Source organism: Narcine bancroftii, chromosome 13 (genome assembly GCF_036971445.1).
Source record: "Narcine bancroftii isolate sNarBan1 chromosome 13, sNarBan1.hap1, whole genome shotgun sequence".
Taxonomy (NCBI): Eukaryota; Metazoa; Chordata; class Chondrichthyes; order Torpediniformes; family Narcinidae; genus Narcine; species Narcine bancroftii.
Genome location: NC_091481.1, coordinates 62,484,477 through 62,542,775, shown reverse-complemented (window position 1 = coordinate 62,542,775; position 58,299 = coordinate 62,484,477). Strand labels below are relative to the sequence as shown.

Genomic DNA, 58,299 nt, shown 5'->3' with positions numbered 1-58,299 from the left:
GACGAACATGCACCCCAAACATGTCCTTGCAAATATTTGTTTTGAATATTTTATTCAAATAAAAGGGGTGGACAGCCAGCGCCTTTATCCTGGGTGGCAATATCAAGCACACGAGCCAAAGGACGTCAGTTCAAGGTGAATGGAGGAAAGTCTAGTCTAGGGGCAGCAATAGAGATAAGAGTTTACTCAGGCAGTGGTGAGTGTCTGGCATGCACTGCTGGGAGAGGAGGCTGGTACAATAGCTCTTAAATACAAATAACTCTTAGATAGAAAAATAGTGGGTCATGGGGGTAAAAATTAGATTGTTATGGAGTAGGTTTACATCGTGGGCTGAAAGTCCTGTACTGTGCTGTAATGTTCAATGTTCTAACTCTATTTTTCAGAAAGATTAAATGTGCATCTTTTTGTCACTGAGAAAATACAGGAGGGCTCCGATTGCAACTATTTAGAGAGTAAAAGCACAATTGTGGAAAATTGCTTCAAACCACATTAGGAGAGGTTACAGAAAACTTCCACTGTGCTATACTCGGTCGTTGTTTTGTTCTTAATCCAGAGAGGGGCAGAGAGAGAGGAAAAAGTTTTGGTCGGGAGTTTCAGAGAGAACATCGGGGGATTCAGAGGGGGAGAGGGGAGAACAAATTTAAATGCCCGGGAGTCGTGGTCTCAGATCACCTTTCCTGGACCCAACGCAAGAATGTCATTGTGAAGAAGGCACGTCAGCGAGCCATATTTTTCCAGGAGTTTAAGGAGACTCGCAGACCTTGTCAAAAAAACTGCTAAAATTTCCTCAGATGTGGAGTAGAAAGACTGCTATGGGGGCGTCAATACCTTTGAGCAGAAAGCCGTGCAAAAGGTAGTGGGGACAGCCCAGGGCATCACAGGCAAAACCCTACCTCCCCCCATTGAGAACATCTACGGGGAACGCTGCAGTCGGAGAGCAGCAGTGATCATCAAGGATCCACCCTACTCAGCGCATACTCTGTTCTCGCTGCTGCCATCGGGAAAGAGGTCTCGGTGCCACGAGATTCACACCCACCAGGTTCAGGAACAGCCTCCACCATCAGATTCCTCAATGACAAACTCAGAGACTCATTTAAGGACTCTTATTTTGCCCATTGTTTATTATTGAAAATGTATTTTCTGTATGGCACAGTCAGTTTGTTTACATTACGTCCTTTATTTTAATTTCTCTCTATTGTATACATATCTTTTCTTGTGTACAATTTTATTTTTGCATGACCAATAAGTAGAAATTCTGCTATGCCCTCAGGAAAAGATTCTCAGGGTTGTTTGTGATGTAATATATAAAATTTTCCCTCTAATTTTTAGTCGTCAGTGAGAGCAAAAATCTGATGTTGTGCACATTTCTTTTTCCTGTGACAAAAGTCTTTGCACACTGAATGCTTGTGCAAATGTAAGGTTGAAATTGTTTCAAGATAATTTTGGCACAGCCTATGTAGACACATGTAGACAGGATTGTAAAGGAAGCTTTTGGCATCTTGGCCTTCATAAATCAAAGTATTAAGTACAGGAGTTGGGATGTTATGGTGAGGATGTATAAGACAACAGTGAGGCCAAATGTGGAGTATTGTGTGCAATTCTGGTCACCAAACTACAGGAAGGATACCAGTAAGATTGAAAGAGTGCAGAGAAGATTTTCTAGGATGTTGTTGGGTCTTCAGGAGTTGAGTTACAGGGTAAGAGTAAACAGGTTGAGAATTTATTCCTTGAAGCATAGAAGAATGAGGGGAGCTTTGATAGAGGTTTACAAAATTATGAGGGGTATAGTCAGAGTAAATGCGGGCAGGCTCTTTCCACTTGGATTGGGAGAGATAAATACGAGAGGACATGGCTTTAGGGTGAAAGGGGAAAGGTTTAGGGGGAACACAAGGGGGATCTTCTTCACAGAGAGTGATGGGAGGGTGGAAGGGGCTGGTAAAAGTGGGCTCACTCTTAAGTTTTGAAAATAAACTGGATAGATACATGGATGGGAGAGGTCTGGAGGGTTATGGAATGGGAGCAGGTCAATGGGACTAGTGGAGTAAAGTTTTCAGCACAGACTCAAAGGGTCGAATGGCCTGTTTTCTATGCTGTAGTTTTCTATGGTTCCATCTCATAGCTAATAAAACTGTATTGGCATGCAATACACTATGATTAACTACTTGATTAACCAACTGAGTAGTTAACAGAAGAGATTATTTTCAATAAGTAAAATTATTAGCCACTACATTATTTTAGGTGACTAACCATTTGTGTGTACTGTGATGGTACAGATTCTATCACCAATGTGTCTATGTACAGATTGTGGTATAGGATGGTGGTAATTGGCTGAGAGCATAGCCACACCTACTGGCAGGTCTTAAAGGATTGCTCCTAGCCAGACCAGGTCATTCTGGACTGGTCGACCTACATGTGATGCGCTCCAGTCTTCTAGTTAATAAAATCCTTGGTTTGGATCAACAACTCTTTGATTCTTTCGACGCGCTCTCCTCGCTCATTCATTTCCTTTGTGCGCTGGTTGCAAAATGTGAGTGTGCGGACAGCTTAAAGGGAATAGTGCATGCATGTACTCTGACAAGCTATGAACTTCGAACAATGTGTGTTAATCTTTCTCTCTCTCTCTCTCTCTCTCTCTCTCTCTCTCTCTCCTTCCCTCTCTCTCTCTTCCCTCCAGCCCTGCATTCACAGAATCATCTCGTTCCCTGATCAACTCTCACCTTTCTTCTCCTGTCCTCCTATTCATGTCCAATTATCGCCTCTTGCCTGTTACTTTGCACTCCCCACCACCCCCCACCTCCTCCTGGCCATTTTACCCCTTCTCCCCCTAGCCTTTTTATTCAGCTGCCTGCCTGTGGTCTTAGTTTGACAGTTCATGAGGCCAGCGCGGGAGTGGGGCGCAGAATTGAAGTGGTTGGCCACTGGGAGATCCCTCTCACTGATACAGTCAGAGCGAAGGTGCTCGACGAAGCGGCCTCCCAGTCTCTCTGACGTAGGGAAGTCCACAACCAATGGAAACCTTCAACTGGAGCAGGTTGTTAATGGTTGTTAATGGCCTAGCGGTTAGTGCAACACCTTTACCGCACCAGCAATCAGGACCGGGATTCGAATCCCACACTCTCTGTAAGGTGTTTGTACACTCTCCCTGTGTCTGCATGGGTTCCCCTACCCCCGGGACTTTGGTTTCCTCCCATCATTTGAAACGTATTGGGGGTGAAGGTTAATTGGGTGTAAATTGGGCGGCACAGACGTGGGCTGAAATGGCCTGTTATCATGCTGTGAGCCTAAAAAAATTTTTTAATTAAAAATTAAATTAGGTTTTGATTATTACGGAATAGTACACTCTCAGATGATTGGCCTTGCCAGGAATTTAACCAAAATGATCCACTTTACTCTTCAAGTACCAAACCAATTCCCAACCGTCATGTGAACAATTCAGCAAACTAGGCTGAGATGGAGTTCAACCCAGATAAGCGTGAAGTGGTTCATTTTGGCTGGTCAAATATGACGGCAGAATATAGTATTAATGGTAAGACTCTTGGCTGTTTGGAGGGTCCGAGGGATCTTGGGGTCCGAATCCATAGGACGGTCAAAGCAGCTGTGCAGGTTGATCCTGTGGTTAAGGCATACGGTGTGTGGCCTTTATTAATTAATTTATTAATCATGGAATTCACCCATCACTGTAGTGATCGCCACGTGACCAGGCAGGAGGTCATTGCAAAAGGCCTCTCCTACATTACTGCGTCCGTACTAACACCTTCTCGTTGGTGTCCCCCTTTTTTGCCGAGTTTGCTACGTCATGGCGCGACCAAGTGCCCGGTGGTATAATTGGATGGGTAGGGCTCAGCTCGTTAGCCTTGGTTGGCAGCCGGCCTAAGGGAAGGAAAACTCTGATTTCAAACCTGGGCAGATGGGGCTTGTCAGGCCATTCATCTGATATAACACCTATGACCCAAGGACCTGGCTGTCACTGTCCCCGCATGCTGGGCCGTGGCAGATAAAGGGTGGGGCCAGTACTGCACACAATGTACTCCACCTAAAAATTCCATGGCGCAGGCTCGAAGGACCTGCCCATGTCTACGATCCTTCCTGGATTTCTGTCCGCGAAGCCAAGCCATGATTGAGTGAATGATGAATGAATGAATCGTAAGTAATGTTGCAGCTCTATAGGTTCCTGGTCAGGCCCCACTTGGAGGACTGTGCTCAGTTCTTGTCGCCTCCCTACTGGAAGGATGTGGAAACCATAGAAAGGGTGCAGAGGAGATTTACAAGGATGCTGCCTGGTTTAGGGTGCCTGGCCTTATGAAAGATTAAGTGAATACAGCCTTTTCTCCTTTGAGTGACGAAGAGGAGAGGTGTTTACGATGATGAGAAACATTTTTTGCGTGAATAGTCGGAGGCATTTTCCTGGGGCTGAAATTGTTGCCATGAGAGGACACGGGTTTTAAGGTACTGGGGAGTAGGTACAGAGGAGATGTCAGGGTTTTTTTTTTACGCAGAGAGTGGCGGGTGTGTAGAATGGGCTCCTGGCAATGGTAGTGGAGGTGATATGATAGGGTCACAAAATCACAAGATAAAGGAACAGAAGCAGGCCATTCAGCCCATTGAGCCTGCACCATCACTTTACATGAGTTAAACCATTCTCACATCCAGTTCCAAGTTCTGGCCTTTTCCCTATATATCCCTTGATACCCTGACTAATTAGAGACCTCCTTAAACTTCCCCAAAGCCTCCACAGCTGGATGTGACAATGAATCCCACAAATCCATAACCCTCTGGCTAAAGAAATTTCTCCTCATCAAAATCTTTACTTTTGAAATGAATGCCAACCTATCATTCACTTTACTGCTGATCCAACCTGGTGGTTAAGCTGCTCAAGGACACCCAAGTCCCTTTGCACTTCCAAATTTTGAATTTTCTCTCCATTTAAGTAGTAATCTGCCTGTTTATTTCCTCTTCCAAAATGTACAACTGTACATTTCCCACCATTGTATCTCATTGGCCATTTCTTTGCCCGCTTTCCAAAACTGTCCAAGTTTCTCCGCTTTTGGCTTCTTCATCCACATCCAGCTTTTACATCTGCCTTGGTGTCATCTTCAAACTTCGCCATAAGATGACTTAATCCATAATCTAAATCATTTTAAAAAGAAGCGGCACCCCACACCGTGTGATGCGCTATCGGGCAGAAACAAAACATAAAGTCTGTTCAACAGGCTTTATTCCACATAAACTGGCTGTGAGAGTAGCTGTGCTTGTTCTGAGACTGACCCCGAGGGGTCAGATCTGGCTTATATCCTGGAGGGTGATTGGCAGCCGACTGGGTGGGGCTTGATCCATTCAGGTCGGCTGATTGACAGCCAGCCAGGTGTTGCTTTGTCCTCCAGTGCTCTTCCTGCAGGTACACAAGTTGCCCCCCCCATGCAGTATGTATCATCACACACCGGCCCCTTGAGGAACCCCACTAGTAACCGACAACCCACCAGAACAGGATCCCTTTATTCCCATCCTTTGCTTCCTGCCTTTAAGGGACTTTTGGAAAGCTACATGGAGGTTAGAGGGCTGTGGGAAAGCCTAGTCATTTCTAAGATAGGGCCTGTATTGTGCCTCTGTCCTAATCGGTTTTCTGTTTCCATGGCCTATTTTTCCATGAGTTTTCCTCCATTTGGGAAGGGGTGTCGCACTTGGCATCCAAATGTGTGGCGTGATTTTAATTATTCCTTGGAACTGCACCCTGAGGCCACAAGTTGAATTCTGGTTCTTGAGAAAGCTGAGATGGAAAGCTTGTTTCCAAAGTGAAAATTGCCAAGTGAAAATGTGCTAAAAGCATCACACGCCTAGCTGAAGAACAGGGGGATCGGCCACTCGCCTGTGCATTGCCGAGCAGATGCTGAGTTTATGGAATTCAATGGATCTAAATTAGGCTTTCTGAAAAAGCAGAACTTCTAAATCATTTAGTATGCTGGCCGTTACAAATCAAAGCATAGAATGCAGGAGTTGGGAGGTGATGTTGAAACTGTTCAAGATTTTGTGTGGAGTTCTGGTCACCGAATTGTAGGAAGGAGATCAACAAGGTAGAGAGGGTGCAGGGAAGATTTACGAAAATGTTACCTGGGTTTCAGCATCTCGATTACAAAGAAAGATTGAGCAGATCTTTAATTTTTTGGAGCCTAGAAGGTTGAGGGGGGATTTGATAGAGGTATTTAAGAGGGATTAAATAGAGTTGATGTGGATGGGCTTTTTCCATTGAGGGTAGGAGAGATTGAAACAAGAGGTCACGAGTTAAGGGGCAAAAGTTTAGAAGTAACATGAGGGGGAACTTCTTCACTCAAGAATGGCGGTCGTGTGGAATGAGCTTCTGGGAGAAGTAGTGGCGGCAGGGTCCATTTTGTCATTTAAGGAAAAATTGGATCGGAATATGGATGGGAGGGGAATGGAGGATTATGGGCAAGGTGCAGGTAGGTGGGACTGGAGGAGAGGACTAGAAGGGCCGAGATGGCCTGTTTCTGTTCTGTAATTGTTATATGGGTGTGATATTCTGATCATCAAAGATTCATACAGTTCTACACCCATGATATCAATGCTGGATGCTGCAGGAGATTGCAGCAGCGGACTGGATCAGGGCATCAGAAATGAGGAGAACACTCCCCCCCTCCACCCCTTTCCCCACCACCACCATGTTGAGAAGGAGAAGCACGGGAGATGACCATAAGGGAAGGTGACCACAGCAGCAGATCTGCAAGGGGCTCAACGGCTGTAGGACCCACACAGGCTGGCAGGCCATGGTGGAAAGTGTGCTGACCAGCTGCGCCACGGTCTGGTATGGGGACACCACGCCACCCCTGAGGGTAAAGCCCTCCAAAAGGTAGTAGGCGCAGCCCAGGACATTGCAGGCAAAACCTTCCCCACCATCAGGAAACTGAGAGCAGCAGCGATCATCAGGAATCCACACCCACCCAGCACCTGCTCTGTTCTCGCTGCTGCCGTCAGGAAAGAGGTATTGGTGCCACAAGACTCGCCCCCACCAGGTTCAGGAACAGCTGCTACCCCTCCACCGTCAGACTCCTCGATGACATTTAAGGACTCTTACTTGTGCACTTCGTTGATTTTCTTTTTTGTCTCTCTGTATGGCACCGTAAGTTTGTTTACATTTGTTATCCATTGGCAGTTCTTTATTTGTTTACACTGTACACAGTTTATTTTTTGCATGACCCATTAGCAGTAGATCTACTGCACCATCAAGAAAAAGAATCTCCGGGTTGGATGTGATGTCATGTATGTACTCCAACAAATAAATCTGACTTGAAGTTGAAGGAACCACACCAGCTGCAGGCTACTGGAGACCAACCTGTGGAACCAGGTAACGGAACTATGATTCGAGAGGGCACTGATCGTGCTGGACATTTGGACCTGGAGCTCGAGTTGTTGATGAACAGCATCTCGAGAGGCGCTGTTTTGTCTGGTTGTACAGTAAAACCCCTGGTATCTGGAATCTATGGGGATTGGTAGATGCCGGATAAGTTAATTTTCCGGTTGCTTAAGACTTAGTCTTACAAAAGGTAAAATTACTATGCTGTACTTACCAAACTTCACTTGCATGAATTTATAAACCTTAAAGCATTTTACTTTGTTTTCAGTCACATTCTTTGAAAACATTTAACTGTCGTGCAGGTTCCTCCCCCTCCACACAAACAATAACATTACCCCCACCCAAGTTTAAAGATAAAACCTCTGACTGGGGTGACTCTTACTCAGCAGGGATAAGGAGACTCTTTAAGAGAGTCGCCCCAACGGCGAGTGGCATCAACCAGCACTTCATCCTGGGCGCCGCCACCGCTGTTTCACACAACTTTATTCAAACAGCTTCTACGAGCAAAGCCTATCCAAGGCTTTCCACTGGCTAAATATTAGCTCCCATCTTCAACAAAGATTTATGTGTTACTTCAGAGAATATTTACAAATTTAAACTATGTATTTTTTAACCTTTTTTTATATATATATTTTCCTCAATTGTTTTGCCGGTTGCTTGAGGCCTCCGGTTACTTGAATTCCAGATAATGAGGATTTTACTGTATATATGTACAGATGATAAGTTCCCATTCTCAGAGTTTCTCTCAAAGTTGCCAGATGCACATCCTAGTGTTACTTAAATGTGGTGAAGTTTCCTTCTCAGAATCTCAATCAAAATTTATTGACATGGCGCATGAAACAAAATTTGTTGTTAAGTCCTGCTATAAATTACATTTAAAAAATAAATAAATTAGCACAAAAGAAGAAGAGGAAAGTGAGGACGTGTCTGTGGTTCATTGTCCGTTCAGAAATCTGATGGTAGAGCTGCTTTTGTGCTACTGGGTGTTTGTCTTCTGGCTCCTGGACCTCCTTCCTGATGGCAGCAGAGTGAAGAGGGCACGGCCTGGGCGTTGAGGGTCCTTGAGGCTAGGGGATGCTTTCTTGAGACACCACCTCTTGTAGATGTCCTTCATGGAGTGAAGACTGGTGCCCGTGATGGCGCTGGTCATATTCTCAGCTATCTGTGGCCTTTTTCCTGTCCTCCAGAATGCTCTTCACTCAGAAATTTTCAAGAGTCTTCGGTGACAAATCTCCTCGTAGTCCCAACAAAATATAGCTGTTGGCGAGCCTTCTTCATGACTGCATTGACATCAAAGCTCCAGGATAGATCTTCAGAGATGCTAACACACAGGAATTTTAATTCTTTACCCTTTTCACTGATGACCCCTCGATGAGGGGGTTTGTGTTTCCCTGGATTCCCCCTTCCTGAAGTCCACAATCAGCTCCTTCTTTTTGCTGATGTTGAGTGGAAGGTTTTTGCTACGACACCCCTTAACTGGCTGATCCATCTCCCTCCTGTATGCTTCCTCATTGCCGTCTGTAATTCTGCCGGCAACTGTGGCGCCAGCAGTAAATTTGTCGAGGGAATGGAGCGGTGGGCTAAGCACACCTCCTTGAGGTGTGCCTGCATGGCGGAGGCTCCGTTAATGATTTGCACTGACTGTGACCTTCCGAGGACCAGCTCCGGGGGGATGATGGAGTTGGAAGCCGAGCTGTAATCGATGAAAAGCAACCTGATGTACGTGTGGCTGATGTCAAGGCTGAGTGGAGATCCAGTGAGATTGCATCTGCTGTGGCAAATTGCAGTGGGTCCAGGACTTTACTTAGAATTTCTATTACATTCCAAAGTCTGGATTCCCTCTGGTTAACTCTCCTCGAATCCTTCCACCAGCCAATTCAAAGTAATCCCTCTCTCTGAGTGCATCGCCTGTAACATGGAACATAGAATATTACAGGTCATTTGGCTTTTATTCAAGATTCCTTTATTGTCATGTAATAAAACAGGTGTAATATTGCACAAAGTAAATTTGCAGACAGTGGAAAATTGACTGCATTCTCCTGAAAGGCAGACAAAGATTTGCCTGCCATGCGCCTCTTACAGTCAAGGAGAATACCCTCCAGAGTCACTGGGTGTCTGTGGATTCACCGCTTGCACTTCCCCAGCAACCTGGGCACCAGATCCGAACCTCCGATATGGTCGGGAAGCCTCAGCGCCCACCCACATACCGGTTTTCAATACCTGCTACACCCCTTCAGCTAGTCTTCAGCAGTCCCAGCGTGAGGCCTTTGACTGCGGTCGTCAGCAGCCCTTACCCTGCGTGGGTTCATCACCTCGAGCCATCAAGAGCCCGCACCTGTGTCTTCTTCAGCTGCAAAGCCCCTCGCTGGTCCGTCGCCATGGGCACTGTCCTACGGGTCGCCTCCTCCACGTCTTATTCTCAAACTGGGGGTGTGGGGGTGGTCTCTTTGGTTTGCGATGCCTTGCGCCAGGCTTCCACTTCCCACTCGAGGCCGCTGCCAATCGTAGGGTCCACCATCTTGGGCCCAGACCCCATGGTCATGTGATTTTAAAATAAACCACTTTAACTTTTCTTTTAGGCTTTTTCCACTGAGGGTAAGTGAGATACAAACCAGAGGATATAGGTTAAGGATGAGAGGGGAAAAATTTAGGTGGAACTTCTTTACACAGAGAGCAATTGGGGTGTGGAATGAGCTTCCAGCTGAAGTGGTGAATGTGGGCTCGATTTTAACATTTAAGAAGAATTTGGTCAGGTACCTGAATGGGAGGGGTATGGAGGGCTATGGACTGGGAGCAGGTCAGTGGGACTTGGCAGAATAATAGTTCGGCACAGACTAGAAGGGCCGAAGGGGCCTCTTTCAGTGCCGTAATGTTCTGTGGTCCTGCCGTTTAAAGCCTGTACGGAGCTGTCTGCTGAGTGGCGGGACCCTGCAGAGGAGGGCTGTTTCTCCTCTCCTTGCTTTCTTTATTTATTTTTTGTGTGGTGACCTTTATAAACATAATCGTTTAACGTGAAATCCTGATTCCTGAGGTCCAGGCTGACAGTGAAGTAGCGAGGCAGAAAATCTAGGCAGAACAGGCAACCGCAAACAGTGATGAGATCAGTGACTGGAGAATGTATCCTTGTGCACACAATAAAGTGGAGATACAGTGCTCCACTCGTGGAGCAACACTTCACTTGTGAATCTGGGCCACCTACTGAATTCAGTGCTCCCTTTGGGGTCTTCTCTACATCGGAGAGACTGGGTGATCTGCTTCATCGAGCACCTCAGCCCTGTCCGCTTTTCCCTGTCCATTTTCCCGTCCTGTTCCCTTGCTGACACATTTATCCGTGGTCTCAAGCACTGTCAGATTGGGTACACAGGAACAACACCTCTTCTTGCATCCCGGCACCCTCTAACCGGATGGCACTAACATCGACTTCTCTGGTTTCCATTAACCACCCTTCTTCTTCCCTCTGTCACCTCTCCCCCAGTGCGTGCTCTCCCTCTCTCTCTCTCTCCCTTCCACAGAGCCAGAATCAATCCTCACCTCTCCTCTTATCACATCCGATTAACACCTTTTGTTGGTCTGGACTCCTCCTCTGGCCAACCATTCTTTATTCTCACACCTTCCTAGTGCTCAGGCTCGAAACGTTGTTAATCCATCTTTACCTGCTATGGACGCTGAGAGATTGGCTGAGTTCCTCCTGCATTTTTACTGACAGTGAATACTGACCGTTATCCTCTTGGTCCATTCCCAAAAGAATTCAATTCCCCATTATAGACGACCCTTTCCGGGTTCTAGTATTTCCAAATTTCAAACTGTGTCATCTTCAAGGAAACGTGAGGACGATGTTCCAAATGACTATCGTATTAATCCAATAAACCAAACTTTGTCGATGCAGCTTTGAGTAGCTTTAATTCGCTGATTAAACAGATAAACATTTTGCATAACTTCGCATTAAAATTTTCATAACTGCATTCGGCTATATTTAAAAATGTAACGATATTCACCTTCAAAGCGACATGCACAAGACAAAATAAGACGACTTCAAAAAAAATTATCTTGAGCTCACGTCCCCTTCGTAGTTCGTCGAAGAATGAGATGTAAGTTCTTAGTTTGCGCGGATATTACAATATATATGATGTCATAATCACCATGGCAACACTACAAACAATACTCCTTTCTAAAGAGATAGGCACAAAATTAACAGAATCAAAAACAAGGTTTTGCAACCATCCCCTGATCTAATTATCACAAGCACAAGGGTCTCACCATTGGTTGTGAGAGCTTTTGTGCATAGATTTCCTGTCTGATTACAAGAGTTACAACTCTAGCCACAATACACAGTTTGGAGGGTCCTGCAGTTGAATCTAAATTCCAGCTCTCTATCTGTGTGCGGGAACACTCAAAGTGGTCAGCCGCTCAAGTCAATGAACAAGAAAATGTAAATTAATTAAAAGCCCGAAAATCCAGATTGCTCGGGGGTCCGGATTTTCGGACTTGCTGGATTCTCAGGCTGTACTTTTCAAATTCAGATTTAAGGAGGATTAAAAGCAGGTAGATTTTGAGACTTTATTCATTTGCAAACACAGCAGGTTTCATCTATCAAAATGAGCGCTTTAAAGAAAAGTAAAAAAGCCAATACTTGACAAAAAATGTAAACTTTTTTTCCCCACTACGGAAAAAGAGCTTGAAATTATGTGAAAAACAATGAACAATGTGGAAGAAAATTACAGTGTACAAATGAAAGCAGAAGTCATTTCATACAAATTAATTATTTAATTAATTTGTGCTCAGTGACTGAAGTCCCATTGCTACTTTCGACGAGGGATGCTCGGAGCCGGAGATTATACCTACAGGAGGAGGGTGAGGTAAGTGCTCCCCTTGGCCGGGTTCTCCACTTTCAGGTGGCCTCTTGACAGCTGCATCGGGGTAGAATAGGCGGCTTTACAGTTGGGTGTTCCAGCCACTTGAAAGCGGCTATTGTTTTTCTCTGTCCACTCTTTATTTAGACACCTTCTTGTTCTTTGCTTGTACCTCGAAGAAAGGCTCAGGCCCGAAACGTCGGTCATATATCTTTGCTTCCTACGGGCGCTGCGAGACCGGCCGAGTTCCTTTGGCGTTTACTGCTTATTTTTGCTACAATCGCAGCATCTGCAGGCTTCCGTTTTTTACTGCTTACATGTGACAGTCACAGATAGAATTATAACCACATTGGAAGTTTTCACTGCACCACATACTCATCAGAAGTGTGCACGCTGCACTTATGGACACAGTGGTAGGCCATTCAGCCCCTTTCCCTCTCCTATCCAGCTGCGAAAAATGGATGCCTTTCTGAGCCAGTAGGATGTCCTTGGTGATTGCAGCCAAGTGCTAAGACAAACATCGGCCTTCAGACGGACGATGCAGTGGAGTTTGCAGGGACAACTTCAGGCTGGGTCATCCTGAGCTGAGGGATGCAAGGTGGAGAGTGACTGCATGCCTTTCAAGTGAAAAGGGATCAGTCCCAATAGGAGTTCAGCAAAAAAAACAAAGCCATTCACACTGCCGTTGGCAAGTGCCAGGATGCTCACGGACGAGTGTTGTACACGGAGAGATCATCCTTCCTGGTCACGTGAAGTCGCCAGGGAACATAATCAGCCTTCTGGAGCCAAGGTTTCTCTTCTGCTTCCATCATCATCAGTTCCACATCCTTGTTGTCCGTGATGCGTATCAGATCACCTTCTGGGTCACAGTAGTTCAGAGCAATGGCCTCGTTGGTGAACTCAGTCCTGGAATGTAAGAAAATGGAAGGGTTAAAGAGGAAGGTCCACAGACATTGGGATTGTAGTGCAATGCACAAAATTGCTGGAGAAACTCAGCAGGTCATCCACCACCTAAGTCAAAGGTAGTCTTTCCTTCAGCTCCCTACTCTCCATTTAGAGGCTTACCCCTCCTATCACCTAATCTCCCACCTATATCCACCTCTTACCTGTTAGCCTGAACTCCTCCCCTGTTCTCCCTCCCACTACCTTTGTATTCAGGCAGCTGCCTACCTTTTTTTTTGCACCCACCCTGACAAAGGCCTCAGACCCCAAAACGTTGGTCACCCTTTTGCTTCCCACAGATGCTGTGTGACCTGGTAAGTTTCTCCAGCAGGTCTCAATAACTACCAAACCAAGACCGCCCATAAACTGGAGGGGCAACACCTAATTTTCCGTCTGGACCATCTTCAGTCAATTGGCATTAATGTTGGTTTCACCGGTCTCTGCTGGCCCGCTCCCCGTTCTCCCTCTCTTCCCCATCCTTCCATCTTCCAGCTCTCCACCCCCTTCTCTTTCCATTCACAGAGCCATCCAACCCTCCCCCTGTTTGCTGGTGTTCCCTCCCTCCCTTATCTGCCTATTACCTCCTGCCTGTGGGACTGTGCTCCTCCCCCGGCTCCTCCCCACCATTTTGTTCGGGCGCCTACCAACATTGTGCTCATTCCTTAATGAAGGGCTCAAGCCCGAGAGATTGGTCCTGTATCTTCATCTATGCAACATCAAGGACACGGTTTGACCCATTAAGTTTCTCCAACATTGTGTTTTTACTTCAATCATGGTGCCTGCTCATGTTTCAATAATGTGTGGGATAATATGTTGCAGGCGGGACTGATGGGGGATAGCATGAACCTGATGGGCTGAAAGGCATCCGCAATCCTAATAACTCTTTCGGTCAAAGAATGTGTGATGTGTTTGCTATAGTGCCTTGAACACTGTGGATTGTTAGTATACTTTGTAGGAAGGAGGGGAACAGTTAAGGGCCATCGTGGTCATGTCCTTGAAGTCTCTTATCGACCATGGAAGGTCAAGTAAGATCATAGCGAACCAGATTTTACAAAAAAGGATCTGGATTTTTATTCTCGATTTATTTCAGGGCAATTAAGGGTTCTGGAGAAAAGGCCAGATCGTTGGATTGGCAAGCTTAACATTGCATTCACTCCTGGGCATTGGGCAAGGGTGCAACACACTGCTGGTGTTTTTCTTGGGTTAGAGGCAGCTCAGTTGGCTGCTCTATGTTTCCATTCCTTGTCCAAATGTAAGGTCATCCCACTAATTTGCTGCAGGATAATTGATTAAAAGCATGAAAACTTCTAACACATCAGCACATTTAGTGCAGTAATTATGCCCATTGAGTACACCGCGGGCTCCACATAAACACTTCCTCATCCAAGTCTGAAATTCCAAAAAAGAATTAATTTCCTATTCAAAACATTAGATGTTAAAGTTCTTGTCCAAGTATAATATGGTGTCAATGCGTACACATTCATTCCCCTGCACCCCAGTGCTGAACTCTCACTCTCCTGCAACAGACAGCACCTTGTAGTACCTGGCTGGGTGCTGGATTCAAAATTCTGCTGTGGTGGCACTCTGGGGCAACACTATCCAATGAGATGCCCTTGCCGCCATTTTGGTGAGGGCATTACAGTGAGGCAAACCTGCCCCCGCTGTGTGAGGGCATGCAAGCACGGGAGTGGGCTATGCTGGCTGCCATAATGGTGAGGTCTAATAGTGAGCCAAGCCATCCACCACCATTTTGACAAAGGCTTCGCGATGTACTAAAGCGAGCCAATGCTGCTGCCATTTTAGTAAGGGCGTGTGCTGATGTAAGCTGCATTAGCCACCATTTTGGTCAAGGCATTGACATTTGGGAAAGCAACAGCCGCCATGTTGATAAGGCAAATTATATGTGTAAAGAGTGAGTGGATCATGACATCACTTAAGGAACGGAGTTCCTGTCCCCTATATAGCCTCACACCGGTCAGAGAGCACTCCTGCTTCCTTCAAGGGATCCTGAATAAAAGTATCACATTAGGGCAGATGCTGAGTTTCTCCCAAAGGGAAGGCCGTTTGAGGTTTATTGTCTGTTCTGGCAATTCAACATGGGTTTAAGGACTCTTTAAAGTTACTAAAGACTGGAGGCAATGGTGTTGCGTGGACTAATTAATGGTTAGCAGAGCACTGGACAATGGTCACCTGGACCACACATTCAGAAACACGAGTTCAAATCCCACCATGGCTCCTGGGAAATTTAAATTCAAGTTGCAAAAGACATCTGATAAAAATTCACCTCAGTGAGGGTGAAACTTTGGGATTCTTGTTAAGTATCCAGCTGGGTACATTTCGTCCTCACCTAGCTGAGATACACAAGACCCCAAACCCAACACAATGATCGGTGTTTAATAAACTCCCACAGTTCAGGGGCAATTGGGGATGGACACTCAATGTTGGTACTGACAGTGATGTGAAAAAAATATGTCGCACATGCTGGGAAAATGAAACAAAAACAAAAAGGAGAGGGTGAGGAGGAAAGAGGGGAAGAGAGGGGGAAGAGGGGGGAAGGGGAGAGAGGGGGAAGAGGGGGGAAGGGGAGAGAGAGGGGGAGGGGAGATAGGGGGAGATAAAGAGAGAAAGAGGGGAGGACAGAGAGAGAAATCATTTCAGATTGAAGATCCTTTGTCAGGCTTGGGAAAAAGAGATGAAGGTTACTCTTAAGTTGCAGAGCCAAACCTTTGACCTGAATCGTTAACCCCGCTTTTCGTCCCAAGGATACTGCATAACCTGTTGAGTGATCTGAGCATTTTTGTGTTTGGTTCCGTGACCCCAATGAGGAAGGTGAGCAGAGGCCATTGTACACATTGCCACCAACGGCAGAGGTAGGAGAAGAGGGCAAAGTTCTTCAGAGCCAATACAGGGAGTTGGGTAGGTTAACGCAGGACCTCAAGGATTAGAACCTCTGGATTTCTCCCATGTACTAGGGACATCATGGATAATATAAGATGTAGAAGCAGAGACAACTACCATGTTTAAAAGACATTTGGACAGGTGCATGGAGAGGATTCCTTTTTTTGTGGGGGGGAATGAAATATGGGCCAAATGTAGGCAAATGGGAGTAGCTCAGGTAGATAAATTGGTCAGCATGGACATTGGGCTGAAACTCCCTCACTGTAAAACTCTGACTCAAGGATTATAAAGGCATTTAAATTTAAACATACTGTACAGCACGATGATAGGTCCTTCCGGGTCGCTGCCAAATACCACAATTAACCCAGAAACCCTTTGTGTTTTGCGAGGGTGGGAGGAAACCAGAGCACCCGGAGGAAATCCAGGCAGACACTAGGCGAATGTACAAGCCCTTACGGACTCAAGCCCAGCACTGTAATAGCGTTGCGCTAACCGCGCCGAACTAATAGTGTACGATGAAGGAGATGAACAGAACAGGTTAAGGGAGGGGTGGAGAATGTGACCATGATTGGGAGGGATTCCACGACAACGGAATGAACCACTGGAGCTGTTGTTCAACCAGAGACACATCTTGAACGCCTCACTGCCACCAAATGAGTGAAGCGGTAAATAAAGCAGCAATACCAACCATTAAAGAGGAGGCCACTGAGAGCCGACCATACACCTGCGTCAACCGTACCTCAACAAGGACAAAAGGAATGTGTACTCTGGCTGCAGAGGGATGCCACCTCCCAAATAGATATCCCTACAGGAGGAGAAATGGAGTGAGAGCTGGAACAACATTCCATCAACATTTCACATTTCCCCGTCACAATAAGGTGTGCAGTGACGCGCGATAGAACCCAAACAACCCACATCCCTTGGTTCCTTTCCTACAGCTATCAGGCTCTTGAACCTCCCCGCGTTACACTAACAAAGGATTGGCTTCACACACAGTACAAAAGCTCTATTGTTAAGCCACTTTTAGTTTGCACTCAAATACCTCTAAGTAGTTATCATCTATTTTTGTGTATTTACTGTTTTAATTCAATTAGGTATTTACATTTAAATAGTTAAATTTAACATTTAAATGTTTTAATTTTTTTTTAATTTAGACATACAGCATGGTAACAGGCCTTTTCACCCCATGCAGCTTAATTCGCCCACAACCCCAATATGTTTTGAAGGGTGGGAGAAAATCCACGCAGACATGGAGCAAACGAGCAAACTCCTCACAGACCATGTGGGATTTGAACCCTGGCACCGATCGCCGGTGTTCTAACACTGTTGCACTAACCGCTACATTAAACCCCCCCCCCCCCCACCGCCACTAACACATTCACATGGCATTCACACATTTAGTATGTCCTTGTTTTCGGTGGTTTTATTTTACAAGGATTTGTTTGGCTGAAGCAGGTAAGAATGTCTGTGCCAATGTGTATGACCGTAAACTCACTCTTACATCGATTCATTTTGAATGCTATAGTTCATTCTTGTCACCTCCTGTAAGGTGGGGTTGGTGGGAGTGGGGGGGGGGGTCAGAGACTTGGTGAGTGACAAGGACTCCACACAGATAACTGGACACAGCTTCCAGCCTCACAGAGGAGTACCCCTTCACTTCTTCTTTCTTCTTTGGCTTGGCTTCGCGGATGAAGATTTATGGAGGGGGTAAAAGTCCACGTCAGCTGCAGGCTCGTTTGTGGCTGACAAGTCCGATGCGGGACAGGCAGACACGGTTGCAGCGGCTGCAGGGGAAAATTGGTTGGTTGGGGTTGGGTGTTGGGTTTTTCCTCCTTTGCCTTTTGTCAGTGAGGTGGGCTCTGCGGTCTTCTTCAAAGGAGGTTGCTGCCCGCCAAACTGTGAGGTGCCAAGATGCACGGTTTGAGGCGATATCAGCCCACTGGCGGTGGTCAATGTGGCAGGCACCAAGAGATTTCTTTAGGCAGTCCTTGTACCTCTTCTTTGGTGCACCTCTGTCACGGTGGCCAGTGGAGAGCTCGCCATAGAACACGATCTTGGGAAGGCGATGGTCCTCCATTCTGGAGACGTGACCTACCCAGCGCAGTTGGATCTTCAGCGGCGTGGATTCGATGCTGTCGGCCTCTGCCATCTCAAGTACTTCGACGTTAGGGATGAAAGCGCTCCAATGGATGTTGAGGATGGAGCGGAGACAACGCTGGTGGAAGCGTTCTAGGAGCCGTAGGTGATGCCTTCACTAATGCTGGAGGAACTCGCAGCATCCACAGGAGATAAAGGTATATAGCCAACATTTCGGGCCAGAAATGTTTACTTTCGATTGGCGCTGCGAGATCGGCTGAATGCCTTCCACCATTTCTGTGTTTCTACTACAATCTCTGAGGGTAGGTGATATACAAACCAGGGGACATGGGTCATGGGTGAAAGGGGAAAAGTTTAGGGGGAACGTAAGGGAGTGTGGAATGAGCTGCCAGCTGAAGTGGTGAATGCAGGCTCAATTTTAAACATTTAAGAAGAATTTGGACAGGATGAGAGGGGTATGGAGGGCTATGGGCGGGATATAGGTCAGTGGGACTAGGAAGAATAGTTTGGCACAGACTAGAAGGGCTGACAGGCCTCTTTCTGTGCTGCAGTGTTCTATGGTTCTACTCAGCCACTCTGGGGATGGGGCTCCCTTTTGTTTCTTTTTCTGTTACTGTTGGCAGTGCTGGTCAATTTCTGCTGACGGCAAATCAGGAGACTACAATCAATTTCCTGTTATCTGGAATTTAAGCAATCAGCACCCTCAAGCAACCGGCAAAAATAAATCAATAGGTTCAAAAAAATTTATTTTTTAATTGGCGTCCCCATAGCTGTTAGTGCGCCAGCCTCAAGCAAACGGAAAATTCACGTAACTGGCATCTAACAATCTACATAGGTGCTGGATACCAGGGGGTTTTACTGTATTACGCCTATGTGATTACACGACAGTAAAGAAATCTCGACTCATCCACAACTGATAAACCTTTTCAGATTCCAGTTGCACGAACAATTATTCATTGCAAGCAAACAGTCACTTACTTCATCTGACAGCAGTGAACATCGTGATAGACACATCGGAAGCTGTGGGCCACAGAACCCTCTTCCTTACTTGTAGCGGGGGACTCGTGTGGTAAATCTTTAATGATTCTCACAAAAGACTTTGGGAAGATACCGGTGGAATTACAATAATTGCCCTACGGAAGGAGGACAGAGGAGGAGAAGTGAACAGGAAATGACAGAAGGATCATTATCTGTTGCAGAGGTGACCAGGGGTCAACCCTGACCTCCAGTCACCATCTCTCCTCGCCGGATTCTAGCACTACATATCACCACCCCCCCTCCCCCACAACTTTGACATCTTCCTCTCCCTCTCTCTCTCTCTCTCTCTCTCTCTCTCTCTCTCTCTCTCTGTCATCTGCCAATCCACTGCCCCTGCCCCATCATCCTTCATCCCTCACCAATCCGTCTCCAACCCCGCCCACCCTGTCCTCATTATCCCAGCAATCCCGGTTCATTTATGATGGCTGAATATAGTATTAATAGCAAGACTATTGGCCATGTGGAGAGTCATAGGGATCTTGGGGTCCAAGTCCATAGGACGCTCAAAGCAGCTGTGCAGGTTGATTCTGTGGCTAAGAAGACATACGGTGTGTGGCCTTTATTAATCATGGAATTCATCCATCAGTGTAGTGATCGCTGCGTGGCCAGGCAGGAGGTCATTGCAAAAGGTCTGTCCTACATTACTGCATTCATACCAACACCTTCTCATCAGTGTCCTCCTTTTTCGCTGAGTTTGCTACGTCGTGGCGTGACTGAGTGCCCGACGGTATAACTGGACAGGTAGGGCTGGGCTCATTAGCCTTGGTTGGCAGCCGACCTAAAGGAAGGTAAACTCTGATTTCAAACCCGGGCAGATGGGGCTTGTCAGGCCAACCATCTAGGAGAAGGACACTCCAACGTATCACCTACGACCCGAGGACCTGGCTACTACTGTCCCCGCGTGCTGAGCCATGGCAGATAAAGGGTGGGGCCAGTAGTGCACACGCTGCACTCCACCTAAAAATTCCATGGCGCAGGCTCGAAGGACCTGCCCATGTCTACCATCCTTCCTGGATTTTCGTCTGCGAAGCCAAGTCGTGAACAAGTGAATGATGAATGAATGAATCGTGGAATTGAATTTAGGAGCAGGGAGGTAATTTTGCAGCTCTATAGGATCCTGGTCAGACCCCACTTGGAGAACGGTGCTCAGTTCTGGTCACCTCACGACCAGAAGGATGTGAAAACCATAGAAAGGAGATTTACAAGGAAGTTGCCTGGTTTGGGGAGCCTGGCTTATGAACAGAGGGAAATGAGAGGTGACCTGATAAAGGTGTTTAAGATGATGACAGGTATTGATCATGGGGATTTTTCCTAGGGCTGAAATGGTTGCCACAAGAGGTGCTTGGGAGTAGGTACATGGAGCTTAGAAGAACAGAGGGCTATGGGAAAGCCTAGTCATTTTTAAGGTCAGGACATGCCCACCACAACTATGGGCCGAAGGGCCTGTATTGTGCTGTAGGTTTTCTATGTTCTATCTCCCTTCCCCCCCTCTCAGTCCCGATGAAAGTTTCCAGCCTAAAATGCTGACATCCTTCCACTCTTGTTGATACTGCTCAACTCACTCAGCCATATAACCACTTACAGCACAGAAACAGGCCAGTTCGGCCCTACTCGTTCGTGACGAACATCTTCTCCCACTTAGACCCGCTGTCCCGCATTCAGCCCATAACCCTCCATACCTCTCCCGTCCATATACCTATCCAACCTTTCCTTGAACATTAGCATCAACCTCAGGGCTGGGGAATTATCCTTCTAAATGAACACTGATTGGGTTCACCTTATTTTTATAATAAAAGCACACAGAATCTCAGGAGGAACTCAGCCGGTCTTGTAGTGTTCGTAGGAGGTAGGATGCCAATGTTCTGGGCCTGAGCCATTCTTCAAGGTATAAGCAAAAAAAACAGAAAGGGGTCATCCTAAAGACTGAAAAATGGGAGGGAAGAAGTCCAGACCAACAGGCCAACAAGATGTTAATTGGATATGAAAAGAGGAAAGGTGAGAATTGATTTTAGCTCTGTGAAAGGAAAGGAGGGGGTGGGGGGGCGAGACAAGATGGAGACACAGTGAGAGAGACAGAGAGAGAGAGAGAGAGAGAGAGAGACAGAGTGAGAGAGAGAGAGACAGACAGAAAGACCACTAGAGGAAAGGTGATAGGGGACAAAGATTGGGGGTGGGTGGGGTGGGGGGGGGGGTTTCGGAAACCAGAGAAGTTGACGTTAATGCCATCCGGTTGGAGGGAGCCAGACAGAAGATGAGGTGCTGTTCCTTCAATTTGTGGGTGGTCTCAGTCTGGCAGCCTAGTAGACATCCCAACAAGGGAATGGGGCAGGGAAGTGGCCATTGGGAAGATCCACGGTAGACAGAGCCGAGGTGCTCAACAAGGTAATCTCCCAGTCTGTCTGATGTACACGAGACCCCTGAAGTAGGGCACAGGTTTGAAACCTCAGTAATATATCGTTACCTCCTGTGGACACTGCGAGACCAGCTGAGTTCCTCCAGGATTTACTGTATGCTTTTACTACAATCACAGCATCTGTAGACTTACGTGTTTCACTCACCTTATCTTTTCTGTTCACAGACTTACCTCCAACCACTCTTCATTAACTTTATTTAGCAGATAGATAATGTCACCAGCTTTGAATGTTAACTCTAGGACACTTGTCCCCGTGAAATTGTACAGAACCTGAGGGAACAGAGGACACATCAGGGACTGGAGCATGGAATTAGAATCCTGTAAAACAAACTCGCTTGGAAGCCTCATGTTTTGTCCACCCGTAAATTGGGGGAGCAATGCTTGATTTTCCTGTCTGGACTTTCCCCAACCGGATGGTGCCAACGTTGACTTCTCTGGTCTCTGCTGGCCCACTCCCCGTTCTGCCCCGTCCCTCTCTCCTTTCCTCCAGCTCTCCACTCCTCCATTCACAGGGCCACCCCCCTCCTCCCCCCCCCATTTGCCGGTGAGCCCTCCCTCTCTTATCCACCTATTGCCTCCTGCCTGCAGGACCGTGCTCCTCCCCCGCCCCTCTCCGCCACCATTTTGTTTGGGCGCCTGCCTACATCTTGTTCATTCCTTGATGAAGGGCTCAAAACCGAAATGTTCATTATGTATCTTTGCTACATAACGGGCACTGTTTGAGTTTCTCCAGAATTGTTTTTACCTCATGGTGTCTGCAAACCTTTGTGCTTTAGAGCTAGCCAGAGTCACCCCTCAGTGCCTCTCTGATCTCCCCACAAACTTTCTCCTCTCCTGACTGTCTCCCCTCCTCCGCTCCCCACCACTCAATTGCCATCCTCGGAAAAGCCCTCCCTCTACAAATCCTCCGGCTCCCTTGTTGAGATGAGAGACGGGGGGGGGGGGGGATCTCAGGAGGTCAGGCAGCCTCCGTGGAGAGAAACATTTTGGATCAGGACCCTTCTGCCTCAAGAAAGGGTCCTGTGCTGAAATGCTGACTGTCCACTTCTCCCCACAGTCGCTGCCAGATCGCCTCCAGCATCTCATTGCTTGCTCAAGATTTCAACACCTTCAGTGCCTGCGTTTCCACCTTCCTTATTGAGAACTATCTCTTTGCCCAAGCGTTTGGACCCCTCATCCTGTAACTCTTTCCAATGTTCACTGGATTCAGTGTTCATGAGTGGCCTGATGTTGCTTTTCTACATTGAAGCCACATGAGCTGTAATTACAATTCTTTCATTTTTGAATGCCCAGACATCGAGATCGCTGTTCGTTGCTCTCGTGCAGAAATCCACAACCATCCATACCTAATCCACCAAACCGAGTGCCTGTTGGCCACAAATGGAATACTGTGAGCAGTTTTACTCAGCCCCCCAAAACAGGAAGGGTATTGAGACTTTGGAAAAGTGGACTGAAAAGGATTAGTGGGTATACATTATGAGGAGAGGATGGACAAACTTGCCTTGTTTTCTCTGTGTCAGGTTGTTGGGGAGGTGGGGGGTGGTATCTGACAGGCGTATAAAATTATGAGAGGCGTTGAGGGGAGAGACAGTCAGCATCATTCCCCAGAATATAAGCATCACATCTGTAGCTCATGCATTTATAGTGGGGGAAGCAGTTTAAGGACGATGTGGGGCAAACTTTTTGCACAGAAAGTGATGCCTGGATTGGGCTTCTGGGAATAGCGGGGGAAGCAAACAGATGTGCGGGGGAAAGGGTGCTGACTGGCTGCATTATGGTTTGGGTACAGGGACACCAATCCCCTGAGCATAAAGCCCTGGACAAAAATAGTGGACTCAGACAAGGACATCAGGAGTTAAAAACCCTCCCCATCACTGAGAACATCTATGGGGAACGCTACCGTTGCAGAGCAGCAGCGATCATCAAGGATCCACACCACTCAGCACACTCTCTGTTCTCGCTGCTGTCATCAGGAAAGAGATATCGATGACACAAGACTCGCACCCACCAGGTTCAGGAACAGCTGCTCCCCCTCCACCGTCGAGACTCCTCAATGACAAACTCAATCAGGGACTCATTTAAGAACTCTCACTTTTGCACTTTATTGATTTTTTTCCCTCGCTCTGTATTGCTCAGTCAGTTTGTTTACATTTCTTTATTTGTTTACATGTGTACATTAAGCCAGGTTCTTTTTTTGCTCTACCAATAAGTGGCAATTCTGCCTGGCCCCTTGGAAAAAGAATCTCAGGGTTGTGTGTGATGTCATGTATGTATTCCGACAATAAATCTAAAGCAGGTTCTATAGTAGCGTTTAAAAGCCTTCTAGATAAGCCCAAGAATATGAAGGGAACCAGTTGTGTGCAAGTGGCAGAAATTCAGTTTGATTGGGCACAGGGCCTTATCCTATACTGTTCCGTGTTCTATAAAACCATGCCAGCTGATGTGTTGTCAGTGGGGTGTATGACCAGTCTCATCAATTAGCTTATTGACCAAAGCGCGATCGACTGACCGAGTGTAGGAGTTGGAAATTACACAGAACTGCAGCACCTCCTCCCAGCAATAGTCGGCCAATTTCTGCAGGGAATAAAGTTGCAGCGTCGGTCGTACTAAATAAGTCACCAGTGAGCACAAAAATATCACCTTGTGCAATTTTTTTTTTCTCCTGTGACAAAAGTGCATGCACCCTGATTGCTTGTGCAACTGTAAACTTGGAATTGTTTCAAGATCAAAATAAAACTGTACTGACCTGTTTTACTATAATACCAAGTATGATTGCATTTGACAGAGTAATGGATTTAGCTAAGATTTTATTCTTTGAACTACTTTGTTCAGTCTGTGGTTCTTTTTGTACACACATTAAGTTCCTCGCTGTGGGCTGCAAAACGTGTGCGCGTAGCAAGGGCCTCCAGCTGAGAATCGAGCTGAATTGAATGGTGCCTCAGGGAAACGTGCACTGGCAAACTCGGGCGTGCCTGACTTTCCCAAGGACTGGGAAATCCATTAACCCAAGAAACCTGCTTGTCTGCTCCAAAGCCATATTCCAAACATTAAGAGCAAATCTGTTGAGTAAAAGATAATCTTCAATTTTACAGTGGGCGTCTCAGAAAGATGGATGTATTTTGTAGGGAACAGGCGCCAAACAGCTGCTTGATTTACAGGTTGAAATTCTTATTCTGTTTTAGCAACAGGTGTCTAGACATCAATTTCTGCTGAAGAACACAGCAAATGCAAAAGGACGACTGATCCAACAAGACTTCTACGTTTTCCAATGCACACAAAACACCATTGGGCCTTGCAGTTCATTGCATCTTATTCCCACTGAAAGAGTGCTATTGTCTGGAGCCCTGAGTCTAGTCACATGCAATATATTTTAACAATTAAAGAAGGAGTAACAATCATTCCCCATATGCTTGCAGCAAAGCAGAGCCAAGCTCCCTAATCTTATAATCACAGGGCACAGAATCAGACCCTTGGGCCCCCACCAAGTCCATGCTTGCCATCTATTCTTTATCCCATTCACCAGCATTTGGCCCACAGTGATCGTCCTTCTCTATATATTTCTGAACTGTGAGAGAGAGAGACTCTGGCCCAACAAACACCCCCCCCCCCCACACCCCCTCAAAGATTTACAAGGATGTTGCTTGAACAACTGAGTTGCAGAGAAAGATAGAGTAAATGTGAATAGGCTCTTCCCCTTGACTGTAGGAGAGATTGGAACGAAGGGTCGTAAGTTAACGGTGAGGGGCAGAACTTTAGATGTAACATGAGAGGGGGCTTCTTCACTCAACGAGTGGTGGCTGAGTGGAATGACCTTTCGGAAGAGATGGTTGCAGCAGGGTCAATCTTGTCATTTAAGAGGAGGTTAGATGAGTGCATGGATGTGAGGGGATTGGAGGGTTATGGACAGGGAGTGGGTAGGAGGAACTAGTGGAGTTCACTTAAATCAGTGTGGACTAGAAGAGACAATATGTCCTATTTCCGTACTGTAATTGTTATATGGTTATGTGGAAAGGTTAAACAGGTGAGGACTTTATTCCCTGGAACATAGGTATATAAAATTATGAGGGGTATAAATTCTTAAACGTTTAAGTTAAATTTAGACATACAGCACAGTAACAGGCCATTTCGGCCCACGAGTCCATGCCGCCCAATTTACACCCAATTAACCTACACTCCTAATACATTTTGAACAGTAGGAGGAAAATGGAGCCCTCGGGGAGAACCTATGCAGAAAACGGGGAGGACGTGCAAACTCCTTACACACCGTGCGAGATTCGAAACCCCAGTCCCGCTGGTTGCCGCTGTAACAGCGTTGCGCTAAACCATGCCACCCCAGTGTAAATACAAGCTGGCTTTTTCCATGAGGTGAGGGAAAAACCAGAGGACATGGGTTAAGGTTGAAAGGGGAACTGTTTAAAGGGAGAGTGAGGGAGAACTTCTACAAGCAGGAGAGTGTGGAACGAGTGCAGGCTCAATGTTGGACAGGCCCATGGATTGGAGGGTTATGGAGGGTAATGGACTGGGTGCAGGTCAGTGGGACTGGGCAAAAAAATACTAGAAGGGCCTGTTTCTGTACTGCAGTGTTTTACGGCTCTAAAGTGTCGTCCTTTCAGTACCTGTGACTATAAACAATAGCGACAGTCGTACCCTACCTCTGCCCGTGGGAGCTCTGCGTTCAGGTTTGCATCTTCCTTTGCAGTTTTGGAATTACTAAGATGCAAATGAAGAGCAATTAGTGTGTTTTTTCCCCCTTTTTACAGTAGAATGCAGGCCATTCAGCCCACAATGTTGTGCTGACCTATAATAGGTCAGAGTAATGCAATTCATTAAGCCAAAAATAGCAATAAAGAAACATCTGGCAAAGACATTAATTACAAGCGTTTGTTGCATGTGAATGGGTCTATTTATTTCATGTTTAAATTCAACACATTAATCCCCTATTTCTGATCAGGAGGGTTGTAAATTTGCCCAGCATGGGTAATAGTCTTCACTCCATTTAAGGGACAGTGCTTCTTAAAGCTGAGCACTGCATCACGGTCTGGTACGGGGACACCAGTGCAGGGCCCACAAAAGGTAGTGGACGCAGCCCAGGACAGCACAGGCAAACCCTCCCCACCATCATCTACAGGGAACACTGCTGTCGGAGAGCAGCAGCCATCATGAAGGATCCACCCTGCCCAGCGCGTGCTCTGTTCTCGCTGCTGTCGTCAGGAAAGAGGTATCGGTGCCACAAGACTCGCACCCACCAGGTTCAGGAACAGCTGCTCCCCCTCCACCATCAGACTCCTCAATGACAAACTCAATCAGGGACTCATTTAAGGTCTCTTACTTTGTGCACAATTGATTTTTTTTTTCTCTGTTTTGCACAGTTTGTTTACATTTCTTTATTTGTTTACATCTGTATGTTGTCAGGTTTTTATTTGCACTGCCAATAAGTGGTCATTCCACCTCGCCCACGGGGAGGGTTGTATGTGATGTCATGCATGTACTCTGACAATAAATCTGAATCTTAGACCATCTCTGACTGAAAGGCCTTGCAGAGGATAGTGAATTCAGCAGAAAGGACCATCGGGGAACCTCTTCCTAGAAAAATGACATTTACAACACTCGATGCAGGCAGAAAACAATAAGCATTGTGAAAGACTCCACATATCCTGCATGTGAACTGTTCTCCCTTCTGCCATCTGACAGGAGGTACCATAGCACTTGGGCCCTTATGTCCAGAGTGGGAAACAGCTTTCGACCCCAAGCCATCAGGTTCCTGAACTCCCAGTTCAGATGTGGATAGTGCACCATGGACTTCCAGTGTACGACATCTTAATACCTTAATATTTTAATGTGTTAACTACTTTCCTAACTTACATCTATATAAATATGCTCTGTGATGCTGAGAAAAGCTATCTCGTCCTACCGTGCGAGCATGGTATGAACGATAAATAAAGTTGAGTTGAATCAAGAAAGCAGCTACTTTCATCAGGACCCCCACCACCCAGGCGATGCCCCCTTCTCCCTGCTACCACCTGGAAGGAGGTAAAGGAACCTGAAGATGCACACCCAATGGTACAAAAGCAGCTTCTTCCCCTCTGCCCTCAGATTTCTAAAGGCTAAAACTCGACATTATTCATTTACTTTTTGAACCTTCTAACGGGCTCCGGTCAGAGTTGTCATTATTCCCCATTGACGATGGCGCTTCGAATCGCGTGGTTTCGTCTGCACCCGCTTTTGTTCTCGCCGCTGCTGGGTGTTTTTACAGTCACAGCTTTTGTCAAACGTTCCAGTGTTTTAGCTACAATATTGTGGTCATTAGTATTTGTGAACCAAGATGAATAACGTTTTGGAGAATGAAGTAGTAATTAAAAGGAGAAAAATTTAAAAAAAACGGTTTCCACTCAGTGACTATAATGTTGTAACTAATACTGTTGTAAATCAACGTAGAAGGCTTAACATTAAAATCGACAGAATTCTGATGTAGTTCTTAAATACTTGTTTGCTTGCTTTTATTCAGTTACTTGTAAATAACAAGTACTTCTGGTTAGATGCTAGTTGAACTTCATTGGTTTTGTATCTGAACTTGGCACAAGGACGATAAAGTTGAATCTAATCTATTGAAATGCTTTTCATTTCGAATGCTATTGTTTCCTTACTGAATTTTCACTTGAACCACATGAAACTATGTAAATACATTTAGGTTCTGCATAATTTCAAGGTGTAATTTAATTTTGCTCGTTGTTTATCTCACTACATTCAGTGATCTATGGGAATTATAAGTAACATTAGTACAAAAAAAATTACTAAGGATTCTGTACAGTCTGGTACGGGAGGAGATCCATGGGGGGCGTGGGGGGGGGAGACACACACCATGAGTTACTGCACTGGGTGACACCAACCCTAGTGGCACCAGTGAACTGAACTCGAGCAACTGCAGGGGCTGTGGGGGCTCTGGGGGTGAATCCATGGATAATCAGTGTCTCTGGGTTGGGGGGGGGGGGGAAACTCTCTTTTGCTTCCCTTTCTCTGACTGTAAGGGGCGCTGTGCAATGCTAATGTCAAATATTGTAGTGGACGTAATGCGGTCTTGTGTAATATTATGTTCCTGTTTTATTACATGCCAATAAATATGTGTAATCTGATTTGATGTAAAGGGCTACTTTTGGGATGAGATTTAACTTTTTTAAAAAAAGTTACAAATCATAACATACACTTTACTTCCACAGCTGCCCGTAACAACAAGTTCCACACACTCACGGCCCTCCGACCAAAGAATTTTTTTCCCGCATCTCTGTTTTAAACTGACGCCCTTTTTTAGCCTGAGCTCAGAGGGTCAGGCAGAAGCCGTGGAGGCAAAGGGGCGATGGACATCTTGGGTGAAGACTGCATCTGGCAGCCGTGGAGGCAAAGGGGCGATGGACATCTCCGGTGAAGACTGCATCTGGCAGCCGTGGAGGCAAAGGGGCGATGGACATCTCTGGTGAAGACTGCATCTGGCAGCCGTGGAGGCAAAGGGGCGATGGACATCTCGGGTGAAAACTGCATCTGGCAGCCGTGGAGGCAAAGGGGCGATGGACATCTCCGGTGAAGACTGCATCTGGCAGCCGTGGAGGCAAAGGGGCGATGGACATCTCAGGTGAAGACTGCATCTGGCAGCCGTGGAGGCAAAGGGGCGATGGACATCTCCGGTGAAGACTGCATCTGGCAGCCGTGGAGGCAAAGGGGCGATGGACATCTCGGGTGAAGACTGCATCTGGCAGCCGTGGAGGCAAAGGGGCGATGGACATCTCCGGTGAAGACTGTATCTGGCAGCCGTGGAGGCAAAGGGGCGATGGACATCTCCGGTGAAGACAGCATCTGGCAGCCGTGGAGGCAAAGGGGCGATGGACATCTCCGGTGAAGACTGCATCTGGCAGCCGTGGAGGCAAAGGGGCGATGGACATCTCCGGTGAAGATTGCATCTGGCAGGGAGTTAAAGAGGTTTAGAAATCAAAGGGAAGTTGCCTCTGGGCAGAGGCATTGGAAATCCAGAATTTCCAGTTTCTGCCGCAACTTACATTTTTCGAGTGTGTGGTCTCAGTCGCCGGAGAGATTTTGGCACCTGCTCACAGTCCTCTGTGGTTTGATAGAAGAATATCCGGAGATCTTCATCAAGGAGGATCCAGGCTGGGAGAGCAAGCAGCTTCTGGAAATTTCATTGAAATTAATCAGTTTCAAAACCAAAACAATCACCTTGCTTTTGTTTTCTCGCCCCGTTAGTACAGGCCGGGCAAGTCAGATCATCTTGCTATCAGCAATTTGGGCGGCAGGTTTGGCGTGATGCTGTTACCACGCCAGCGATCAGGACTGGACCGAGATTGGAGTTCTGCACTGTCTGTAAAGCGTTTGTACATTCTCCCCGTGTCTGCATGGGTTTCCTCCAGGGGCTCTATTTCCTCCCACCATTGGGGGGTTATATTGGGTGTATTGTCTACAGGCTTGTGGAATGAAAAGGCCTGTTCTGAAAAAACATAACTTAGAGATCAGATACTATTAATTCTCATGAAATTAAAACAAAAATATAAAATTAAAACATGAAATTGCCTTTTGTCTATCATAAGGCCGCAGAGATTCCATCATTAGTATTGCCTGGCGCCCCTTACAGTCAGAAAGAGAAGCAAGCGAGAGTCCCCTCCGAGTCAATGACTGTTCGTGGATTGGCCCCCAGCTCTTCCGCAGCCGCACAGACTCCAGTTCACGTCAATCTGAGCCCAGATCCAAACCTCTGACATGATGAGGACACCTTCAGTACCCAAGACCCTTCAGGCGTCCTTCTTGCCCTCAGCGCCCTCTTGAATCCTGGTCCTGATAACTAATACCTTAAAGAAGAGCTCTAGCCTGAAGCATCCATAATATATCTCTACCTCCTGTGGACACTGCGAGACCAGCTGAGTCCCTCCAGTGTTTCTGTGTTTTTACTACAATCGCGGCACCTGCAGGGTCCTGTGTTTCACCCCCTCCCCCACCCACCCCCCAGTCTCCTGCGGCCCGCAGCCTGGTTGGCGTGAGTCCTTTGACCTCAAGTCACTAGCAGCCCGCAGCCTGTGTAGGTTCCACACCCGCAATTCAACCACACTGCTCTGCCACCGTGGTCACTGCCCTTGGGGTCATCTCCTTGAGGAGGAAGGAGTATTCTCCCTGTTACTGGTGCCCTGCGACAGTTTGCAGCTCCCCCAGAAGATGCAAACCCCTCGTAGCCACTCCTAACGCAGGCGTCACCATCAAGCATTGTCTGCCCCATTAACCCACGCGTCCTGGTCTTAACCTACTGCAGTTTGCTCCTTTGTTCACTTGTTTTCGCTTTTGCAGATCTGATAAAGGGGCTCGGACCTGAACCATTAACCATTTCTCACTTCACAGACACTGCCTGACCATCTGAGTGTCTCGAGCACTTAATGTGTGCCTTGGGAGAATAAGAGTAGTTGGCATTTTGGGGCAGAATCTTAGATTGAGAGCGCAGAGGGGGAAGTGACCAGGGATAGTTGAGCAGGGGTGAACCAGGGAGGGTTAGACCCTCAAGGACCCTCACCATTTCAGTCCACTCCCTTTTCTCACTGCTACCATCAGGAAGGAGGTAGAGGAGCCTGAAGATGCACACCTGACAGCACCAAAACAGCTTCTCCCACCCCTACCCCCCACCTTCAGATTTCTGAACAAACAATGATACTACCTCACATTTCTGGCCCTATTTATTTACTTTTTAAATATTAGACAGTAAAACCCTTATCTGGAATTCAAGCAACTGGGAAAAATCGAGGGGAATAAATTTAAAAAATTTAAATATATAAGAATAAAATAATAGATTAAAAAATACGCTTTTAAAATTCTTAATGTTCTCTGAGGTAACACATCAATTGTTGGTGAAGATGGGAGCCAATATTCAGCCAGCAGAGGGCCTTGGTCGGGCTTTGCACATGCAGCTGTTTGAATAAAGTTGTGTGAAACAGCGATGGTGTCGCCCGGCATGAAGAGCTGGTTGATGCTGCTCGCTGTTGGGGCAACTCTCTTAAAGTGTCTCCTTATCCCTGCTTAGTAAGAGTCGCCCCGGTCAGAGGCTTTACCTGTAAACTTGGGTGGAGGGGGTGTTAATTATCTGTAATGTTATTGTTTGTGGAGGGGGAGGAACCTGCAGATGCAGCGACGGTTGAATGTGTTAAACAATGCGTCTGACAATAAAGTTAAATTTATTAAAGTTCATATATCAATGCAAGTGAAGTTTGTACAGTGTAAGTACAGTGCAGTATTTTTGTCTTTTAGATTGATTATTCTTAATGCAGGAGTATTAGTCAGGCATTGTTAGAGCAAGTCTCAAGCAGCCGGAAAATACACTTATCCCCATAGGTGCCGGATATTTACAGAAGGGTAAGTTATAGCAATTTTGCCCCAACAATGCACAATCCTGCTGCTGCAAACAACAATTTTTTGTGACACATCCTCATGACAATAAACCTGATTCTGATGGGCAGATGGGGGCAATTGATTAGTCAGACATAAGGAGAGAGAGTCAAGGAAATGGGCGAAAGGGGTGTCAGGTGAAGGAAGTCGAGTCATATAGGAAGGGGGTGGGATAGATGAAGGTGGGGGCTGACTACCAGTGCTGGAACCTGATAAGCTGACGATGGTATTATAATGGAGATTGTTAGGGAAGAGGTGAAAGGCAGATTGGACCAGATAGAAATGGAGGTGGGGTGGTGAATGGAGGTGGGGGGTGGTGAATGAAGGTGGGGGGGATGGTGAATGGTGGGGGGATAGTGAATGGAGGTAGGGGGATGGTGAATGGAAGAGGGGAGGATGGTGAATGGAGGTGGGGGGGATGGTGAATGGAGGTGGGGGGGATGGTGAATGGAGGTGGGGGGGATGGTGAATGGAGGTGGGGGTGGTGAATGGAGGTGGGGGGATGGTGAATGAAGGTGGGGGGATGGTGAATGGAGTTGGGGGGTGGCGAATGGAATTGGGGTATGGCAAATGGAGTTGATGGATGGCGAATGGAGGTGGGGATGGTGAATGGAGTTGAGGGGTGGCAAATGGAGGTGAGGGGGTGGTGAATGGAGGTGGTGGTGAAGAGAGATGGGGATGGTGAATGGAGGTGGGAGGATGGTGAATGGAGGTAGGGGGATGGTGAATGGAGGTAGGGAGATGGTGAATGGAGATGGGGAGATGGTGAATGGAAGTGAGGAGATGGTGAATGGAGGGGGGGAGATGGTGAATGGAGGTGAGGGATGGTGAATGGAGATGGGGAGATGGTGAATGGAAGTGAGGAGATGGTGAATGGAGGGGGGGAGATGGTGAATGGAGGTGAGGGATGGTGAATGGAGATGGGGAGATGGTGAATGGAAGTGAGGAGATGGTGAATGGAGGGGGGGAGATGGTGAATGGAGGTGGGGGATGGTGAATGGAGGTAGGGAGATGGTGAATGGAGGTGGGGGATGGTGAATGGAGATGGGGAGATGATGAATGGAAGTAGGGAGATGGTGCATGGAGATGGGGGGGTCGATGAATGGAGGTGAGGGAGATGGTGAATGGAGGGGGGAGATGGTGAATGGAGGAGGGGAAGATGGTGAATGGAGGTGGGGGGATGGTGAATGGAGGGGGGAGATGGTGAATGGAGGTGGGGAGATGGTGAATGGAGGTGGGGGGATGGTGAATGGAAGTGGGGGGAAATGGTGAATGGAGGGTGGGGGAGATGGTGAATGGAGGGGGGGAGAGGGTGAATGGAGGGGGAGATGGTGAATGGAGGGGGGAGATGGTGAATGGAGGGGGGGAGATGGTGAATGGAGGGGGGGAAGATGGTGAATGGAGGTGGGGGGATGGTGAATGGAGGTGGGGGGAGATGGTGAATGGAGGGTGGGGGAGATGGTGAATGGAGGGGGGGAGATGGTGAATGGAGGGGGGAGATGGTGAATGGAGGGGGGGAAGATGGTGAATGGAGGTGGGGGGATGGTGAATGGAGGGGGAAGATGGTGAATGGAGTTGGGGGGTGGCGAATGGAATTGGGGGATGGTGAATGGAGTTGGGGGATGGCGAATGGAGGTGGGGATGGTGAATGGAGTTGAGGGGTGGCGAATGGAGGTGAGGGGGTGGTGAATGCAGGTGGTGGTGAAGAGAGAAGGGGGATGGTGAATGGAGGTGGGGGATGGTGAATGGAGGTAGAGGGATGGTGAATGGAGGTGAGGAATGGTGAATGGAGATGGGGAGATGGTGAATGGAAGTGGGGAGATGGTGAATGGAGGGGGGAGATGGTGAATGGAGATGGGGGATGGTGAATGGAGGTAGGGAGATGGTGAATGGAGGTGGGGGATGGTGAATGGAGATGGGGAGATGATGAATGGAAGTGGGAAGATGGTGCATGGAGATGGAGGGACGATGAATGAGGTGAGGGAGATGGTGAATGGAGGGGGGAGATGGTGAATGGAAGGGGGAAGATGGTGAATGGAGGTGGTTGGATGGTGAATGGAGGGGGGGAGATGGTGAATGGAGGTGGGGAGATGGTGAATGGAGGTGGGGGGATGGTGAATGGAGGTGGGTGGAGATGGTGAATGGAGGGTGGGGGAGATGGTGAAAGGAGGGGGGGAGAGGGTGAATGGAGGGGGGAGATGGTGAATGGAGGGGGGAGATGGTGAATGGAGGGGGGAGATGGTGAATGGAAGAGGGGAAGATGGTGAATGGAGGTGGGGGATGGTGAATGGAGGTGGGGGAGATGGTGAATGGAGGGGGGAGATGGTGAATGGAGAGGGGGAAGATGGTGAATGGAGGTGGGGGGATGGTGAATGGAGGGGGGAGATGGTTGAATGGAGGGGGGAGATGGTGAATGGAGGTGGGGGGATGGTGAATGGAGTTGAGGGGTGGCGAATGGAGGTGAGGTGGTGGTGAATGGAGGTGGTGGTGAAGAGAGATGGGGGATGGTGAATGGAGGTGGGAGGATGGTGAATGGAGGTAGGGGGATGGTGAATGGAGGTGAGGGAGATAGTGAATGGAGGTGAGGGATGGTGAATGGAGATGGGGAGATGGTGAATGGAAGTGGGGAGATGGTGAATGGAGGGGAGAGATGGTGAATGGAGGTGGGGGATGGTGAATGGAGGTAGGGAGATGGTGAATGGAGGTGGGGGATGGTGAATGGAGATGGGGAGATGATGAATGGAAGTGGGGAGATGGTGCATGGAGATGGGGGGACGATGAATGGAGGTGAGGGAGATGGTGAATGCAGGGGTGAGATGGTGAATGGAGGGGGGGAAGATGGTGAATGGAGGTGGGGGGATGGTGAATGTAGGGGGTGAGATGGTGAATGGAGGTGGGGAGATGGTGAATGGAGGTGGGGGGATGGTGAATGGAGGTGGGGGGAGATGGTGAATGGAGGGGGGGAGATGGTAAATGGAGGGGGGAGATGGTGAATGGAGGGGGGAAGATGGTGAATGGAGGTGTGGGGATGGTGAATGGAGGTGGGGGAGATGGTGAATGGAGGGTGGGGGAGATGATGAATGGAGGGGGGAGATGGTGAATGGAGGGGGGCAGATGGTGAATGGAGGGGGGAAGGGTGAATGGAGGTGGGAAGGGTGAATGGAGGTGGGGGGTGGCGAATGGAATTGGGGGATGGTGAATGGAGGGGGGATATGGTGAATGGAATTGGGGGATGGTGAATGGAGGGGGGGATATGGTGAATAGAGGGGGGAGATGGTGAATGGAGGGGGGGATGGTGAATGGAGGGGGGGGAGATGGTGAATGGAGCGGGGGGAGATGGTGAATGGAGGTGGGGAGGATGGTGAATGGAGGGTGGGGGAGATGGTGAATGGAGGTGGGGGAGATGGTGAATGCTAATAACAACATATAGGTGGAAGAGGATTGAACCAGAGGACTAGGGTGGGGGGCTGGGTGGGAAAAGCGGCAAAAGAAATAACAGAACCAAACTGTACAGCACAGAACCTGGCCCTTTGGCCCTTCTAGTCTTTTCTGCCTCATCCCACTGACCTGCACCTGGACCATATCCCTCCATATCCCTTATAATTTTGAATGTTTATTTCTATTTTTTTCTAGTAGGGGTGGGGATTTTAGTAGAGACTTTGTTCTTGCAACCTTAACTCTAGCATATTTTTTTTAAACGACTGCAGTTTTAGGTATTTTCGGTGCTTTGGGAGGTTGTGTGACTGAGGAACCTAGCCCTCCCATGATACTTTAATCGCCCTTCATTTTTGGAATGTTAACGGTCATGGCTCGACCTGCAAATCTCAATGGATCTCATTTGTTTTTCTTTGAAGACAACAGAGACAACAGCAATTAACAACACGCACCAACTTTGGATTTCTAGTCAGGTCAGCATTGTTGTCAGGCAGAGCCTATGAAAGATCTGAGGCTGCCGCCGGGACACAAAAGAATTAGCATCAACGGAAACCTTCTTTAAAGCTTGAAGACAGGGGGTGGCCATGGGCCAACTAAGGCCTGTTGCCCATTTTTACGTGGCCCATTTAGAATTGCACTGTATGTACATTGCACTTCTTAGTTTCAACACTAGATGTTGCTGCCATTTTGAACAACTACCAGACCAGTTTTCTTTCCACTCACATTCCCTATACTACAGGTGCTCTGTGATTAGTAAGGGATTGCTTAAGGTGGGCTGTGAGCAAAAAGGAAAAGTTTGAAGACCACTGTTTTAATCGTCCCTCATTGACTCGTTATGTGTACCATTTCATAACTCCAAAGGAAATGGGCCAATTACCATTTTTTTCAAGCAAAATATTTCAGCAACAATTGGGTCTAGACTAGTGGTTCTTGACCTATTTTTCACCCACTCACATCCCACCTTTTGTGAAAAATTGTAGCGTTGCCGCTGGTGCTGACCCACCAGGAGCGGAGATACCACGCACCCGTGGGCCCAACTGCCCAGTCAACTACCATCAGCTTTGCACAGGTGGTTTCATTTGAAATCCCGCGACCGCGGGGTCTGCGCCCAAGATTGCGGCACCTGCGATTGGCAGCGGCCACAAAGGATTGCAGACTCCAGCGGAGTGGAGGACTGGCGCAGGGCACCAGAAAATGGGGATCCCCCTGCCCGAGAAGGAGAAGCAGAAGAGATGACCCATGGGTTGGTGACCACGGTGGTGGGCTGCTGGACGCAAGGAACCCACGGAGGCTATAGGCTGCTGTCGGGGGACTCGCGCCGGGCTACAGACAGCTGGAGACTGGCCAGAGGGGCACCAGGTATCGGAACCGGGATGCGAGCGGGTGCCGAAGGCGCTGAAGGGTATTGGAGATTTGGGCCTGGAGCTCAGGTCGCCAATAATTTGGACTGGACTCTGGGTGGCTGCGGAAGCGCTGGAGGTGAATCTACAGACTCTCAGTGACTTGGGGGGGGGGGGTGGGGTTCTCTCTTTTGCTTCTCTTTCTCCGACTGTAAGGCAATTTCTAATGATGGCAAATCTGCCTTACAGCAGGCAAAAGCAATTTCATGTCATATGAAAGGGGTGGCCAAACCACGGCTTGCAAGCCACATGCAGCTCTTTGACCTTTAATATGCGGCTCGCGGAAAATTCGAATATTCTATAAGTTTCGACCCTCCCCCTCGCCCGCCGACTCGCGCTGCCAGTCTCTCACCCTCCTGACTCGCATCTTTAATAGCCTGATATTTGTAGCATTGTATTTTAGTCATAAAAATATAATTATAATAAGACTAATTTTGTAAGGTGGAAATCTGATTAAAATGCCTCTAATTTTTTGGTTTACTTTTTTTTACATATTTGTGTCTTTGTAATTACTGAAAATAATACAAATTAACTGTTTAAAAACTGCATGCATGAATAAATATTATTGCATTTAAGATGCATTTCTTAAAATTTATATAAATATTTTTGTAGCAAAATGTGTATGTAACAATAAAAAAGTATGTGTGAATTTTGTTCATGTCCTGCAGCTCTCGAGCATCTGAGCTTTATCATTTGTGGCTCTTACATTAAGCAAGTTTGGCCACCCCTGTTGTATGATGCTGCTTTAGTACAATGACAGTCTTAAGCAACCCTTGACTAATCACAGAGCACCTACAGCATAGGGATTACTTAAGGTGGTGCGTGAGTGGAAAGAAAAAGGCTGAAAACCACTGTAACTAGAGCAACTGCTGCAATGTTGCTTAGCGATTAAAAATTTTACCTCGGTTAAAAGAAAACATTTGTCTCAGTCGATTAAACATGAAAGAACCAAAAATAATGGAAATAGCAATGCTGTAAACGGTTATATGGTTATATGGGTGCTGAAAATTTAAAGCATGGTGGGAACACAAGTACTTTTCCACAGAAGTCAAGGGGGAAGCGCGTTTGCTTGATTTGCAAGGAAACTTTAATGGCCCATCTCTTTATAGCTGCCATCACCATCATTAAGGTGGACAGTTGGGCCACGAACTGTACTCACTGAGAGCTGTGGAGGAATGATGGAGGCAGACCGACCTCTTTCTTGATCTTTTCTCCGGTTCTTATTTTGCACCCAGATTTTTATTTTGTACTGCTTTTTGAATGAGAATTTCATTGTATTCATTTAAACTAAATTTAAGAGCAGCAGATACCAAAATGCCCACTGTAATATGTGAGCACATCAGTAAACTACTGTAGTGCCAACAGTTAAACTTCAATATAGTTATTGATAGAAAAATAGGGGGTTTCTGGTCTAAACACACCATTTTTCTTGCAGAGTAACTGGTTGAAAACTGCCAGGCTTAAAATCATTTGGACTGTGATGCATTTTTCCGAGCATGGCCCACGACCATAAAAGTTTGCCCACCCCTGCTTTAAGATAGGAATCAACCGGGTTTCATCCTTTAACCTCACGAGTCAAAATTAGTATCACATCTCACTCTTTTCCTTCTGTGTCCTGAAATATTGACCTATTTCCCTTTGGGAAGTTCTCACTGCATCACCTTCCATCGCCCTCTTCTGGGATCACATTCCAGGTATGACTGCCTCATGATAATTGTTTTTTTTCTGCTAAAGATCTTAAATCTGAGTGAAAACGCAAGAAGTGCAGGTGCTGGAGTCTTGAGCGTGCAAAAAGGCGCCGGAAGAACTCAGCATCCATGGGTAGAAAAGGTCAGTCAAGACTTTGGGTCGAGTCCTTTCCTCGAGACCTGAGACCTCTTCTATTAAAATATGATTGCCTTGTTCAGCTCTGGGGTGATATGACAACTAGCCTACAGCAGGGGGGCGATCTCTGTACATGCAGGAAGACCACCTAGGGGCTGACTCCACCTGGCCGGCTGTCGATCAGCCAACCTGAATATAAGCCTGAGCTGGCCCTTCCTGAGCCAGTCATTCTGGAGCCACCACAGCTGAAACTGGTTGTGTACAGATTTTTTGCAGAATAAAGCCTGGAGTACAGTCTTTTGTGTTTTGTGTCTGCTTGCTGCTATCCTGATCATTCTAACTTATTTTCTCTTAAAACACATCCCGGTTTTGAATGTCAAATCCATGAAATAACAGCAGCAGAAAAGTTGGAACCTCTGGAGAAAGGAAAGAAGAGAAACAAAGGCAGGATGGAATGAGACGTGGTGGGGGTGGGGGGGGGGGGGGGTGCAGGGGAAAGAAAAGAGTACACTGTTTCGGAGAATTCCCACCTTCAGGTACAAGTTGAGTTCAGGAATCCTTTTCTCTGCAATCCCTTGCTTGTTGCCAAGGTAAACTTTCCCTAATTTGGAACAAAGAGATCTTGTTACAAGGGGAACAAACCATGGGCTTGGAATGAGGGGGGGGGGGTTGTCACGAGAGGAGAGAACCTTGACCTTCGTGCCGCGACTAGGGCTAGAGGCATTCCAAAGCCCAGTAATGCAGCAGAGAATGTAAATCAGGTCAGAGGTACGTGTGAGCGAAGGACACTGCAACAAGAAGGCAGCCAACACCATAAAGGACCCCCAGTACCCTGGTCACATTCTCTTCTCATGGCAACCTTCAGACAGAAGGTACTGAAGCCTGAAGACCAGCACCTCAAGTACTGTTTCTTTCTGATGGTAATCAAGATCCTAAACTGTGAAAGTCAACCCGCGCTGTAATAAAACAAACACCAGAACCAATGAAGCATACAACAGTTTCTTTATTCAGCCTTGATAATGCTAGTGGGAGTGAGGGGCACAAAGGAAGAGTTCAGTAACTCATTCTCGACACTGAGCCCCACTCAAGCCATCGTACTTTTCTACACCTTTGGGCAGGGGTCTCTGTGAGACCCTGCAAGTTTCACACCACTGGAAATTCTTGTTTTTACACAAAATATTCCCTTGTGGTGTCTGCAAACGGCTGGGAAATGTTATGGGGTCCTTATTCTTGGTTTATTTACTTTTACAACATTCTTTGTGGTGTTTAGTTACTATCTCAATGCAACACACAGAAGGTCATCTTAGAAGATAATTACATTCCCACCATGTTACAAAGCAACTATTTTCTCACCTAATTTATCAACCCCTTGTTAAGCATATCCGTTAAACTTAATTTTTTCACAGAATCTCCCCTTGTTACACTAATGGTATGCTCCAAAAGTATTCGAATTGACAAATCTACAAAGATATTTGGATAGATAGGTGGTTAGGAAAGGTTTAGAACAGAGGTTCTCAACCTTATTCTTTTCACTCACATCCCACTTTAAGTAATCCCTGTGCCATTGGTGCTCTGTGATTAGTAAAGGATTGCTTAAGGTGGGATGTGAAGGTTGAGAATCACTGCTCAAGACCCAATTATTACTGAAATATTTTGCTTGAGAAAAATGGTCATTGGCCCATTTCCTTTGGAGTTCTGAAACTGTGCACATAACGAGTCAATTAGCAGATTAAACAGTGGTTTTCAAACTTTTTCTTTCCACTCACATCCCACCTTAAGCAATCCCTAGCACTGATGGCCTAGGGAATACTTAAAATGGTACGTGACTGGAAAGAAAAAGGTTGAGAACCACTGGCTTAGAAAATTATGGACCAAATTTAGGGAAATGGGACTAGCCAAGAACACCAACTCGGTCAGCATGATGTGTTGGGCCGAAGGGCCTCATTCTGTGTTCAACGACGTTATGACTCTAGAACACTCCCTCTATACACCATATGTACAATTAGTCACTATCTGATACAACGTTGGCCTATTTTTGCCTCTATTGTTACAGTCATTTATTGCACGTGAAAGATACTTCTGAGGCTGGCGGGGTGGTCAGTGAGGATCAGAGGGATTCTGCCCTTGTTGTGGATGGGGGCAGAGGGGCCAGGATAATGTAGGATACACAAACCATAGCACATGGTTCTAACTCCAGGAAAGATAGAAATAAGATTGAAAGAGTGCAGAGAAGATTTACTAGGATGTTACAGGGTAACGGCAAGGTCCAACTGCACGAAAACCAACAAGGTCGGGTCAGATACAACAATGAGCTCTCTGAACACTTTTCCATTAACAATGGTGTGAAGCAAGGCTGTGTTCTCGCACCAACCCTCTTTTCAATCTTCTTCAGCATGATGCTGAACCAAGCCATGAAAGACCTCAACAATGAAGACGCTGTTTACATCCGGTACCGCATGGATGGGAGTCTCTTCAATCTGAGGTGCCTGCAAGCTCACACCAAGACACAAGAGAAACTTGTCCGTGAACTACTCTTTACAGATGATGCCGCTTTAGTTGCCCATTCAGAGCCAGCTCTTCAGCGCTTGACGTCCTGTTTTGCAGAAACTGCCAAAATGTTTGGCCTGGAAGTCAGCCTGAAGAAAACGGAGGTCCTCCATCAGCCAGCTCCCCACCTTGACTACCACCCCCCCCCACATCTCCATCGGGCACACAAAACTCAAAACGGTCAACCAATTTACCTATCTCGGCTGCACCATTTCATCAGATGCAAGGATCGACAACGAGATAGACAACAGACTCGCCAAGGCAAATAGCGCCTTTGGAAGACTACACAAAAGAGTCTGGAAAAACAACCAACTGAAAAACCTCACAAAGATAAGCATATACAGAGCCGTTGTCATACCCACACTCCTGTTTGGCTCCGAATCATGAGTCCTCTACCGGCATCACCTATGGCTCCTAGAACGCTTCCACCAGCGTTGTCTCCACTCCATCCTCAACATTCATTGGAGCGCCTTCATCCCTAACATCGAAGTACTCGAGATGGCAGAGGCCGACAGCATCGAGTCCACGGCTGCTGAAGATCCAGCTGCGCTGGGTTGGTCACGTCTCCAGAATGGAGGACCATCGCCTTCCCAAGATTGTGTTATATAGCGAGCTCTCCACTGGCCACCGTGACAGAGGTGCACCAAAGAAGAGGTACAAGGACTGCCTAAAGAAATCTCTTGGTGCCTGCCACATTGACCACCGCCAGTGGGCTGATATCGCCTCAAACCGTACATCTTGGCACCTCACAGTTCGGCGGGCAGCAACCTCCTTTGAAGAAGACCGCAGAGCCCACCTCACTGACAAAAGACAAAGGAGGAAAAACCCAACACCCAACCCCAACCAACCAATTTTCCCCTGCAACCGCTGCAACCGTGTCTGCCTGTCCCGCATCGGACTTGTCAGCCACAAACGAGCCTGCAGCTGACGTGGACATTTACCCCCTCCATAAATCTTCGTCCGCGAAGCCAAGCCAAAGAAACAGGTTAGAACTTTATTCTCTGGAGCATGGAAGAATGTAGGGAGATTTGACAGAGGTGTTTAAATTATGAGCGTAAATGTAGGTAGGCTGAGATACAAAACCAGAGGATATGGGTTAAAGGTGAAAGGGGAAAGGATTAGAGGAAGCACAAGGAGGAACTTCTTCACACAGTGAGTGGTGGAGGTGTGGAATGAGCTGCCAGATGCAATGGTGAATGCAAGCTCAATTTTCACGTTTAAGAAACATTTGGGCAGGTACATGGATGGGAGGGGTACAGAGGGCTATGGACTGGGTGCAGGTCTGTGGGAATAGGCAGATTAATAGCTTGGCACAGACTAGAAGGGCCGAAGGGGCCCGTTTTCTGGGCTGTAATGTTCTATGATTCTTTGGTTCTGTGAAACATCAACTGGTTTCCTGTCAATTGCCACTCATCAAGCCTTGTGAGGCCCAGCTGTTTGAATTCCCAGCAGCTTTTCAAGTAGGTAGGTCAGTAACCTAACCCAGCTCAGTGACACCCACTGACTTTTCAGCAGGGAGGAGGGTTGGACGAGGGGAGCCAACCGCGTCAACAGATGAGGAAGATCTGCAGCTTCCTCCACAGTCTCATGACCGAACAAGTTGGACTGCAGCCCCACGCATATCTGTCAGTAAGTTTGAGCTGCTGTGTGCCATTAACCATTTCTGCAATCTATAAGTAGGCACTTGGCGTCCTTGAACTTGAGCAGGCCTTCATCTTAATGGGTTCAACACAGTGCTGGCCCATGATCCAAACAAGTCAACGGAAATGTTTACGGAGCATCTTCCAGCACACATCTGATCCTCACAGTGGAGTCGTAAGGGGACAGAATCTATTCTATCTTCACAGGAGCCTGAGGGGCAGTACGGTTGGCGTAACGGTTAGCGCCTGCAATCGGGACCGGAGTTTGAATCCCGTGCTGTCTGGATGTTCTGCGTGGATATCCTCCAGGTGTTTCGGCTCCCTCCCACCAATATAAAAGCATACAGGAGGCTGTGGGTCAATTGGGCAGCACAAGCTTGTGGGCCAGAAGGGCCTGTTTACTGTGCAAATTAAAATTTGGCATGTTGCACTGTGGTCACATCACAGCCTGGCTTGGAAATTCCTCTGCCCCGGAACGCAGAAGGTTCCAGAAGGGAGTGAGCACAGTCAGGTCCACCATGGGCTCCGACCTCCCATCCATTGAATGCATCCATGCGAGGCGATGCCTCAGGAAGGCAGCCAGCTTCATAAAGGACCCCCATCACCCTGGACATGACCTCTTCTCACTGCTCCCTTCGGGCAGAAGCTCCTCCAGGTTCAAGAACAGTGGCTGTCACTTTTTTTAAAGATTGGAATAACTGAATACTTATTCTCTCTTTTTCATTCAATTTTTAAAAAAATTAAATTTAAATGTAGTCAGTAACCGGCCCTTTCAGCCCATGGCACTCAAATACCCCAATATGACCTACAACCCCAGTGGGAGAAAACCGGAGAAAACCCACACAGACATGGGAAGAACGTACAAACTCCTTACAGACAGCGCAGACTCGAACCTGGGTCACTGGTACTGCAACAGCATTGCGCTAACTTCTACGCCAACCATGTGTATCTTGTACAATGTGTATGACAATAAAGTGATTCACAAAAAATGCCAGCGTGCTCCGTCTGTCATCTACGGCCTGATTCTGCTTCTCTCTCCCTGCTTACCTCTCAACCTGCTGCGTGAATTTTCCATTGTGCTTTCCAGCCTTGGGGGGGGGGGGCATCAGCTGGGAGGAAATATCTCCATGATCACCCTGATCCTCAAGCCCTGTGCCGCAGGTGGGGAGACCTGGCAATCTGTTCCAAGTTCAGGCTGTTTAACTCTCCTGCTGTCGCCCCCTTCCGTGGGTGTCGGGGTGGGGGTGGGGGGGGTTAGCGTAGCAGTTAGTCCAACACTACTACAACACCAGCGACCCAGGCTTGAATCAGCCACAGTCTGCAAAAGGTTTGTTCATCTGCCTATGACCTGCGTGGGTTTTCTCCCACCCTCCAGGGTTGGAAGGTTTATACAGGCAATCCCCGGGGTTTCCAAACAACTCGTACTTATGAACGGGCTGTACCCCAATTCACACGCTAAATAAGAACTGCTTACATACAAATTTGGCTGATGGACAGGCCCAGGTAACAGAACTCGTTCGTAACCTGGGGACTGCCTGGATCCAAGCGTGCTGGGGAAATTCCACGGCTCTCGTGTCGTCACCGTGGAGTTTCCCCAGCACGTTTGTACATTAACTACAATCACAGTATCTGTACTCTTTCTCAATTCACTCTCTCGCCGGGAGGTTAATTGGAGCGGCAGGGGTTTTGAGGGGTGGAATAGGCTTCTACCATGCGGTAGAGGTAAAAATAAATAAATTACAAGCATGCAGTAGAGAAGAGGATGGGTGCGTCTCCGGAACTGAACCGGACCATCGGTGTTTGTTCTTACCTGGGAGCTCGGGCAGAATGCAGGTGTTGAAGTTCCTGTTGTTCTCGGGATCTAACTTCTCCTTCAGTCTACACTGGAGTCTGTGAAACTGGCGGTAACGCCGGAATATGAGGTACCTCCTGCCACCTTTCAACTTCACTTGAATGACAAACAGCTGCAAGAGACCCAGACACAACTTCAGAGCGGAGAGAAAATCAAGAATAAAAGACAACTACCCTGAGTAATTTTTGTTTTAAAAAAACCCTCCACTCATCCACTCCAACCCAGTTCCCTTCAGTCATTCTTAAAACCTCTTTGGATCCATCCCACTCGGCTCCCATCTCTCCACTGGATTCTTCCACGCTCGCCTCTCTTCCCCCCTCCCACCACCATTGGTACCATCTGCTCTCTCAATATACCACCTCGCAAGAGAAATGGAGGATTGTAGGCGAGGTGGGGAAGGTTAATTTGTAGAGCAGATTTTTAATAGGTCGGAACAACATCGTGGGCCACAGGGCCTACACTTTTGCTTAATCTTCTATGCTATCGGAGTGAAACACGAAGGTCTGCGGGAGCTGTGATAGTAAACACACCAAAATGCTGGAGGAACTCAGCTGGTCTTTCAGAGCCCATAGGGGACAATTCCTTCTTCAAGGAAAAGCAAAAACCCCTGATGAGGTCCACCTTTGAGAATATCCGTGTCTCTTGCAGGTTAGCGGTGAAGTCTTGGATATGGGGTACGGGATATTTGTCCAGCATGGTGGCCTCTTTGAGGCGGCAGTAGTCTCTGCACAGCCTCCAAACACCCGCTGCCTTGGGGACCATGTGGAGAGGGGAGGCCCAAGGACTATTGGAGCGCCGCACAAAGTCAAGTTCCTCCATCTTTATGAACTTGTCCCTGGCTAGGTTGAGTTTCTCAGGGGGGAGATGCCACACCCTGGTGTGGAGGGGAGGGCCCTCTGTGCCTCACCCCATGTTTTGGTTCTGCCAAATGGTGATGGATGGGAATTCTGCTAGGATACGAGTGAATTCATTGTTGGCAGTACTCACTGAGTGTAGATGGAGGCTGGTGAGTTCAATGCCCTTGAGCGAGAGTGACTGAAATGTCCGGGCATGCACCAGCTAGTCCCCCTTGATATCCACTAAGAGTGAGTTGGCCCGCAGGAAATCTGCACTCAGTAATGGTTGTTGCACAGCCACCACCGTAAACTTCCGAGTGAATTGTCTGTCCCCAAAGCGTAGGGGAATGGTGCGGGTGCCGAATGTTCGGATGTTGGAGCTGCTTGCTACTTGGACTCCAGGCCCACTTTGCTGCAGCGGGCCTCCAGGCTGGTCAGGGGATCGACGCAGTGGTCCCCAGTGTCCACCAAGAATTGTCGGCCTGACAGGGGGTCTTGAATGTGTAGCAGGCCATGCAGTTGGCCGGTCATTGCAGCCATTAACGACAGCCAGCCTGTGCGCTCCCCTGGAATGCACAGGGGGAGCAGCATCGACAGGCCTTGGAATCCCACTCTGGGTGATAGAAACAGTACTGCTCACTGGTGGGTCTGGCATTTGGCTGGTTGGTCGGTCGGTGGTCTCCCTGGTCGGGTGCCGATGATGTGATGGCATCACCTGCTCGAGCAAAGCGCAGGCATACCTCTTCGCCGCCCATAGCAGGTCTGCTTGGGCAGCCATCCTCCTGGGGACGTCGAAGTCTTCCTCTGCGATGAACAGTCAGATGTCCTTGGGCAGCCTCTCTGGGAAGATCAGCGGGCAGGAGGTGTGGCCATCGTTGAGAGCGAGCATGTCACTCATGAGGGCAGAAGGAGCCCTGTCCCCCCCCCCCCAAACCGTCAAAATGCAACAGTTGGGCCGCAGAAAGCAAAGAAGTTGATGTTAATACTATCCTGTTGGAGCGTGTCCTGATTCTGATGTTCCTGATATTGGGTGACCTGCTGAGTTCCTCTGTGTGCTAGGGTAGACCTTCTGAGCAACATTCCACCCTTAAACTGCATGGCTGTCTAGCCGTGCAATATTTCTGGGACATTGACCAATAGTCAGTGTGTCTCTGCATCACCCCCCCACATCCCCTCCGCCCCACCCTGGCAATGGGAGTACGTCCCTTTGCAAAACAAATGCACTACTCACACAAAAGGTCGGGATCCCTTTATTCTGCTCGACGTCAGCAATGTGGGCAGACATCGGGACATCGTCAGGAAGCTGTTCATAGTCACTGCCCAGAGAGAGGAGGAAATCTGATACTTCTGCTGCCTGATCTGACAACACCCCATCTCCAAAGGGTTGCCCCCACCCCATGCCCCCACCACCACCACCCCAGTACCAGCCCTCATGAAAAGGCTGAATGGACAACTGATATCCTGGATTCCTCACCTCTCGCCCCTCAGTTGCTGGTGCATCGTTACAAGCTCCGGATAAGTCCAACGACAGAAGAGGGAAAGGCAAACGATGTACAGTCCTGCAGCAAAGGGCAGAATGCTCCAGACGAACTGTGACAATCAGAATCTGGTTTGAGGAAGTTGAACCACATTACGACAGCAGTTCTCTGGTTGAAGGCTCTTCAGGTTTTCTGCATTTTAAAAAAGGTTGAAAGCGAATCAATGGCTGAGCAAACAAATGCGTGGGAAACCCAGCCCATGCTGTTGGACTGGAAGATCAAGTTTGTCGGACTGGTCCGAAAGCCTGGATTGGTGCACGTACATCTTCCTGTGACCAAACTTGAGTTGGTAACTGCAGAGTGAAAAAAATGCCCCTTTGAATTCCTGAAGTAACTTCAGTGCCGCTTTCAGGTGGCCAGAATACCCTAGTGTAAAGCCACCTAAAATACCCGAGTGCGGCTGTTGTGGAGGCCACCTGTAAGCGGAGAACCCTGACCCGAGGAGTACTTGCCCAACTCTCCTCGGGTGGGTTCCGAGCGCTTCCGAGCGCTCCCCCTAGCCGCCTGAAAGCGGGAGGGACTATGGCTACAGTCGACACGAGCCAGCATTTGCTCCACAGTGCCTCCCCCCTCCCCCCATCACCGCTGCAGACCTTTCAGGTGCCAGAACAGCGCACTGCCACCTGAACGTCTCTTCGCGCGCACCCGCACCCGGCACCGGAGCCACGTTCTCCCGGCTATTCCACCCGAAAGCGGCTTATATCTGTTTTATGACTCTGCCTGTCTCTCTCTCCCCCCTCTCCCCCCCCCCCCCCCCCACTGTGCCTGCGTATGTTTCCCCCTGTCTCTGTTCAATATTCCAATTGCGGCAGTGGTTGGCACAGCACTGTGCCAATGCCAGCGACCCGGTTTCAATTCTGGGGCTGTCTGCAAGGAGCTTGTTGATCCAAACCAAGGCTTTTATTAACTAAAAGACTGGAGCATATCACAAGTAGGTCGACCAGTCCAGAATGACCTGGTCTGGCTAGGAGAAATCCTTTAAGACCTGCCAGTAGGTGTGGCTACTCTCTCAGCCAATCACAGTCATCCTACACTACAATCTGTACATAGACACATTGGTGATAGAATCTGTACGATCACAGGCGGTACAGGCTCTTGCTGTATGTCTACATTTACATTAAAAACCTGCAGCTTTTGTTCTTCTCTTCAGTGATAGGCTGGACCAGATTTGGTAACAAGAGAGAGACTTTGACATTCATTGCTAATGCAGAATAAAATTTGAGGCAGCAAGCATGTTTACGAGTCGGTTTTACTGCATTTCGAAAAGGAGCTTGTGAAAAATGTAAATAAACCAGACCAGTTCACAGATCCCAAGAGACTCATGGGGTCGCTTCAAATGCAGCGAGTGCCTAACTTGTGCTGCCCTCTGCACTGCTTGCCATCCAGGTTTCCGACCAATGGTTCATTCCGAATTGAAAGTTCTGATTTATGTTTGGGGCATGAGCCCATCGTCAAAAAATGAGTAAAATGTACCGCCTGTGATCGTACAGATTCTATCACCAATGTGTCTATGTACAGATGGTGGTGTAGGACGACTGTGATTGGCTGAGAGCGTAGCCACGCCTACTGGCAGGTCTTAAAGGGTTGCTCCTAGCCAGACCAGGTCATTCTGGACTAGTTGACCTACATGTGATATGCCTGACGTCACATACAGCCCTGAGATTTCCCCCACCACGCATCTGCGCCAAATGCATACTGGAGACTGAATGTCAGATCCAGCTTTCTCTACATTGGGAGAGGTTGGATGCAGACTGGGAGATCGCTTCGCCGAGCACCCGCACTCTCTCCGCATCGAGGACTGCCTACATTTTACTCATTCCTTGACGATGAGCTCAAGCCCCAAACATTGGTTATGTATCATTATCTCTGCTATGTAATGGACGCAGTTTGACCAGCTACGCTTATCTAGCATTGTCAATCTCTGCTGCCAGCATATGATCCATGCCTCTCCATTCCTGGCCTATCTCCACATCTATGTCAAAGCCTCTTAAACAATCCCATCAGACCTGTCTCTACCACTACCTGCTCATTCTCTCCAGCAACCTGTTCCCTGTCAAAGTGAGCATTTCTTTCCACTCAGAAACACAGCTGCCATTTATTTCACGTTTACAAAAAAAAAGGGAAATTGTCAGAGAATATCATCTAACTTTAGGGAAGTAAGCACATTGGTGACAATTTTCGCAGTGAAAAAACACAAGGGTTCTCGGAAAGAAAGCATAGACCACAGTATCTGTATCTACAAAGGGAGTAAAACACACAGAAGGGCTGTGGAGGAACTCTGTTGGTCTTTTCAGCGTCCATAGGAGACAAAGATACAGTATGTTGCCAATGTTTCAGGCCTGAGCCCTTCTTCTGCACAGCACAGTTGGCCTGGCGGTTAGTGCAACACCTTTACAGTGCCAGAGATCTGGACCAGGGTTCAAATTCCTTTGTTGTCTGTAAGGAGTTTGCATGATCTCCCCAAGTCTGTGTGTGGGCTCTGGTTTCCTCCCACTGTTCAAAATTTACTGGGGGCTGTAGGATAATTGGGTAGCACGGACTCGTGGGCCAAAGTGGCCTGTTATCATGCTGTAAGTTTACATTTTTTTTAATTCAAGGAATAAGCCAGAAGTAGAAAGTCTCAGAATTCAGACAGTGCCCGGCTGGGAGGTGGAATCCAGACCAACTCAAGGTGTTAGTGGGATCTGATAAGGGACAAGGTAAGAATTTATCATGTTTGTGTGAAAGGAGACCAAAGGGAGAGACAGAGCTGGGGGAGAGGGAAGAAAGGTGGTGGTGGGGGGGGGGGGGGGTGCGGGGGGGAAGTTTAACGAAAGCCACAGAAGTCGATGTTAATGCCATCCGGTTGGAGGGGGCCCAGTCAGAAGATGAGGTGTTGTTCCTCCAATTTGCGGGTGGTCTCAGTCTGACAGCGCATGAGACCATGGACAGAGATCTGCATGTTCCTTCCCCCCTCCACAGAGCTGCCTGAAAGACCAACAATAACATTAAAGACAATTAAACCATCCCCCACCCCCCAATGTACTGATAAAGCTTCTGACCAGGGCAACTTTTATTGAGCAGGGATAAGGAGACACTTTAAGAGAGTCACCCCAACGGCATGCGGCGTCATCCTGGGCAACGCCATCGCTGTTTCTCACAACTTTATTCAAACGAGCAAAGCCCGACGAAGGCCCTCCGCTGGCTGAATATTGGCTCCCATCTTCTCTGTGTTACCGCAGAGAATATTTACAATTTTAAACTTGCGGATATTTTTACCTATTATTGTATTCTTATTTATTTTAAAACATTTTTAAATATATTTTCCTTTTTGCCGGTTGCTTGAGGCTCTCATTTCCTTTAATTCTATTTACCATGGGTTTTTACTGTACCTTAAACAACTTCTGCCTGGTGTTATGGGAAATATACCTTCCTTATTCCCTCTGGCCACTCCATAATTTTAAACAATGGAATTCCCTGCAATCTGCTCTGTTCCAGAGTCCCCACAGCCTCCTTTGCTCAATGGTAAATGGTTTGAACTTGTCCAATCTTTCCCATCCCCTATGTTGAGATATTGGAAACGCGTACTATTCAAAGGGCTGAGAAAACAGTTGCTAATGGGATACTCTCGGTTTTGCCCATCCTTCTCCTCTACAGCCACATAAATTGGGCCTTTTTAAAGCACTCTGACCACATCCTGCCTTTTAGGGATGATTTGGCACTAATTTCCATTCACTGCCTTCTGACTAGAGATTTGCAGTTACAAAATTGCATGTGTGCTTAAAACCACAGCCTCAGCAGAAAGCATGAAACTCCCTCCCCATCTAAATTTAGATATAAGTGGCAATTCAGAAGGTTGTATCTTGTAGCAATAATTGGAACTTGCCAAATTAGTTGTCTTCCCTGACCAGCCCCAGGAGAACCATGGTGTTCCTCTAAACCTGGGAGAGCCTGGCCCCGGGAGAACCATGGTGTTCCTCTAAACCTTTGAGAGCCTGGCCCCGGGAGAACCATGGTGTTCCTCTAAACCTGGGAGAGCCTGGCCCCGGGAGAACCATGGTGTTCCTCTAAACCTGGGAGAGCCTGGCCCCGGGAGAACCATGGTGTTCCTCTAAACCTGGGAGAGCCTGGCCCCGGGAGAACCATGGTGTTCCTCTAAACCTGGGAGAGCCTGGCCCAGGGAGAACCATGGTGTTCCTCTAAACCTGGCAGAACCTGGCCCCAGGACAACCATGGTGTTCCTCTAAACCTACCCCAATCACTGTTGCTTTTCCTTCAGTTATTGCTTACCTACTTTCTGCTGTTTGGGCATTTAATTCTGGAATTTCCACAGCCACCTCACCCCATTTCTTCTTTCAAGATGGCCCCCAGTTTCTGGAGACACGAGATGCTGGCATCTGGAGCAATTAAAATGGTCAAGATCACTAGGGTCTCCCTTTCTTCTATTGACAAACATTCACCGGGGGCATTGCTCAAATATAGGGCCCAAAGAATTACCAAGGATCCCAACCATCCAGCACAAACTATCTTTGAACCACTTGCAGTGAACTGAGATTCACTGGTGATGGGTTGTGCAGATGGCTGGCTCCTCCCCCAGGCTCCGCCCCTATCTACCCACATATAACCCAAGTTTCCCGCCTAAACCCAGAGCCCTACTGAAGACCCTTGTATTTGCGCTTCACCACTACCATCAGGAAGGCGGTAAAACAGCATCAAGGTCAGGACTGCCAGGCTGGGAATTAGCTCCGTCCCACAGGTTGTGAAAACAAGATCCTGTAACCTTGGGTCTCTTATAAATGAAACAAATGAATTTTTATTTTATACTACATTTTTTTTTGTATGCGGTGAGACACACAGCTCGGTAACAGGCCCTTCCGGCCCGTGCCACCCAATTACACCCAATTAACCTCCAACCCCAGTACGTTTCTCGAGGGTGGGAGGGAACAGGAGCACCCAGAGAAATCCCACGCAGACACGGGGAGAGCGAAAGCAGGTCATTGGTGCTGTAATATCGCCACTAGGGTTGGTGTCACCCAGTGTGGTAACTCATGGTGTCACCCACCCTCCCTCCAATATATAGTTGTAAAAGTATAGAATAATATGCGATATTGTTGGAAGATGATTAAATGTAATATTTTGTAGATTATATGAATATTAACAAAATTGTTTTGTAAAATCTTTCTTAATTGAATGAGTCACTGAGCAGAAACCTTTTTCGATTTTTGTCCTACTTTTCCTTTAATTACTACTTCAGTCTCCAAAATGTTATTGATATCGGTTCACAAATACTAATGACCCACAATATTGTAGCTAAAACACCAGAACGTTTGACTGTAAAAACTTCACCAGCAGCGAGAACAACAGCGCGAGCTGGTAGCGCACGTGGACGACACCACGCGATTCAAAGTCTCATGTCATTGGAAGAATAACGCCGGCTCTGACCAAAGGACGTTAGGAGGCTCAAAAAAGTTAATGAGCATCGAATTTCATTAGTGTGGGGATACATGAAAATTGGGCTCATGAAAAATGTTTTTGTTGCTCTAAGTAACGACAGGGGGTATTTTTATAAAAAATAACAAATTTCTGCTGAAACATTTTATAGCCATTCATTTTGGTGTCACCCTCTCCGATAGAACCATAAAACATTACAGCACAGAAAACAGACCCCTTCTGGTCTGTGCCAAACTATTATTCCGCTTTGTCCCACTGACCTGCACCCAATCCATAGCCCTCTATACTCCTTCCATAAATGTGCCTGTCTTAAATATTAAAATTGAGGCCGCATTCACCACTTCAACTGGCAGCTCATTCCACACCCCCAGCGCTATCTGTTTGAAGAAGTTCCTTCTAATGTTCCCCCTACATTTACTCTGTCTATCCCCCTCATAATTTTTAATAACTATCAAATCTCACCTCGTTCTTCTACACTCCAGGGAATAAAGTCCTAACCTGTTTAACCTTTCCCTGTAACTCAAATCCTAAAGTCTAGGCATCATCCAAGTAAATCTTCTCTACGCTCTTTCAATCTTATTGATATCTTTCCTGTAGTTAGGTGACCAAAACTGCACAGTTCTCCAAATTTGGCTTCACCCATGTCTTGTACAACTTTACCATAACATCCCAACTCCTCTACTCAATTCTTTGATTTATGAAGGCTAATATGCCAAAGGCTCTCTTTACAACCCTATCCACCTGTGATACCACTTTCAGGGATGATGTGCCTATATTCCCAGATCCCTCTGTTCTACCACATTCCTCAGTGCCCGACCATTCACCGTGTATGTCCTACCTTGCTTGGTCCTTCCAAAATGATACATCTCACACTTGTCTGCATTAAATTCCATCTGCTGTTCCAGATCCTTCTGCAAGCTTTGAAAATCTTTGCCATCCACAACACCTTCAATCTTTGTGCCATCTGCAAAATTGTTGATCTGATTTACTGATGGAGGGATATGGTCCAAATGAAGGTCCACAGGTTTTGCTGTGGTATTCTATGGTTTTACAGGAGAAACATTTTCTTTAATAACAGTACATGAAAATCAAGGTTTTGTAATTGCCTTTCTGGGCAAGTGTGCAGGTGTGTAAAAGGACTCAGTGAGGCACATCTGGCCAGCTGCCAGCCAACAGCGTCTCCTTTGCCATTTACTCAGTGTCCTCCTAGGGCTGGAGATAACACCATGGCAAACGTCTGGGGACGGACCCTGCTGTTAGTCCAGAGTGAGTGATGTTAGCGTGGCACTGCGGAGCAATGGCGAGCCAGATTCCGTCCCCGCCCCACCCCCCCCCCAACCCAGCGCTGTCTGTGAGGAGCTTACCCATCCTTCCTGTGGCCACTCTTATAACTCCGATGTGTCATTCGACTGAAATTTCAGAGTACGGCTGATTGTGGCACCTAGGGTGGATAGGGTGGGTGAGTGGGGAATGGAGGGGGGGAAGTTGCCTGACTTCCTGAGTCCCTCCATCTTCATTCCTTTCCAGGACCGACCAGATACGATTTATTATCATGTAATAAAACAGGAATGTAATATTACATGTAATTGCCTTTAGTCTACCATTAGCATTACTTGGTGCCCCTTACAGTCAGTGAAAGCGAAGCGAAAGAGAGTTCCCAGAGACACCAAGTGTCCATGGATTTGACTCCGCGCTCCCACAGCCGCACAGAACTCCAGTCCAAACCTCCGAAACGATGAAAAAGCCGTCAGCACCCTTCGGGGGCCCTTCTTGCCCTCAGTGCCCTCACAAATTGTGGTTCTGATAGCTGGCTCTCATGAGCCGGTCTCCGGCAGCCTGGTGCGAGTCCCTCAACTTCAAGACGCCAGTGTTTCCTCGCCCGCAAGTCGCCAACAGCTCGCTGCCTGTGCCCCCCCCCAGCTGGCCCACCAGCGCGGTCACCGCCACTGAGGTCGTCTCCTCTGCTTCTTCTCCTTCTCAAAGGGGAGGTGGGGGAGGGGGAGAGAGGAGGGCAGGTGTGTGTGTGTTTGCCCCTTTACCTGTGCCCTGCCCCAGTCCGCTGCTCTCCCGCCCTCCGAGTCTGAAACCCTTCGAGGCCGCTGTCCATCATAAGGCGACGCTATCTTGGGCCCGGGCCCCGCTGTCAGACTTGGTGGTTGGGCCCCCGCAGGAGAGCACTGCCTCCCCAGGACCGCAACAGTGGCAGCTCTGCCATTTTATATTTCATTCTGCTACCTGCTCCCAAACAGATCAGAGGTCACAAATAGGAGTGGAGCATCGAAGGAGTGAAATGAGTCAGGCTGAACTGTTCCAGAGCCAGCTCATCTCCTCACTACTCACTCAACCACAGCTGAAATTGTTGCAATCATTTTGAATATGTTTCATCACTCCTGATTTTACTTAACTGTCACCCATTTCTTACTGGAAACTACCAACACTGAGCTCAATAAAATTGCATCAAAGGTCAGGGTTAGGAGCTTCATTTCGATAGCAGGAAGGTGACACAAGGTCTTTTCATGATTGGGTATTGAACATTTCAAAGATCTTCTCATTGACAACAACTTTGCAACATCTTTCTAAAAATTTCCATTTACCAAATCCTCATTTTTTTCAGATATTTGCAAATCAGACGTTTTCTTTCAATGCCTGATTTTCCCTAGGGTGCCTGATGTGAACGTTTTTTTGTTTCTCGCTGAGGTCTAACATTCATTATTTATGATGTTGGTAGGTTTAAGGCATGCTCTCTTAGTTAAAATTTAAAATACCTGGGAACAGGATTTAAACCTTTCAATATCGGACGAGGTTTGGGATTCAATTTTTGAAGATGGTTAGTAGTACATCTTTATGTGTCCGTCGTTGCTTGTTCCAATTGAAAGCCTCATATGTCTAAAGTTAAATGATCTCGTATTTATTCAGAGCTAGGCCCGTGCTGCGATAAATGTAAGAGGGGACAGGCTTCTCTAATCCATATGTTTTGGATGTGTCCTCGTCTCAAAGGTTATTGGAAAGATGCGTTTTGGACTTTATCCTTCAATTCAGAGCCTAATCCTTTTTGGCAGAACTGGAGAGGGTGAGGTTCTTTTAACTCTGGCCAACGGTCGAGTTCTTTCTCTCTTCGCCAGGTGTGTGATATCGCTTAGAAGGAAGGACGTTGCCTCATCTCCCCATGCTTAGTGGCTAAGGGTCTAGAAAAGATTCTTTATTCAATTGGCAACTCAAATAGAAGGTTTCAAATGTTGTGAGGCCCATTCCTGAATCTTGTCCACAACCTCCAGGCATAATCGAAATCCTAAATTTTAGTACTTTGCTGTTTAACTCCAGGAACGAAAATAGATTTTTTAAAAAAGCTGTACAATGATGGTAAGGGCATCGAGTTTAGAGGGTAAGGGTTTGAGACACGACTATCTGTGTAAAAATTATTAGATATGTTTATATGTTATATATCATGGATGGACTCTATATCCCTTTAGAACTTGCTGAGCTGTGTAATTTATCATTTTCATTGCACATGCTGTAAGTGTACTATATATACACATGTTTTACTATATATACACATGTTTATATGTATAAAATCAATAAAAATATTATTTAAAAAGTCAGGGTTAGGCGCTCCATTTATATAGCTGTGACAAGGCCCCACCGTCATATGTCAGCACCACTGAATGCATTCGACAAAGCCTTGCATTTCCCCGGTAATTATTCTCATGACCAGCTGGTGGCAGTGCTTGGGAGGAGATGAGCCCAAGTTTATTATCATCCGATTGTACAGGTTCGACCCCGAAGGAACGGCGTTCTCAGTTCCTCGGTGCTAAGAACATGCAAACACATCCAGACATCTCACACAAACAGACAAATGTAACATATGCAGTATGTATATGCATCAGAAAATTAAATAAATATTGTTAAATAAATAGTAGCGTCTCGGAGGGTTTGTATGGGCAGTTCATCAGTCTCACTGCCCATGGGAAGAAGTTATTTCTCAGCCTGGTGGTGCTGGCTCTGCTACTCCTGTATCTATTCCCCAACGGGAGCAGCTGAAAGATGCCGTGTATGGGGTGGAAGGGGGTCCTTGACGATTTTGCGCGCCCTCTTCAGACAATGATCCCGGTGGATCATGTCAATGGGTGGAAGGGAGGCTCCAGTGATCCTCTCTTCCGCTCTTACGGTCCTGTGGATTGGCCTCTGATCGATTTCTCTGCAGCAACCGATGCAGTCGGCCAGGACGTTCTCAATAAAGCTTCCGGTAGAAGGTTGAGAGGATGGTGGCCCGCTTTGGTCTTCTCAGGAAGTGCAGCACCTTCCTGACAAGTGAGGGGATGTCGTGTGCCCACGATAGGTCACTAGTTCAGTGGACTCCAATGAACTTGGTGCTCTCCACTCTTGCCACAAGCGAGCTGTTGATGTGTAGCGAAGGGTGGTCATCCCTGGTCCTTCCGGTCCACAAGCATCTCTCCATCGTCTTGTCCACATTGAGGCTCAGATTGGTATTCTCACACCATTTCACGAGATCTCCCGTCTCTGTAGCGTGACTCCTTGTTGTGGCTGAAGAGGCTGTTGTGTCACCTGCAAACTTGACACTTGGAGGTGGATCTGGCAATGCAGTCATGGGCCTTCAGTGTGAACGGGAGCCAGTTTAGCACACAGGTGTGCAGAGATGAGAGTGTTTATTGCCATATATAGAAGTAAAAGACACAGATGATCCAAAATTCTTACCTGCTGCAGCAGTGCAGGTAAATTACACTCACAAGTTGAATTATTGTAAATAGACAGAATATTGGACAGACATCAACAACTGAAGTGGACAGAACCAATTCCTTGGAGTTCACTTAACAAACGACTTATCATGGACACACAACATCTCCTCACTTGTCTGGAAGGTGCAACAGCACCTCCCACCCATTGACTTGATCTACCGGGATCGTTATCTGAAGAGGGCGTGTAAATTTATTGAGGACCCCTTCCACCCCCCCACCACCCCCCCCCCACCCCCACCACGCAGCATCTTTCAGGTACTCCTGACGGGAAAACATCAGACCCAGCACCACCAGGCTGAGGAACAATGGGCAAGGTTAACAGCCACCATCATGCCAACCTCCTCTATCAAGAATGCCCTGGCTGGCTATGTCACAGCGTGGTACGGTTACTGCAGAGAAATGAATCGGAGATCAATCCACAGGACCTTAAGAGTGGCAGAGAGGAGTCTCTCTTCCCCCATCAACATGATTTACCAGGATTGTAGTCTGAAGAGAGCGCGCAAAATCATTGAGGACCCCCTTCACCTCGCACACAGCATCTTACAGTTGCTCCCGTCGGGGAAGAAATACAGGAGGATCTGAGCCAGCACTGCCAGGCTGAGGGACAGCTTCTTCCCACGGGCAGGGAGAACGCTGAATGACTGATGAACTGCTCACACTCACCCTCCAAGACTCTCCTATTTATTTAGCAATAACATTTATTTATTTTACCGTGCAAATGTATTATTTATTCGTGTGCGTGTTAGGTCTGTGTGTGTATTTTGTACCGTGGGTCAGAGAACACTGTTTCATCAAGTTGATAAATAAACTTGAATTTGAACTTAAACAAGAGAAAATAAATATAAAAGGGCTATGACGGGAACAGGTCAATGAGATTAGTATGGAATAGATGGGCTGAAAGGCTGGCTGTATGGTTTTACAAGGATAGATCAGTTTCAGTTAGTGCACGATAAAAGGAGATGTTTCAACAATGCGGACACAAGCAAGGCACAGAACTATGGCACCAAGGCAATGGTTCTC

The 58,299-nt window shown here is 47.4% G+C and overlaps 1 protein-coding gene across 6 annotated transcripts; it reads right to left on the bottom strand.

The window, feature by feature from the left end:
• Positions 1 to 11,259: 11,259 nt before the first annotated feature.
• Positions 11,260 to 57,915, bottom strand: ncf4 (neutrophil cytosolic factor 4). Of its 6 annotated transcripts, XM_069909505.1 has the most exons (13): positions 57,754 to 57,913; positions 53,364 to 53,489; positions 51,365 to 51,471; positions 47,032 to 47,227; positions 46,789 to 46,873; positions 44,680 to 44,833; positions 39,213 to 39,283; positions 29,647 to 29,774; positions 26,254 to 26,311; positions 21,773 to 21,871; positions 19,129 to 19,283; positions 16,793 to 16,858; positions 11,260 to 13,119 (listed from the first exon to the last, which is right to left on the bottom strand). In XM_069909505.1, exons 4-13 carry the CDS (start codon positions 47,055 to 47,057, stop codon positions 12,918 to 12,920), a joined length of 1,044 nt encoding a protein of 347 aa, XP_069765606.1. In that variant the 5' UTR covers positions 47,058 to 47,227; positions 51,365 to 51,471; positions 53,364 to 53,489; positions 57,754 to 57,913; the 3' UTR covers positions 11,260 to 12,917. The 6 variants fall into 6 exon arrangements, with proteins under 6 accessions (XP_069765606.1, XP_069765601.1, XP_069765604.1 ...); XM_069909500.1 differs by lacking the exons at positions 11,260 to 13,119; positions 16,793 to 16,858; positions 19,129 to 19,283; positions 21,773 to 21,871; positions 26,254 to 26,311 and adding an exon at positions 28,047 to 29,550 and having other exon boundaries at positions 57,754 to 57,915; XM_069909503.1 differs by lacking the exons at positions 11,260 to 13,119; positions 16,793 to 16,858; positions 19,129 to 19,283; ... (1 more) ...; positions 26,254 to 26,311; positions 51,365 to 51,471 and adding an exon at positions 28,047 to 29,550 and having other exon boundaries at positions 57,754 to 57,915.
• Positions 57,916 to 58,299: the final 384 nt, after the last annotated feature.

Excerpts from the sequence above, each read along its gene's own strand:
- ncf4 (XM_069909500.1), bottom strand. The coding sequence starts at position 47,057 with ATGCACCAGCAACTGAGGGGCGAGAG. Across the intron at positions 44,834-46,788 it reads AAGGGATCCCGACCTTTTGT|CTGTTTGTCATTCAAGTGAA; the intron begins GTGAGTAGTGCA and ends GGTCTCTTGCAG. Across the intron at positions 29,775-39,212 it reads AACTCAACTTGTACCTGAAG|AAGCTGCTTGCTCTCCCAGC; the intron begins GTGGGAATTCTC and ends TGAAATTTCCAG.